Source organism: Phacochoerus africanus, chromosome X (genome assembly GCF_016906955.1).
Source record: "Phacochoerus africanus isolate WHEZ1 chromosome X, ROS_Pafr_v1, whole genome shotgun sequence".
In the NCBI taxonomy this organism is placed as follows: domain Eukaryota; kingdom Metazoa; phylum Chordata; class Mammalia; order Artiodactyla; family Suidae; genus Phacochoerus; species Phacochoerus africanus.
Window position 1 is genome coordinate 112,446,830 of NC_062560.1, and position 72,089 is coordinate 112,518,918.

The 72,089-nt window shown below is 42.7% G+C and overlaps 1 protein-coding gene across 3 annotated transcripts; it reads right to left on the reverse strand.

Annotated features, from left to right (window-relative positions):
* Positions 1-34,914: 34,914 nt before the first annotated feature.
* Positions 34,915-50,970, reverse strand: RAP2C (RAP2C, member of RAS oncogene family). Of its 3 annotated transcripts, XM_047764750.1 has the most exons (5): positions 49,390-49,521; positions 48,702-49,264; positions 48,444-48,604; positions 45,671-45,983; positions 34,915-37,464 (listed from the first exon to the last, which is right to left on the reverse strand). In XM_047764750.1, the coding sequence occupies exons 3-4, from the start codon at positions 48,516-48,518 to the stop codon at positions 45,705-45,707; spliced, it is 354 nt and encodes a 117-aa protein (XP_047620706.1). In that variant the 5' UTR covers positions 48,519-48,604; positions 48,702-49,264; positions 49,390-49,521; the 3' UTR covers positions 34,915-37,464; positions 45,671-45,704. The 3 variants fall into 3 exon arrangements, with proteins under 3 accessions (XP_047620706.1, XP_047620705.1, XP_047620704.1); XM_047764749.1 differs by lacking the exon at positions 49,390-49,521 and adding an exon at positions 50,872-50,970 and having other exon boundaries at positions 48,444-49,264; XM_047764748.1 differs by having other exon boundaries at positions 48,444-49,264.
* Positions 50,971-72,089: the final 21,119 nt, after the last annotated feature.

The following is a 72,089-nucleotide window of genomic DNA, read 5'->3' on the forward strand; positions in this document are numbered from 1 at the left end:
GTTTCCAAATGGCTGCCCAATTATCCTGATGTCCTTCCTTAGAGTATTTCCACCCCCCACTGATCTGAGAAGATGCCTTTATCATATATTAAATTGCCATATCCATTTGAGTCTGCTTTTGGATTTTTATATGCGTCTATGTACTGGTTTCCCATTGTTATAATTTTTGAGGCTCGAAAGTACGTTTTAATATCCAGTAAGTCTGCTCCATATCACATCGCTCCTTATTTACAGTATTCCATGCTATTCTTATTTATTTTTCTAAATAAGATTGTTCAGTTTCAGGAAAGGAATCAGATATATTTATTGGGATGTGTTAAAAATTACAAATTTGTGGAGTTCCTGTTGCGCAGTGGAAATGAGTATCACTAGTATCCATAAGAACACAGGTTCCATCCCTGGCCTCGCTCAGTGGGGTAAGGATCCGGCGTTGCCGTGAGCTGTGGTGTAGGTCACAGGTGCGGCTCAGATCCTGTGTTGCTGTGGCTGTGGTGTTGTCTGGCAGCTGTAGCTCCTATTCGATCCCTAGCCTGGGAACTTCCAGATGCCATGGATGCGTCCCTAAAAAGACGACAAAAAAAATTATAAATTTGTTTAAGGGAAACTTAGAAAAACATCTTTCTGACAGCGAGTCTTCTTCTTCTCATGGAGCATGTATGTTAGTTTGTTCAGGTGTGCATTTATGTCCTTCTCTCTGGAATGTGATATTTAATATAAATTTTCTAAATACACAAACCGAAGCGTTTAGTACAATAAATTCCCATACATTCGTCATCCAGATTAAATACTGTTAGGAGATGAATTGTATTCTCCCCAAATTCATATATTGAAGTTCTAAACCCCAGTATTTCAGAATGTGACTGTATTTGGAGACAGGACCTTTAAAGGCCTGATTTCTTTTTTTTTTATAACGATTTTTGTTTTTTCCATTATAGTTGGTTCACAGTGTTCTGTCAATTTCTACCATACAGCAAAGTGTCCATTCACACATATATGTACATTCTTTTTCTCACACTATCCTCCATCATGATCCATCATAAGTGACTAGATATAGTTCCCTGTGCTCTACAGCAGGATCTCATTGCTTATCTACTCCCAAGGCAATAGTTTGCATCTATTAACCTCAGACTCCCAGGCCATCCCACTCCCTTTCGCCTCCCCCTCGGCAACCACAAGTCTGTTCTCCAGGTCCATGAGTTTCTTTTCTGTGGAAAGGTTCATTTGTGCCATATATTAGATTCCAGATATAAGTGATATCATATGGTATTTGTCTTTCTCTTTCTGACTTCTGTTAGTATGAGAGTCTCTAGTTCCATCCATGTTGCTGCCAATGGCATTATTTGGTTCTTTTTATGGCTGAGTACTATTCCCTTGTGTGTGTATATACCACATCTTCTTAATCCATCCATCTGTTGGTGGACATTTATGTTGTTTCCATGTCTTGGTTACTGTGAATAGTGCTGCAATGAACATACAGGTGCATGTGTCTTTTTCATTGAATGTTTTGTCTGGATATATGCCCAAGAGTGGGATTGCTGGGTCATAGGGTAGTTCTATATTTAGTTTTCTGAGGTGAACTGATTTCAAATGAAGCCTTTAGGGTGGGCTCTAATCCAGTCTGACTGATGTCTTTTTTTTTTGGCCATGTCTGCTCCATAAGGAAGTTCCCCGGCCAGGGATTGAACCCACGCCTCTGCAGCCACCCAAGCCACTGCAGTCATTTTATTTTATTTTATTTTATTGTCTTTTACAGCCATACCTGCAGCATATGGAAGTTCCTGAGCTAGGGGTCAAATCAGAGCTGCAGCTGCCAGCTTATACCACAGCCACAGCAACACTGGATCTGAGGTGTATCTTTGACCTACACTGCAGCTTGAGGCAATGCCGGATCCTTAACCCACTGATTGAGGTCAGTGATCAAACTTGCATCCTCATGGACACTATGTTGGGTTTTAACCCACTAAGCCACAACTGGAACTCCTACAGTCAGATTTTTTTTTTTTTTTTTTTTGTCTATGACCTACAGCACAGCTCACGGCAACGCTGGATCCTTAACCCACTGAGTGAGGCCAGGAACCCACAACCTCATGGTTCCTAGTCGGATTCGTTAACCACTGAGCCACGACAGGAACTCCCTACAGTCAGATTCTTAACCCACTGCACCACAGAGGGAACTCCTTACTGGCATCTTTATAAGAAAAAGACATTTGGGAGTTCCCATTATGGCTCAGTATCCATGAGGTTGGGGGTTCAATCCCTGGCTTTGCTCAGTGGGTTAAGGATCTGGCGTTGCTGTGAGCTGTGGTGTAGGTCGCAGATGTGGCTTGGATCCTGTGTTGCTGTGGCTGTGGTATAGGCCGGCAGCTATAGCTCCAACTGGACCCCTAGCCTGGGAACCTTCATATGCTGTGAGTGTGGCCCTAAAAAAAAAAAACAAAACCCAGAAATTTGTGCATATTGGAGAGAGACCTGGATGCACACACTCAGAAGAAAGGCCTTGCGAAGACACAGCGAAAGGGCAGCTGTCTGCAAGCCAAGGAAAGAAATGTTGGAATCAAACCTACCAACACCTTGATCCTGGATTTCTAGCCTCCAGAACAGTGAGAAACAAATTTCTATTGTTTATACCACCTGGTCTGTGGTATTTTGTTATAACAGCCCAGCAAATTAATACAAATAATATTAAGATTTTGCTATTTCTGGAGTTCCCGTCATGGCGCAGTGGTTAATGAATCCGACTAGGAACCATGAGGCTGCGGGTTCGGTCCCTGGCCTTGCTCAGTGGGTTAACGATCCGGCGTTGCCGTGAGCTGTGGTGTAGCTTGCAGACACGGCTCGGATCCCGAGTTGCTGTGGCTCTGGCGTAGGCCGGTGGCTACAGCTCCGATTCAACCCCTAGCCTGGGAATCTCCATATGCCGCGGGAGCGGCCCAAGAAATAGCAACAACAACAACAGACAAAAAGACAAAAGACAAAAAAAAAAAAAAGATTTTGCTATTTCTCTCTCTCTTTCATGAATTATTTTAAAGCAAGTCCCAGGGAGTTCCCTGGTGGCTCAGCAGGTTAAGGACCTGACCTTTTCACTGCTGTGGCATGGTTTGATCCCTGGCCCAGGAACTTCTGCCTGCTGTGGGTGCAGCCCAAACAAAAACAACAAAAAAGCAAATCCTAGGCACTGTCATTCCACTCCCTTAATATGTTTAGTATTCATCACTTTAAAATATTGAAATGTTCTTATATCACCACAAGACCATATCACAACTAACGAAATTATCAAACACAGTCTTGTTATCACATAAACTCAGTCCATGCTCAAATTTCCCCAATTCTTTCAGAAATATTTTTTTTCAGTTGGTTGGTTTGAATCAGGAACTAAACAAGTTCCATATATTGCATTTGGTGGTTATATTAATTTTCTTTTAATCTATAGCAGTGTCCTTCCACTCTTTTATGCCTTAGATTGTTGAAGAGACTTTGTCAATTGTCCTGCGGAATGTTCAACGTTCGGTATTTGTCTGCTTGCCTCATTGTGTTGTCACTGAATTTGTTATCTCACCCGTCATATTTCTCATAAATGGAAGATAGCTATAAATGCTTGATTCACACTCAACGTATTTGGGAGGGATTTTTCACCATTGATGCTGCATACTTATATTATATCATATCAGGAGACATATGCTTGGTTGTTTCTAGTGATACCAGGATTGACTAATAGGTTTAAATAATGAACATCAGCATGTCTGAAAGGATTCCTCATATGGGCTTTGTACATTTCGTATATATTCACGCTTAGGTATTTAAACTTTTTTGCTGCTTTTTAAAATGGGGATCTTCTCTTCCATTATACCTTCTAACTGGAAGCGGTTTGTACCTATGAATGGTATTTTTATGTACTAATTTTTTATCTCACTAACATACTAAACTTCCTTAAATGTTTGCAGTACATTTGATTCTTGGGTTTTCAGGTGTATGACAATTATATTATTTATGAATAGAGGTGGTTTTCTCTTCTCCCTTTCCAATTCTTTTTTTTTTTTTTTTTTGTCTTTCTTTAGGACCTCACCTGCAGCACATGGAGGTTCCCAGGCCAGGGGTTGAATCCGAGCTGTAGCCACTGGCCTATGCCACAGCCACAGCAACTCGGGATCCGAGCCGCGTCTGCAACCTACACCACAGCTCATGGCAACGCTGGATCTTTGACCCACTGAGCAAGGCCAGGGATCGAACCCCCAACCACATGGTCCGTAGTCAGATTTGTTTCCGCTGCCCCACAATGGGAACTCCTCTGCCTTTCCAATTCTTATAGCACTGTTTTTTTTTTTTTCTTTTGTCTACTGGGGCGGCTAATACATCCAATGAAACATTAAGTAACAGTGCTCATAGTGGGCATCATTTTCTTTCTGCTGACACTAGCAAGAATGCTTGCAGGATTTCCCCATTAAATAAAACTCTGGGTTCTGAAAGAGACATTTTTAAAAGTCCTTTTTTTTTATTTTTAATTTCTATTTTTTTGTCTTTTTTTGCCTTTTCTAGGGCCGCTCCCGTGGCACATGGAGGTCCCCAGGCTAGGGGTCGAATCCGAGCTGTAGCCACCGGCCTACACCATAGCCAAGCAATGCTGGATCTGAGCCACATCTGCGACCTACACCACAGCTCAGGGCAACGATGTATCCTTAATCCACTGAGCGAGGCTGGGGATTGAACCCGCAACCTCATGGTTCCCAGTCGAATTCGTTAACCACCACGCCATGATGGGAACTCCAGCACATTTAAATCTGACTGGGCAAGAATCCCAAAACACCACCCTTTGTCTATATTGACCCAACTTATTCTATGTCACTAAATAAAATTAGACCAGTGAAATGCTGTCATTTGATGGACGAGAGTGCATACCTTTGCTAGTATTTTGACAGCTCACAGCACAGTCTCCACAACAACTCCAAGTGGAGAGTCAGCTATGAGGCCCACGGAAAAAGCAATAGCTCTGGTGACCAAAGAATCTATTTTAAATCTTACCAGCCATGTGACCCGAGACAGGTCCTTTCAGCTCCCTGTGCCTCAGTTTCCTAAATTATAAAGTAAGGTGACAATTCTAATGCATAGTGTTGTTAGAAATAAAAGATCCGGAGATGTGAAATCTCGTAATTCCATGCCGGTACACAGTAGGCGCACAATAAATATTTGCTGAATGGGTGAATAGTAAGGAACTAAATACAAATAACTCAATGTTTTGCCAACGCTTAAGATGGTAAATGAAGAATGAGGTCTCTCTTCTCCTCGCTCTTTTTCCATCTAGACTTTATTCCTTCAGTTATTATTGGCAAAAGGTTACAAATTGACTGTGATCCAAAACAGGAAACTGTCCTACAGGAAATTTTCATATTCTACTTTAAAGTAAAAATGCAAAGTTGAGCTCACCCTTGGAAAAATTAGTCTGGCCAGTCTGTCTTTACTTAGTCTCTCCCCACACAGGGAGGTGGCCAGGGAGAGCTGGGCAGGAGGCCAGAATAGGAGCAAAAGGCGATTGGGAAATGGATTCCAGGCTTTTGTGAGCGAGGATGGAAATAGAAGAGTACATTAGATAGCTTTTACCATTATCATTTCAAAATAAATAAACCTACACCAAAAATAAAAAGCATCACAACACTGTTTTTTCCTAAGATCCCCAGGGTGAGCTGTGACATGACTTGAGGGATAAGAGTTAAGAATTCTAGAGTTTCCATTGGGGCTCAGTGGGTTAAGCACCCGATGGCGTCTCTGTGAAGGATGTGGCTTTGATCCCTGGCCTGGCTTAGTGGGTTAAGGATCTGGCATTACCACAAGCTGCGGCATAGGTCGCAGATGCGGCTCGGATCCGGCATTGCTATGGCTGTGGTGTAGGCTGGCAGCGACACCTGCAACTCCGCCCCTAGCCTGGGAACTTCATATGCTGCACCTGTGGCTGTAGAAAGAGAGAAAAAGAATTCTAACCAAAATGTGTCCGGCTTACTTGCACTTCATCATTCGTACCTTATTTCTTTGGCGTTAGAGCCTGTTCTTATTCAAAGGTCCCTTATTTTTTTCCAAAATGGACTTACCATTTCTTTTTTGTGATGAGAATATTTAAGCTCTACTCTTAGCAACTTTCAAGTATATAATACAGTACTGTTAACTATAATCACCATTCCCTATATTCTATCCCTGGGATTGATGCATCTTGTAAGTGGAAGTTTGTACCCTTTGACCAACATCTCCCCATTTCCCACCCCCCGCCACTTACAGCCACCATTCTCCTTTGTTTCTCTGAGTTTGTCTTTTATAGATGCTACATGTAAGTGATATCATACTGTATTTGTCTTTGTCTGGCTTATTTCACTTAGCATATAGCCCTCAAGATCCATCCATATTGTTGCAAATGGCAGGACTTCCTTATTTCTCATGGCTCAATAATATTCCCGCATGTGTATATGCCCCATTTCTTTATCCATTCATCTGTGGACTGACACTAAGGCTGTTTCTGTATCTTGGTTATTGTGAATAATGCTGCAGGGAGCATGGGAGTGCAGTAATGCTTTGAAAGCTTAATTCCATTTCCTTTGGAATCCAGAAGTGAGATTGCTGGATCCCATGGTAGTTCTATTTTTAATTTTTCAAGGAATCTTCGCGCTGTTTTCCACAGTGGCTGCACCAATTCACATTTCCACCAATAGTGCACCAGGGTTCCCCTTTGTCCACATTGTTGCCAAAATTTATCTGTCTTTTTTTTTTAAACCATAGCTATTCTGACAGGTGTGAGGTGCTATCTCATTGTGGTTTTGATTTGCATTTCTCTGATGGTTAGTGGCATTGATTATCTTCTCATGTATTTGTGGGTCATTTGTATATCTTCTTTGGAAATATGTCTACTCAATTCCTCTGCCCATTTTTAATCAGATTTTTTTGTGTGTTTGTCTTTACTATATGAGTTCTTTATATATTTTGGATATTAACCCTTTATCACATATATGATTTACAAATATTTTCTTCCATTCCATAGGTTGCCTTTTCATTTTTTCAACATTATTATTATTATTTTTTTTTTGCTGTGCAGAAGGTTTTTAGTTTGATGGACTATCACTTATTCATTTTTGCTTTAGTTGTTTATGCTTTGGGTATCATCTCCCCCAAATCTTTACCAAGATCACTGTCAAGGAGTTTTCCCCTATGTTTTCTTCTAGAAATTGTATACTTTTAGGTCTTATGTTTATAATTCTTTAAATCCGTTTTGAATTAATTTTTGTGAGTGGTGTAAGATAGGGATCCACTTTATTCTTCTACATATGATTGTCCAGTGTTCCCAACACTGCTTTCTTCTCCTCTTTCAGCCGCACCCATGACACATGGTCCCAGGCCAGGGATCAAATCCGAGCCACATCTGCGACCTTCGCCACAGCTGCAGCAACACCAGATCCTTAATCCAATGTGCCAGGCGGGGGATCCAACCAGCAACGCCACAGAGACAAGCCTGATCATTAACCCACTGCACCACAGCAGGAGCTCTCGCAACACAATTTATTGAAGAGACATCCTCTCCTCATTGAGTTTTCTTGAGTCCCTTGTCAAATATTAGTTGGCTGTATAGGCAAGAGGTTCTATATGGGTTCTTGATTCTGTTCCATCTAGTCTATGTGTCTGTTTTTATGCCAGTACCACACTCTTTTGATTGCTTTATAGTTTAAAATCAAGAAGTGTGATGCCTCTTGCTTTGCTCTTTTCAGGATTACTTTAGTTATTCAGGATCTTTTGCAGTTCCATACAAATTTCAGTATTTTTTTCTCTATTTCCAGTGGAAGTAATATTTTCTGATCATATAAAAATGTTTATTTTTTTAAATTTAGCAACCTAACACATAAAGAAGGAATTAGAGTCATCTGAATGTAATTCAACAAACCTGAGATAGTCACCAATAATATCTTGGTAACCATCTTTTAAAAATTATAGTAGTAGGCCTGGTACTATAATTTGTCAACGGGGTGATTTTGATCGGTTGTTCTCCAAGCCTGTTTCCTCACCTTTTTCTATTTTTGTGTGTCCATCTTCCCAGCTTCTATATATTTTGCTTTCTAAGGCCAGAACATGCAGGGAGTTCCCTGGTGGCTTAGTAGGTAAGTATTCAGCCTTGTCACTGCTGTGACTCAAGTTTGATACGTGGCTTGGGAACTTGTTCATGCCATGAGGGCAGCCCAAAAAAAAAAAAAAAAAAGGCTACCATGTGCAAATGTTTTTAAGAAGACCGTCCTTGGGGGATTGACTGGAGCACTTTCCCTAAAAGCACAGAAAATCAAAAAATCCTGGGACATTTATATCTCTCCAGGATAGCCCTTAGCCAATGGCTGATGCAGAAGTATGCAAGTTCTGCTCTGATGTATAATTTATATGCCCGAACGCCCCTAAAGGATAAAACCAAGGTTGGAACTTAGCCCCAAAGTGCACCCTTTTTTGGTTTCCTCTTCTGTATCCCACTTGCCTCATTCTCCCCAGTTCTTTAAGGAACAACTACTTAATAAACCACGTGCACGTGCAACTTTATCTTAGCATCTGCTTGTGAGCAACCAGCCTAAGATACTCCGCTTACTCACCTTACAAGCTGTTCTCAAGGTAACTCAAGAGAGTGAAAGTGACTGCTTTAGCACGAGGTAAAGGGCCCTCCCATGATCATTGTTCTGCTTTCCATTTTAAGAATGAGTTTGACAGAGGACTGACTCTTCAGGATCCATGCATGAACCACTTGTCTAGAAATGAGTCTCTGCCCCTGTTAAAAGTTGAAGAAACTGGCGTTCCCGTCGTGGCGCAGCAGAAACAAATCCGACTAGTATCCATGAGGATGCGTGTTTGATCCCTGGCCTCGCTCAGGTAAGGATCCCCCAGTGCCATGAGCTGTGGTGTAGGTCGCAGATGTGGCTCAGATTTTGCGTTGCTGTGACTGGTGTAAGCCGGCAGCTGCAGCTCCGTTCGACCCCTGGGAATTTCCATATGTGGCAGGTGTGGCCCTAAAAAAGCAAAAAAATAAATAAAATAAAATAAAATTGAAGAAACTTCCACTCTTTCTAAACCAGTCTTTCTAGGTAAGTTAATCCCAAGAATACTAGCAATGAGAACAGTATAAATAGAGCTCTTAACCACATTCGGAAGGTGCAAATATTTTATCACATTTAAGCCTCAAAATAGCCTCTTGATGTAGGAACTCTCATTATCATCCTCATTTAAGAAGAGGAAATGAGGTTCAGAAAACTAAGTATTAGCAAATGCCATAGTGGGATTTTAACTCAGGTCACACATTCATGACATCCGTGTCCAATTCTTGACCACCACACCTATTGCCTCCTTTTTTTTTTGGTCTTTTTAGCGCTGCACCCGCAGCACATGGAGGTTCCCAGGCTAGGGGTCCAATCGGAGCTACAGCCACCAGCCTACGCCACAGCCACAGCGATGCAGGATCCGAGTCGTGTCTGCGACCTACACCACAGTTCATGGCAACGCCGGATCCTTAACCCACTGAGCAAGGCCAGGGATTGAACCTGTGTCCTCATGGATGCTAGTCGGGTTCATTACCTGCTGAGCCACCCTGGGAACTCCATTGCCTCTCACTTTTTACCTACCTCTCAGTAATCAGGAATCCTGGTTTTCCTCTCCATATGAGCCTCAGAATCTCATCACGTAAAACATGTTTCCATTATATCCTAATATTCACCCCTGATTAAGTCACTGAATTTCTATAGCCTTCATCCTGGATCTTTGTTTTGGGATTTCTATATAAAACAGTTTATCTACACAGTTGTTCTGAGATTTCTAGGAAAATGAGCTTTTGTGGAGGGTTCCTTATAGGTTAGGCAATTTGTTCATCAGTTAGCTAAGTTAGCTAATCAGCTCGTTAAATTCCCACATAAACCTCTGCTGTGGTACTATTTTTCATCAGACAAGGAATGAGGATCAAAGAAGTCTTACCCAAAGATTACCGAAGCAATAACTAGGCTAACCTGGAATTTGGAGCCTATTGACTCCAAAGTTTGAATTGGTTCTTTTTCCATCAGGCTGCCTGTTAACTTCATCAGTCCAAATCTCAAATAGGACTTGTTGGCTACAGACTCACATGTCTTGCCTGTGTTCTTACTGATGTTCTCTTATTGAAAGAGGGTCTTTAGTGTGAATCTGTGTTTAACCAGGTACTCAGTCTGATGTTTGCCAGCTCTGTCACATGTCCAAAAGTTTTTGAGAAGGTGAGAAAAAAGTGATGCCACCAAAGTCACTCCATCTGGTGTCTTCTTGCTCCCAGCATAGCCAGTCTCCCATTAGGTACCTAGCAGAACAGCAAGAGGGTTAACAAAATAGGTGGGTGGAAAAAGAGGGCATAATTCATCTTCTAGATGGAAGTTGTTACACGAATAATATTTTGCTCAGTTTCCTGCAGGGTTTTAGTTACCTAAGGGGCACCAAGATTTTTCTTGGGTGCCTATTACATGCCAGCCTTCTTCATATGCTATTCATCCATCCATCATTCAAAAATATCTGTTGACCCTGTAAGACATTGCTGTAGACACTGGAGATGCAGCAGTGACCATAACAGGCAAAAATATCCACTGTGCTAGAGCTTATATTCTAGGGGAAACCAAATAGAAGCCTGCTTTTCTTCGCCCAGCTCCAGCTCCATCCTCTGCATATTTGCTTTTATTTATTGAATATCTCAAGGTTCCAAGTGAGAATTCATTTGCAAAAAAAGGACCCTGCTGTCTAGAAGAAAATGAAGAAAGACCATGCTAAACACATCAGATAATTAAGATCTGAAGTATATTTAAACACAGTCCTTTGGATTTTGTTTGTTTTTTAGGGCCACACCAATGGCATATGGAAATTCCCAGGTTAGGGGTCAAATCAGAGCTATAGCTGCCAGCCTACACCACAGACACTGCAATGCAGATCCGAGCTGAGCCTTCGACCTACACCACAGCTCACGGCAACGCTGGATCCCCGACCCACTGAGTGAGACCAGGGATTGAGCCCCCATCCTCATGGATACTAGTCGGGTTTTTTTCCCGCTGCACCCAATGGGAACTCCCAGTCCTTTAGCTTTTTTTTTTTTTTTTAATGAACCTTTTGTTGGAAACTAAATAGACGCTTTTTTCAGAGAACATCATTCTTTTCTTTTTTTTTCTTTTTTTGGGGGGGACCATACCCGCAGCATATGGAAGTTCCCAGGCTAGGGATGGAGTCTGAGCTGCAGCTGTGACTGTGCCACTGCTGTGACTGGATCCTTAACCCACAACACTGGGCCAAGGGATTGAACCCGAAGTACCTCCGCAGTGACCAGAGCCACTTCAGAGATAATGCCCAATCCTTAACCCACTGTGCCACAGCAGGAGCTCAAGAGAACAACATTCCAAGTATGAATCATTTCTGAATCAAGGCTTCTGGCTTAAACAACAAGAAAGAGATTGAAACTCTTGTCAAAACTGTAACAGAGGCCCCAATAAGTTAAAATATTGTATTTCAAAATGATCAAGCGAGGGTTAATGACAGCAACATTGCTCTCTCATTGCATTTTCATTACAACTGCATCAAGCAGCTGCTATGATTATCCCATTTCGCAGATAAGGAAACGAAAGCTTGGAGGGATTGAGTTACTTGCTGCCAGAGAGAGGAAGTAGCAGGGCTTGCGGGGAGATGGATCTTTGTTTCAGCCACATAATCCGTAAGTGGAAGAGCTGGGATTTGAATCAAAGTGTGTTTAGCTCCAAAGCCCAGACACTTTTTCCTTGGGCAGATACTGTCTTTCAGAACCGAACATGCTTGTGTTTCTGCTCCTATGCGGATGCTAATGGCTAGATGGTGTTCGAGAGACTTCGCTAATGCTTTTTTAGCTAAGAAAGTAGAAGAGCGAGCAGTGTGGATCCCACAGCATGTGTCTCGGCCGAGCTTCCCAGGGGATCATTTGACCGAGGTCCCTGGGATGCAGCAGGCCAGGGAGGGCCTGCGTTGCAAGGAAGGCGGTCTTGTCTCCTGTCAGAGTCCAGGGATTGAATTTCAACTGGCCGTGAAGGAAAGAACAGCCATGTATTAGGTCCTTTCCACTCCTTGAAAGTGCCCCGTGATCCCTGCAAAGATGATCAAGCGTCAAGAAGGTGCGATGAAACGCTTTAAGAGCAGGGCCATGGCCGAGCTTATTGTGCTGCTGAAAAAAGCCAAGCAAGCCGTGGAGGGAGAGTGGACCGTGTGCCAAGATTTCAGCTTAGAAGCATGAAGCATAGACCGTTCTTCCTTATTTGCCCCTCAACTCTGGCTTCCTCAAATACCAGTCTCAGAGCCAATGAACGGCCGAACTATTCCGCATGTCGTGGATGCCCTCAATTGACAAAATACAGCCAGGTCGTTGAGAGCAGATACAGTGCAATCCACCAGATGGTGATATTTCCAAACAAGGTGAGGTGGAGCATGACTTGGAGCTGCCTGGGAGGTCCGAGGCGGTTACGGATGCCAAACGGAGAGAAAGATTCACGTGTTGCTCCAACGTCAGAGGGCATCTCTGACAGGCACGGAGATGGAAGGTCTAGGCCGGGGCGGGGCGGGGGGGGGGGGGCGTGCATATCCAAGGGCAGGCTGCTTGGGGCCAGGAATCAATCATTCATTCCCTAGACAAGGAGCTGCTTAGCCTAGTGGGGGCTAAGCCTCCCCTCCCCGAGGGCCCCCGGTACTTTCTGTCTTGAGGAAGGAGGTACATGGCTGAAAATTAGGGCTGATGTCAGACATTTCAGCAAGAAAGCAAGTTCCAACCTCGGTCCTAAGATCAGCCCCAATGAGGCCCCATGTCCCACATGATCTATATCAGTGGTTGGCAAACTTTCAGAAAGGGCAGACCACAGCTTTATTTAGTCCCTCTAATTTAAGGTTGTGCGTGCCAGGAATACATTTGAGCATCTGAGGTCTCTTGACTCAACTCTTCACATATGTACAGCAAATATGGTCTCTTAAGTGTGCAAGGGCCGCCTTTTAAAAGTCACCTTCAAAGGCAATTTAGCCACTTTCGTGTGATTCCCTGCCTTGACTTTTCCTTGTGGGATATCTTAGTGGATGTTTGTGGATGCTTTCATCTTCCTTGACAAAAATGTAGCCCCCAGCAGTCGCAGTCAGTGTCTCCCGCCCTGGCCGGTACCCCTCTGCCATCTCCCAGGGGATTAGAGGATTTGTTTCCATAGGACAAGCCACTGGAATTCTCTTTGCCCTGGTTCTTAAGGCCCTTCTCTCTTAATTGTGAAGCACTTGCTGTCCTTCCCTGCAGGAGGCCTCAGTTCCTGCTAGGAATGTGGACCAGCAGGCTCAGCACCTATCAGGGAGGAGCCAAGCATCCTGGGTCCTCTCACCCCCCCCCCCGCCCCCCGAATCCGCTTCCCCAGACTAATTAACTCATTCTCCGAGCTGCAGGAGAGACACATTGCCTGATTACCCGGCCTGAAACAGACTTCTCTCTCAGGCTTGTTCATAAGCCCCTTTGTAGCACTAATCAGAACCCTAAATTAAAAAATTATTCAGGGGGTTCCCGTCATGGCTTAGCGGTAATGAACCCAACTAGTGTCCATGAGGTTATGAGTTCGATCCCTGGCCTTGCTCAGTGGGTTAAGGATCTGGCGTTGCCGTGAGCTGCGGTGTCGGTCACAGATGTGGCTCGGAGCTGGCGTGGCTGTGGCTGTGGTGTAGGCCTGTAGCTACGGCTCTGATTCAAGCTCTAGCCTGAGAACTTCCATATGCTACGGGTGTGGCCCTAAACCAAAAAGAAAAAGATTATTTAAATCTTGGGTAATGTCTCCCCTCTACACTAGACTGTAAGATTCATGAGAGCAGGGGGACCAATTTTATTCACCATTATATCCCTAATGGATATCAAGTCAAGCATTACAATGTTCATTGAATAGTAAGCACTTAAACGTGCCGGACATTATGCTACGTGCTTATGTGTGTGCTCTGTGTGTATTAATTCATTTAATCCTCACACCAACCCTATAAGGTGTGCACTGTTATTGTCGCTGTTTGAGAGGTAAGGGAGTTAAAGTGTGGAGAGGTTAGGTAGCTTGTCTAAGGTCACATAGCCAGGAGTGATGGAGCCGGGCCGTCAACTCAAGTTTAGATGCTTCAGAGTCCATGTTCTTAGCCATCGCCCTCTAGTGCCCTTCCCTGAGACTGATCCATGAATGGAAGTGAGTGAAATGAAATGCCCCCCCACCCCCACATGTTCTCCAATGTGGCTCTTCTTGGACCCCAGAAATAAACTTCTGTGTTGGAAACTGGAAGCCAGATGGAAATAAGCACCCGAGAATTGGCGATCTTGGTTTAGAGGGGTCCATCCAAGGTGAATTGTCCTTTGCCTGGCTAGCTAGAGAATACCTCAACTCACTTCCTATCACACATTCAAAAACACATTCCTAAAAATCAAACAGGGATTTAGGAAATCTTATCTTTACGACGAGGCAGAGAAGGCTGAGTAATTCTGTATTACTGGGATTGGATTCAGTTAGGAGCAAAAGTAAATTCCTAAATAACAGAAGTTTATTTCTCTTGTGTTTAATGAGTCCCAAGATCATCTGTTCAGGATGGGGGCATGGTGTTTCATGGTGACAGGGACTAGGAAGGGAGATGTAAATCAGGGAGCAAGAAATGAAGGACTGAAGTTCAAGGCAGAGGTCTAGGCTGGTTATACCAAATGGAGAGTCTTCATCGTAGAGGTGGTAACCAATACCCTAGGAGGTGCAGCCCAACTTCTTTCTTCTTGCTCTGCCATTTGTAGCTTTCATTCTCAAAGTCACCTACCTTCTGGTTCAGGGTTACAATCAGAGGTCAAGCCATCACTTCCCATTCTGGCCAGTAAGAAAGAGAAGGGAAGAAGAATGGTATGCCTTTAACCTTTTTACATTGGGCACAAGCCAGTGGTCTTTGCCATAAATATAATAGATTCTATAGAAATTAAGTTCCAAGGAGACTAAAGGAGCAAAGAACATATATAGTTAAGGAATCAAGGAAAAACTCAGTGGAGGAGTGGGTGGTTTAAATGGTTTTGACATATGGGAAGAATTGGGATAGATGAGTTCAAAAAAGGGCATTTTAATTTCTTTTTTTTTTTAAGGGCTGCACGTGTCGCATATGGAAGTTCCTAGGCTAGGGGTCAAATTGGAGCTACAGCGGCTGGCCTACACCACAGCCACAGCAACGCAGGATCTGAGCTGTGTCTGCGACCTACACTGTAGCTCATGGCAAGGCTGGATCCCCAACCCACTGAGCGAGGTCAGGAATTAAACCCACATCTTCATGGATACTAGTCAGATTCTTTTCCGCTGTGCCACAACGGTAACTCCCTTTTTTGAGAATATACATAATCTTTTCCTCATATTATCTCCCATCATGGTCTACCCCAAGAGATTAGACATAGTTCCCTGTGCTATAAAATAGGATCTCAATGCTTATCCATTCTAAATGTACTAGTTTGCACCTACTAACCCCAAACACCCAGTCCATCCCACTCCCTTCCCCCTCCTCCTTGGCAACTACAAGTCTGTTCTCTATGTGAGTCTGTTTCTGTTTTGTAGATAGGTTCATTTGTGCCATATTTTAGATTCCACTGATTTCTTTCAGCTTCTGATCTCATGATTCCTCTTACTGATTATGGTTACTATACTTGTTCTTTGGAACTGATATTCAGTACCGTTTCTCTCACTTTGACCAATATCTTTCTTCTTGAACCCCAGTTCGAACTTACCAATTACAGGTTACCAAAGACCATACTGTAATCATGTACTGTGGGCAAATACTCTATGAGCCATCCAAACACTAGCACAGTCTCCATAGTTAGTGCTCCCATTGGACCATATGAATCAGAGCCAAATATCAAGCCATGATCTCTGAGTTCCTAAGCTATCCCTTGTGCTGCCATGAAAAGTTGACCTTCTTTGACCCAGACAGACCATCCTTTTTCCACTGGAAACATATTTCTGTATTTATTTTCAAAACTGAAAGTACATTTTTGAAATAAAGGTCTATTTGAGCATGGAATTCTGGAGGTTTTATACAGTTATGATGGAATAACCTAAGATATGGAAGTATCCTTTGGGTTCTTAATGGTATCAAGTCTTCTGCTCTCTCATCTTGCCTGGAATAACCCTAGCATAGGTCCCAAGTAATTACTGCATCCGATCACTTTTTTTCAGCCTTCAACCTTCTTGACTTCATAGTGCCATTCAACACTATTGACCCCTCTCCACATCTCAAAAATCAGCTCTCTCTTAAGATACATAACCTCTGCTGTTTTCTCTAACTCCACCGTCTGCTTTGCTCTCTCCTCTTGCTCCAACCATCCTTTAATCATTGGTCATTCCCAGGCTCTCTGTTTGACTTTTGGTTCTCACACTATACCTTCTGTAAATGATCCCATTTACTGTTGAGGCTTCTATTCTAGGTTAATGATTTCCAAATCTGTATCTCTAGCCTTGGCTTCTTTCCCGAGCTCCAGACCTGTGATCCAGTGACTGAAGTCGGATACACAACTCCAGGTGTATCCAACTTGAAGTGAGTTGGGCACTTCAAGTTCAACGTGTCCAAACAAATCTCATTGCTTATATTGTCCAGCTCAATGAAAGCACCATCAGCCTAGACTTGTTCCCCCTTTTCATCCCTCACATCTAATCCACACATTCTGTTTCTCTGAATTGACTCTTTGCTCTTTGTACGCACCAGCTGTACCCTTGTTTGAGCCTTTATCATACTTTGTAGGGATTATTTTAATAGCCTTTTGGGTGGTTTATCTCTCATTTCATGCCAGTTCTCCATCTGGCATTCCGAGTGAAAATGTCACAGCAAGAAACTCTTCAGTCGTTCTCTGTTGCCTACAGTATAAAGTTCAGTTTCCTTAGTGAGGCATTCAAGAGGTGGCCTTTTGTACTTTGAACCTCATCTTTGGTTTGCTACAGCTCTGCCCCAAAGCTTCAGTCATTTCAAACTGCTTATAGATCCCAAGGTGTATTATTGTTTTATGCCTTTACTTCTTTTTCTCTCTGCCTGGAAGCCTTCCTCTTCTCCACCCCCAACCTCAGAAAAGGCTCAGGGCCAGACCTCCTGTGTGAATATGAGATAAGAAAGGGGACCTCTGTGAGAGCTCACCCCTGCGGGCAGTCCCAGCAGACACTCTCCTGGTCAATTGTCCCCTTTTGTATCTGGGCCCCAGAGCGCTATGGCACAGCAACCCTGGATCCTGGCCAGAAGCTGCAGGGCGAAGACAACTTCTGGAGTGGACTCTTCTGGATGTGTCAGTTCCGGGTGAGGCTTTGAGGCTGCCAAGTTCTCAGGCTGGATCTCCTGTTGGCAGGCTGACAGCTTCTCCATGCCATAGGTGCCAGCATTGTGAAGGTTTCTGCTGAGGGGTTCCAGTTTTCCACAATTCCACAGAGAGCTAGGCCTACCCTTGTCTGAGGGCCTGACTCAAAAACACATGAGTGAATGGGACTGTTCCCATCCCCACTGGCCCCTGGAATAGCTTACAGCTGGCCCACAGTATACAATCTGCAAGGGGCTTCTTCTCTAAATAACTTATAGGATGGCCTCTCTCTCTCCTTTCTCTCTCCTTTTCTCTTCCACCATTTATTCAATGAACCAATATTTATTGACCAAGAACTATATACCAGGCACTCTACTAAATACTGAAGACACGGTAATATACAATTAAAAAAAACAAAACAGGCACACACAAAAATCACAGCCTTTTTTTGAGCTTACATTCTAGTCTGGGAGACAGACATTAAATACAAAAACAGGCAAATATTTCCTTAGTAACACTTGTGAAGGAAACAGGGCAATGAAGGAAAGGTACAGGGTTCTATGAAAGAACTGGTCCTTTGTCAGCCTGATTTGTTGGAGAAATTAAATCACTAATGTAAGTATAAAGCAATTGCTTTTCTCTTGAAGTTTTAAGTTTTTCTTCTCTATTTGTGTGAGTTTTTTTTCTTTTTAGGGCCACACCAGCAACATATAGAGGTTCCCAGGCTAGGGGTCCTATTGGAGCTATAGCTGCAGGCCTACACCACAGCCTCAGCAATGCAGGATCCAAGCTGTGTCTTTGACCTATCCCACAGCTCACAGCAACGCTGAATCCTTAACTCACTGAGCGAGGAGGCCAGGGATCGAACTTGCAACCTCATGGTTCCTAGTTGGATTCATTTCTGCTGCGCCATGACAGGGATTCCTGTTGGTATGAGTTTTTAGTGCATTACAGCTCTTACCCCTTGTCTATTATATTTGTTACAATTATTTCCCAGCTTTAAAAAAAATCTAGTTAGGGAATTCCTGCTGTGGGGCAATGGGTTAAGAATCTGACTGTGGCGGCCTGACTCACTGTGGAGGCACGGGTTCAATCTCCAGCCCTGGTGCAGTGTGTTAAGGATCAGACATTGCTGCAGCTGTGGCTTGGAATCAATCCCTGGCCGGGAAACTTCCATATGCTGCCAGTGTGGACGTTAAAAAAAAAAAAAATCTAAAAATCTGATATATTTGAATATTACAGGCCAGTTGTGTATGTGTCCCCTGTTGAGTTTGTCTAATGTTTTCTCATGATTAGGTTTAGGTTATGTATTTTTGGCATAATTATCATAGAAGCTATGCTTTGGACTTTTCACTGCATCCTAACAGGGGCATGTGATTTCAATGTGTTCTATTGCTGATCATGATCACTTGGTTAAGGTGGTGTCTGCCAGTGTTTTCCACCTTGAAGTTACTCTTTTTCCCTTTGTATTATTATTTTGTGGACTCCTTTCTCACCCTGCATGGACTCCAACACTCCACACCAGGTTGCCTGTCCATGGATGGCTTCATCAGCCAGGAATGGGCAACCTCCTCACCCCATTCAGGCTCTGACGCCCCATGCCAAGCCTTCCCTCCATGCAGATGCCCTCTCTTAACCCTGCTCTGGCTCTGATGCTGAGTTTTCCCCCTTCACAGAGGCCTTTGTCACCCACTTGAGTTCCAACATCCCATGGCAGGTGCTCTCTTTGCAGATGGACACCCTCCATTTGGGCTCAGACAGCCATGCTGGGTCTTCCCCCTGCATGACACCTGCCCACACTGCTTAGATTTTGAAACTGCACCTGCTTGAAGTCTGACTTGGCACAAATGCTGGGGGCTCTGCAGGGACGCCCTTGTCACTGTGACCAGGCTCTGACTTCTCACTCCAAGCTTCCTTTCCACACACATTGCTCCATCTCTCTTAATGGCAGGGGGACTGAACTGGTAAAAAAATAAGAAAAAGGAACAGAAGAGGAAGAAGTAGCTCTCCTCACTCTTCTACCTCCAGAGTCTAAAGCCACGGTCAACACTTATCACTGGATTACTTCCAAAAGCTCCACCTTAGCTCCACCTTTTTAAAGGGCTCATTTAAATGCCATCTCTCTTTTTTTTTTTCTTTGTAGAGCCACACCCTCAGCATATGGAAGTTCCCAGGTTAGGGGTTGAATCAGAGCTGTAGCTGCCGGCCTACACCACAGCCACAGCAATGCCAGATCCTAGCTGCGTCTTCGACCTACACCACAGCGCATAACAATGCTGGATGCTTAACCTACTGAGTGGGGCCAGGGATCGACCCTGCGTCCTCATGGATACTAGTTGGGTTCATTACCCCTGAGCCCGAACGTGAACCCCTGAGTGCCATCTCTTGCTGCAGCATTTTCTTATCAATTCATCCAATTATTAGTGATCGCCCCTTTATTGAGAACCTTCTAGATGACGACAACACTTTCATTCAAGAAATATTTATTGCATGTCAACTCTGGTGCCAGGCACTGTGCACGATGCTGAAGATGGTGAGGCCACTGAGACCCCAGCTTGGGTGGAGCTTCCAATGTATTTAGGCACAGGCACATGATCAGGGAACAGCAAAATGTGCCAAATGCTCTGGCGAGAGAAATGCATAGTTTGTAGGTGGGGAAAGAGTGATGGAGAAATGAGAATGAAGTGGTAGGTGAGGCTAGATCAGATAGGGCCTTCTCAGCTATTCATTCAACACACCCTGCTGTAGAATTTACTCTGTGCCAGCCATGGTTCTGCACACAGGGAACCCAGGGAGGCAAAACAGGTAAAACTCTGCCCTCATGTAGTTTCTATGCCAGTGGGAGGAGACAGATGCTGGGCAAACCGAGTAAGTGAATCATCCAGGACCTCACATGGTTTGAAGTCCTATGGAGAAAAAAATGAAGCTGGGATGGAGATAAGAAGTGCCAGTGGGGGCAGGAAAATTTGCAGGACTGGACAGTTTGCAATTTTAAGTAGGAGGATCGAGGGAGGCTTCACTGATAAGGTGCTACTTTGCTTCCTCCATTTGGTGTAAGTGCAGGAATGAGCTATGCCCACATAGAAAGTGGGCATTTCAACCAGAGGGAAGGGCAGGCATTAAGGCCCTGAGGCAGATGTGGAAAACAATGAGGATGCCATACTGGGGCAGGGAAAGGAGGGGCAGTGGAATCTGGCCAGAGGCTAATAGGGAGCCAGCACCCTTAAAGCCTTGTAGGCCAACAGAAAGGCTTTGGATTTTATTCTCTTCTGAATAGGCTAGAACGTCAGGAGTTCCTGCTGTGGTGCAATGGGGTCGGTGGTATCTCTGGAGTGCTGGGATGCAGGTTTGATCCCAGGTAGGTTAAGGATCTGGCCTTGCTGCAGCTGCAGTATAGGTTGCAATTGTGACTTGGATCTCATCCCTAGCCTGGGAATTCCATATGCTGTGGGGCAGCCAAACAAAACAAAACAAATTTTTTAAAAAAAGGACAAATATGTAAAAAAAGAAAAGAAAAAAGAATAGAAAATCATTGCAGAGTTTTGAGAAGAGTGGCGAGGTTTAGCTTATGTCTTAGGAGAATTGGAACAGCAGCTGTGTTGAGAATGGACCATGGAGGTGGAGGACAAGGGAGGGAGTCTATTATTGCAGCAAGCCAGGTGAGAAGCAATGGTAGCTTTCTGCTCTCGAGGTAATAGGGTGGTTTGGAGGAAGAGGCAATGGAATAATTGATTAATTGTATGGGGGACCAGGTGCTGGATGGGGAAAGAGGTACAGGGATATTTCCATCCTAGGGAGCGAGGGCTTTATTGTGAAGGGAATGGGGACTTACCAAAGGGACTTGAACAGGAAAGTGATATGTGCTTTACATTTAAAAAATACCCCTCTAGCCATTGGGTGGAAGATGGAATGGAGGAGGTCCATTGCGAATGTAGAGAGGGCAGTTAGGGGGCTTATCCCAACCGTCAAGGTGAGAGATGAGCCTGTTCGGGACCAGACTGGTGGAAAGGGAGAGGAAGAGCAGCTGGTGGGTATAGAATACACAATGGGAGTAAAATTGACAGAACTGGCTGATGGGTTGGGTGTGAGAGGGAAAGAAGAATCCAGAATGACCCAGGTTTTTGGCTTCAACAACTGGGTAGGGCCAGTTGCCGAGATGGGAAATATTGGAAGAGAAATGGGTTGAGGGGGTGCGGAAGTCCTAGAAGTTCCTGTTGTGGCTCAGCGGTCACCAAACTAACTAGTATCCATGAGGACACGGGTTTGATCCCTGGCCTTGCTCAGTAGGTTAAAGGATCCAGTGTTGCCATGAGCTGCCATGTAGGTCACAGACGCAGCTTGGATCCCATGTTGCTGTGGCTGTGGTGTAGGCCGGCAGCTGCAGCTCAGATTGGACCCCTTGCCTGGGAACTTCCATATGCTACGAGTGTGGCCCTAAAAAGACCAAAAAGAAAATAGAATTCTGTCTTAGCAAGATTAATTTTGAAATCTGTTAGGGAGTCAAGTGGAGATGCTAGGTAGGCACCTGGATATACATTTTTGAAGCTCAGAGGATAGCGTGCCCTCTCAGAAATGTCTCAGTCTGAGGCTCCCCTTCACTCTTTTTTTTTGTTTTTTTTTTTTTTTTGTCTTTGTGCCTTTTCTAGGGCCACACCCGCGGCATATGGAGGTTCTCAGGCTAGGGGTCTAATTGGAGCTGTAGCCGCTGGCTTACACCACAGCCACAGCAACGTGGGATCCGAGCCACATCTGCAACCTACACCACAGCTCACGGCAACACCAGATCCTTAACCCACTGAGCAAGGGCAGGGACCGAACCCACAACCTCATGGTTCCTAGTTGGATTCGTTAACCACTGAGCCACAACGGGAACTCCTCCCCTCCATTCTTTTTTTTTTTTTTTTGTCTTTTGTCTTTTTTGTTGTTGTTGTTGCTATTTCTTGGGCCGCTCCCGCGGCATATGGAGGTTCCCAGGCTAGGGGTCGAATCGGAGCTGTAGCCACCGGCCTACGCCAGAGCCACAGCAACGCGGGATCCGAGCTGTGTCTACAAGCTACACCACAGCTCACGGCAACGCCGGATCGTTAACCCACTGAGCAAGGGCAGGGACCGAACCCGCAACCTCATGGTTCCTAGTCGGATTCGTTAACCACTGCACCACGACGGGAACTCCCCCTCCCCTCCATTCTTAATCACCATCTCCCATCCTTTTACCTGCCTCCTACTCAGCATGGTTTTTTTTTTTTTTTTTTTTTTTTTTGGTTTAATGAAGACCTCAGTTCCCATCCTTCATCTTGACTCTCCAAGTCTGGCAGCCAGTTTCTAGCTTCATTATTTTTCTCTCCAGCCCATACTCAATGGTCTGCTGTGTCAAATATTCCAGATGAAATGTGCTCTACCTTGTAACTTCTGTCATATGTCTTGCTAATCCTTAATCTTGGACAAACATAGTCCTATTTCTTTTTTTCCAAGTCCCTTGATGGGTTCACTACCTGGGGTCCAAAGATGGGCTTTATGAACCCTCTGACTTGTATTTGAATAGACTTGAACAGATAACCCATTGTATTTGCATTTGCAGAGGAGTCAGGATCTTTATTTATTTAGTTATTTATTTATTTTCTTTTTAGGGCCTCACCTGTGGCATATAGAAATTTCTGGGCTAGGGGTTGATTCATAGCTGCAGCTGTTGGCCTATGCCACAGCCACAGCAATGCCAGATCCAAGCCACCTCTGTGACCTACACCACAGCTTGCAGCAAAGCCAGATCCTTAGATTCTTATCCCACTAAGTGAGGGCAGGGATCGAACTTGCATCCTCATGAAGACTAGTCGGGTCCATAACCTGCTGAGCTACAATGGGAACTTCAAGTTCCTTTAAAAAGCTTGAGAACTATTACATTAGATGATACCGGTAAATTTTTTTTTCTTTCTTTTTTTAAAAATTACTCAGTGAATTTTATTACATTTATAGTTGTACAATGATCATCACAGCTCAGTTTTATAGCATTTCCCTCCCAAACCCCTGGCCCATCCCTCCACCCATCAACCTGTCTCCTTTGGAAATCATAAGTTTTTCAAAGTCTGTGTGATACCGGTAAATATTAAAAACAAGCAACAGTAGGATTTCCTGCTGTGGCACAGTAGGTTAAGGGTCCCACTGTTGTCTCTGAAATGGCTCAGGTTGCTGATGAGGTGCAGGTTCAAACCCCACTCCTGTGCAGTGGGTTAAGGATCTGACATTGCCACAGCTGTGGTGTAGGTCACAGATGTGGCTCGGATCCAATCCCTGGCCCAGGGGACTTCCACATGGCCATGGATGCAGCCAAAAAAAAAAAAAAAAAAAAAAAAGGCAATAATAATTAGTCCCATTGTAAATTCGGGTTAAGGGAGCTCAACTGGCAACTTAGTGATGCCTTCTAGTCTTTACTCCTGTTAAAAGTTCAGGGGTTGGAGAAATTTGAGGGAAAAAATACTCACAATATTATATTTGGGGTTGCTTCTTTCAATTGTGGATGCGGTTAAAAGCATAGTGGATATTCATCTAAGCAGAGTAGAAGAGAAAGAACATGGAATTAGAAGGTCCAAAGTCTAGTTCCACCTCTGCTTAAAACTAGCAGTGTCCTTTTGAGTAAGTCACCCATCCACCTCCAAGCCTCAGTTTCCTCATCTGTAAGTGGAGATGGTAGTATCTCCCAAAGTTTTTCAGGGGTCAACACGTACCAATATATGTGAGAATGTTTTGTGCCTACCTAAACTGCAAACCCCGAGTTGCAAAGGAGAAATGGCTGAATTTTCCAAAGTTTGGCATCTCTTTGTTTGTTTGTTTGAAATGAATTGAGAGAACGGGTCAAGGGGGCAAAGGCCTGGAAGCAATATGAAGCAGACAGAGAACTCATAATTAGCAATGGATTCAATATGTTTTGTTGTAAACATACTCCTGGAACTGTTTTGAAAATCTTCAGTTGCAAATCTCCGGGCACTAAGCTGAGCTGAGCTGAACAGGGAAGGGTTCTCCTTGGGTGGAATGATGAAACCCAGGATGGCTTTTTGGCCCCCCTGACCCATCCCCACCCCCACCCTCCACCCCTGTACCCAGTGTCCCCTGCTGACAGAGCCAGAAAGCATCTCACCCTGCAGAAATGTGGGAACATGGAACAGCCTGAGGGCAGAGAGGGGCCGAGAGAAGGCCAACCGTCATTCCTGCCAATTTCCCCTCCCTTGGCCTCTTGCCGAAAAGAAGTCAGGTCTCCACCTGGCTCTCTCCCTCCCTGTCAACTTCCTTTCTACCAGGGAGCTTTGCAGTTTCTTAAGTCTTGAAGTCCTGTAATTTGTCCAGACCCCAGGGGAGGAGTTTTTCATGGTGTCATTCTAGGCACTGCAATAAGCAGTGTGTAGAAGCAATACCTTGTCAGCACATTGAAAGTCAAGCTCAATATTTGCTTTCCAGTCCTCCTGCTCTGAAGATTAGCCTTGATGACAGAAGAGAGCCACAAGCCTTGAACATTCTAGTCAAACATTCTCTTCCCAGAATCATGAGTCACCAGGGTGGTTGGCTTAGCTAATAAATAAATATTGAAGCACTGGCTTCTTGTTGAATCTTTGTAGTTAATAATTCTTCAAAAATAGATAATCCTGGGAGTTCCCATTGTGGCACAACAGAAATGAATCCAACTAGTATCCATGAGGATGTAGGTTCAATCACTGGCCTCGCTCAGTGGGTTAAGGATCCGGCATTGCCGTGAGCTGTGGTGTACGTCACAGATGTGGTTCGGATCTGGTGTTGCTGTGGCTGTGATGTAGGCTGGCAGCTGTAGCTCTGATTAGACACCCTAGCCTGAGAAATTCCATATGCCATGGATGCGGCCCTAAAAAAAGCAAAAAAAAAAAAAGAGATCCTAAGTAGTGTCGTATCAAATGTCACTGAGGTCATGGTATAGTGTGGTGGTGCTCAGTGCAGGCTGCACATGGGAATCTCCTCCCAGAAAGTACGATTCGTGTGCTCACAGAATGAGGGATGGGTGAGGTGGGTAGGGCATTGGTGTGTTCTACAAACTCTCCAGGTAAGACAGTCTAGCAGTTCCTTAAATGATTAAATACAGAGTTACCATATGACCCAGGTGTATACCTGAGAGAAGTGAAAACATATATCCACATAAAGATTTGTACATGAATGGTTTATAGCAGCACTACTAATAATAGCCAGAGGTGGAAACAATACAAACGCCGATCAATGGAGGAAGAGATAAACACATGTGGTATATCCATACAATGGAATATTATTCAGCCATCAAAAGGGAATGGAGGACGGATCTCTACTACAATTTGGCGGAACCTTGAAAACATTATGCCAAGTCAGAAGGCATCACAGAGGTCCAAGTAGTATATAATTCCTTTCATATGAAAATCCCCCATAGGGACATCTGTAGAGACAGCAGGTCGGTTAGTGGCTGCTTAGGCCTGGAGGTGGAGAATGGAGGAATAGCAGGGTGATAGCTAATAAGTATGGGATTTCTTTTTGAGGTGATGGTGGCACATATCTGTGAATAGATTCAAGTCATAGAAATGAATGAATTGTGTGGTGTGAATTATATCTCAATAAAGCTGTTTGAAAGATAGGAAAGAAATACTCCCCAGGTGATTTTAATGTGCAGCTGAGGTTGAGAACCAGCAGTGTAGTTGAAGGAGCATGCAATTGAAGTGAGACAGACCGGAACAAAATGACTGTGTCATTAGGTGACCCAGCTGTGGCTCTCTGAGCCTCATTTTCCTCATCTGGAGAATGAGAATAATAATTTCTGTCTCATAGGCTTGGAAGGAGGATTTACTGTGGAAAACAAATGAAAGTATGTGTAGTGTCTGACACTTAGCAGGCCGGCACTCTATTAAAGGAAGCTATTGCCATTGTTTTTCTTTTCTGCCTGAAGGCTCGAGAGGACAGCATTAGAAATATCAGTTCCCCCTGCCCAAGCTGGGAAGAAGTCGAGCTGAAGAGTGGAGGGGACGAAGCCAAATGCATTATCTGAAAGCAGACGCAATAAATGTCCTCTGTGCTGGTAATACTTTTTTGGCCCCATCACAAAGCCCACATTCTTCCCTGAGTAAGACTGCAGTGTCATTGTTCACCAAGCAGACGGGTTGCTTCTTTTTTGCCTTTAAAGCTGATGGAAGACCAAACACAGGCCCCCAATGAGATCTACTGCCTTTCGTAACATATTTGCCCTCAAATTCTGCCAAATCTACCACTGGAATATACCTCTCAGATCCACTCACATTCATTTCCACTGACACTACCCTAGACCAGGCCTCCAACACCTCTCCTGTAATGATTTTGTCCTCCTTCTTAACCCTTTCCCCTCCAACTCCTTTTCCATGCTGCGGAGCAAACTTTGTGATGCACCATTGATAGACTCTCTTGTTTGAAGACCTTTCAATGGCTTTAAACCTGTCAATAGTTCCATCTGTAAGACAGTTCTACTACTAGTATCATCATCCACCCAGTTGAGTTCAGTTCAACAAATCTTTACCCATCACCTGCTTTGTGATAGGTGTGCAATAACGAGTAAACGAGACATAGTCCTGTCCCTTTCAGAGCTGACCTTCTGGAAAAGGGAAGCAAACAAGCAATTTCGATGCATGTGTTGGAGACAGAGAAGAGAAAAGGGGTTTCAGAGGGAAGAGAGAGAATGAGCAAAGGCATGAGGGTGTGTGCAAGAAACTACAAAGCCATCAGAATGGGGGGACCCAAGATGGACCAGTAGGCAGGGGTCAGGTTATGCTAAGAAGTTTGGACCCAATCTGATAGTGATAAGGAGCCATTGGGGAGCTTTTGACTGGGGGAGAAACTGGACTGTATTTGCATTTGTAAAAGATCACTCTGGCTGCTTTGAAAGATGATAGTGGGTCAGGAGTGGAGGCTGGGGAAGCTATATGGAGACTAGATTATTTATGACTGTCCAATTACCCAAGCTAGAAACTACTTAGTTTCTATTCCCCCTCTTCATCATAACCAGTAATCACATCAAGTCCTGTCAGTTCTACGGCCAAATTGACTTAATCACTCAGCATTTATTGAATCCTTCTAGACATCAAGTGCTGGGCTTGGTGAAAAAGAATCCATTTCTCTCCTAAGAGAAGCCGATTGTCTTTCGGGGGTGGGGGGAGACATATATGTAAATAGGTAAATTTGAAATAATGTGATAAGTACTCACTGGGTACTATCTATGCTGGAGGCAGGGAGAGGGAGAGAGAAAAAAAACCAAATGAATATTTCTGCCTGGGGGGAATGAGGGGTCCACAGAGATGGGGTATGAGCTATGCCTTGAAAGATGAGTAAGAACTCCCTAGAGGGAGGAGGCTGGGGAGAGCGTATTGCACATGATGGGAAACATGCCTGCAAAGACGTGGCAATGTGAAGGAATGGAGCTTGTCTGGGAACCAGTAAGAAGTCCGGGCTTGGGGGACTGGAGCTTAGGTTATGCAAGGAGGCATAGAGAAGAAGAGGTTGGAGAAGGAAGCCAAGTCAGAATGGGAATGCCCTTGTTTAAGGCAGTGGGATCCTGGAGGGTCACGAGGGAGTTTTAAGCTGAGGCATGTGATAGGACCAGATGTGTGACTTGAGTCCCTCTCTTAGGCCGTATTCATTTGTCACCGTCTCTTCCTTCTCCCTGACTTGGCCCAGCTGGGGCTCATGCTCTTTCTCATTGATGGGATGGCAGTGGTCTCTTCACAGGTCTCCCTGCCCTGGGCTCTGCCCCTCCAATTTATTCCCCGCTTTGGCATTTTTCTAAACACCCATCCCTTCCTGCCATTTTCCTGCCAGTGGCTCCCCATCGCTGCCAGGAAAAATCCTTAAGTGCCAGTGTGGCATGCAAGACGCTTGCATGCCAGCCGGTGCTGCTTTTCAGCATCACCTGCCGTCCCTCCTTCCCGCCAGCCCTGTGTGCTGTCCTGACGAACTCAAGGACTCCCAAGCCTGCCAGGCACATTCAGGGCTCCACCCTCGTCTCACTCTCTCCCCTCAAAGTCTATATGAAATGCCCTTACTGCCAACTTCTCCTTAGCTTTTAAGAATCAACTCACAAGGCAAACTCCTTCGACCTTCCCGTGACCCCCTACAGGAAGAACAAATCCCGCTTCTAGGTACTTTCATTCTAAGCATCTTTGCCCAAGACATCTTGGCCTTAGGCATTTCTGCCGTATAACTAATTGGCTATAAGCCAAATTTTGCTGGGTAAGAGTTAAAAATTGGTTGACAGTTTTTGGCTTGACAGTTTGGTTCCAGCTGGGTGAAATGCATTAGCATTTTCTCCAGTTAGCGATGATTTTTGATGGCTTTACGGAGCGGATAGATGATGGACAATGATTTGCACCAAGAGTTGGTTTCTTATTTTGAAATACACGCCATTGGAGGAGAAAGAGGCCAAGGTAGACTTGAAGCCACATTCCCACAGAACGTTGGAACATCTATCAAAAGATACGTGACAACATGACAAGAACACGCAACAGTACAGAGGCTTCACAACACAATACAGAGCTCAGTTACAACTATGACTCCTAGCATTTGAAAATCGATACCTGCCTCAATCAAGGAATACATTTTAGTAAAAAAAGAAAAAGGACGATGCTAAATGAGGAGTGGAATCAACAAATAAAAGAATAAAATGTAGGAGTTCTCGTCGTGGCTCAGGGGAAACGAATCTGACTAGCATCCATGAGGACACGGGTTTGATCCCTGGCCACGCTCAGTGGGTTAAGGATCTGGTGTTGCCGTGAGCTACAGTGTAGGTCGAAGACGTGGCTCAGATCCCACGTTGCTGTGGCTGTGGCATAGGTCGGCAGCTGCAGCTCGGATTTGACCCCTAGCCTGGGAACCTCCATATGCCGTAGGTGCGGCCCTAGGAAAGACAAAAGACAAAAAAAGAAAAAAAAAAAAAGAAAAAAAAAGAAAGAAAATGATATGAACAGAAGACTTGGAAGACAAGCACAACTTAGGTACAACTCACGAAATAAAATCAGTTATTTGCATGGTATGGCCATGAATCTACACACATTTTAAATGCAGTCGTATATTTTGTATTTTGCAGTAGTCCTTTTAATTTTGTTTTCCAGTTTTCCTGTTTTACGATGTCTTTAATGTCCCTCTTTTATTTTTCATTATTTTATCTTTTAGGGCAAAATGGCCCACAGCCAACTAGTTTTGTGGTGAAAATGTAAAGTCTTTTTAATTTTGTCATTCATTCATCATGTTTCATTATGTCCTTTTTAATGTCCCTCTTTTATTTTTTTAGTATTTATCTTTTATGGCAAAATTACTTAACGGTCAATTAGTGATGCAGCAAAAATGTCTGTGGCAAAAATGCTTATGGCAAAGATGCTAATGGTGAAAATTCCAGATACACAAATCCCTTCTCTTCTCTTGGCTCCCTGGCATCTGGTACATGCTGATATTACAGTATACATCCTATCGCCTCATAATTATTGTTTGCAGGGCTGTCTCCCAGGCTGGAATGTAAGCTCCACCATGTCACATTCTTCTTATAAACTCAGCTCATAACACAGGGCCTGGCATATACTTAGAAGCTTAGTTAAATGAGGGTAAATTAAGGTATTGACTTTCTTGTCCTTTTTTTTTTTTTTTTTTTTGTCTAGAATAGTTATCTTCCCCACGAAGTAACTATGTCTTGTCAACTGAATATCACTCTTTTCTGGGCTGGATTTCCATTCCTAGGTCACTGCAACTATTCTTTTTAGCCAGCTGGAGATTCAAAGGCCTGCAGCTCAGACTTCTCCTGGGTTAGAGAGCAAGGGCTTCAATTTCCATGCCACTGGGGTCAGAGAACTCAAGCATCCGCCAAATTCAGCTTGTAACCAAGCAGTGGGCTAAAGCCTTGGGTCTGCCATTTAAGTGTCCACCCTCCCATTTGCTTCTGTAGATCTGAGGGCTCGAGCAAATGACTAAAACACTTGTGGAGATATCTTGGGGCATGGCATAGTGTCTATGCTTTGGCTGGGATTTTTCCAAGGGTGCTCATGCTGGTGTTCAAAAGAGGGGCTCCAGGATCCATACAAAAACCATGCCCACTGTTATAAGGGCTTCCTGGGGCTCCCTCTTTTGTGTGTGTGTCTTTTTATGGCTGCACCTGTGGCATGTGAAGGTTCCCAGTCTAGGAGTCAAATCAACTCGGGATCTGGGCTGCATCTGTGACCTACAGCACAGCTCACAGCAATGCTGGATCCTTAACCCACCAAGCAAGGCCAGGGATTGAACCTGTGTCCTCCTGGATACTAGTCGGGTTCATTAACCACTGAGCCATGATGGGAAATCCCCAGGCTCCCTCTTAAACAGAGAAACGATGAACCCCAAACTGGCATTTACAGAAGGGTTAGAACCCCCAGAAACCCTTACATTTCTTAACTGTAGACTTAACACCTGCTCACTTCGAAGCTCCAAGAAAAAGTTCAGATGGGCTTAAGTCCCTCCCTCCTGCCCACCCCCTCCCAAACATTAAAGCTTATAGCAGCTGGTATGAACTTCAGCCTACTCAGTCAAGGGCACCCCCTAGGGCTTACAGCATGAGTAAAAGTACCAAGAGCCAGTTTGGCTTTCTGGGGCACCTGGGAGTCTCCGGATACAGGGCAGACTGCACAGGTCACTGATACTAAAGCACATGCATGGGGCTGATGTTGGGGAGAAAATCTTACATTGATTTAAGGCCAACCTGAAAATGTCTCCGACTGTTGACGTCAAAGGATTTGGAGACTGAATCTTTTTTTTTTCTCTCCCGGTCTGTTGTCTTTTTAGGGCTGCACCCACGGTATATGGAGGTTCCCAGGCTAGGGGGTCAAGTCGGAGCTGCAGCTGCTGGCCACACGACGGCCACAGCAACTCGGGGTCCGAGGCACGTCTGTGACCTACACCACAGCTCATGGCAAAGCCGGATCCTTAACCCACTGAGCAAGGTCAGGGTTCGAACTAGTCGGGTTCGTTAACCACTGAGCCACGATGGGAACTCCTGGAGACTAAATCTTGATGTTGGGGGAACCAGAGTAAAACCTCTTAATTCCACTAGTTTGAGTACTCATAAAACTATCTTAAGACTCATGTGGAAAAAAGGGAGGGGGCAGGGTAGGGGTGTGGTTACATGGGGTACAAGTTAACTGGTAGGCAGTGAAGGAATGCGGGTCAAGGATTGAAGGAAAGGCCGAGGCGATGACTGCAGGATGTAGGTGGGGAATGACCTGAGGTTTCGCAGGGAGAATAGGCAGTATTGCCCCTTAAAGGGGACGTATTTGAGAGGTTTAGGGGAACCAATATGAACATTTCTCTGACTTGCTTAAGAATGAGACTGAGACAGGTCTAGGTGAGCTTCAAAATCTACCGGAGGGGCAATCCAGGCATGGCAGCAAATACTCTTTCTTGATTGTATTCTTCTCCCTAGAGTCTTGGGGAATTTCATCTTAGACTCAAGGCCATTCAGCCCACATTTACAGTATGCCTGAATGGACCATCTCTTTATGGTATATATTTCTCTTGGAAGTAACTTGAGAAACAGCTACTCTTAAAAACAGGAAGCAAAACAAATGAGCAAAAAAAAAAAATCAACTTAGTGGCTGCAGAGGATGAAGGAAGATGGGGGGAAGAAAAATGCCTTTCTCATACTATCTGCTATAAATGAAAAGGACCAGAAGGAAATGGCAGGGTTAGAATTTTCTGAAGAGTGCCCACCCATCTGCCATACTGATTCTGTCACTCTAATTTCGAACATATTTTATTGAGTACCTATAATACACTAGAGAGAAGTGACTTAGGCAAGGCCCTACCTGCAAGGAGGTCACAGTCCATGGGAGAAAACTCATGAATTATAGGACGATGGCAGGACCATTGAATTTGTGAATGCGTCGGCCTGGGCCCTAGAGAGTAATGTCTACAAGCACAGAAGTGGGTCTGTTTGCTGACAAAGGATGTGTCTGGGATCAGCGGCACTTCTGGTCCTCCATTCAAACTCTAAGTTTAGGTAGAAAAAAACAGTGCAGCTGAGCTCTGCAATGGATTCAGGATACAGCTGCTAAATCTAAGTACAGTTCTTTTGGCACTGCTAACAGGCCTGGATGCTGCTTGGCGGCCAAAGACTGCCAAACCCTGATTTAAGACATTGACTTTCCAAAGAAAAATAGTTATAATGAAAATAGCTTATGTCTTACATAAACTCTTAGCAATATAACAAACACATTACCTTTAAATAGGACCCATAGTATCTTGCTACATACGAACCGTCATGCTGACTGAAAACATGTCTTGCTGTCTTTTTTTTTTTTTGTCTTTTTGTCTTTTATGCTCCCACGGCATATGGAGTTCCCAGGCTAGGGGTCTAATCGGAGCTGTAGCCACCGGCCTACGCCAGAGCCACAGCAACGCGGGATCCGAGCCGCGTCTGCAACCTACACCACAGCTCAAGGCAACGCTGGATCGTTAACCCACTGAGCAAGGGCAGGGACCGAACCCACAACCTCATGGTTCCTAGTTGGATTTGTTAACCACTGCGCCACGACGGGAACTCCCTTGCTGTCTTTTGTCTTATTTCCATGAGCTTTAGAATTTTAATAGCACCCATTTGACTCTACCCAATGATGAATTAAAAACTTGTCCAAAAGTACCTTCCTCAACGTTTTAATCATCTGACTTTGCTGTGATGATCTGAAGTCACAACTTTCCTGAGCTTCGGTTTCATCAACAACAAAGTGGGGACAATGAGGCTCAAAACACCGGAGAGCTGGAAGGTTCACATGAAGTACGTATGTGTGAAAGCAGGAGCCTATCTGACAAACTGGCCCTGTTCTCAATCTGAATGAGAAGTCTTACAGCCTTGGATCTTGACCCCAAGCTACCACGCCCTGGGGGATGAATCTTCTCCCCGGATAAGAACAGGAAGAGGGCATAAAAAGCAAAGAGATAAAGGTGACCTGGCTGGGACAGAGTCCTCTACTGATAGGGCTCATCAGGCAGCCACCCTCTCTCTCTGTTACTCATGCGGTTGAGACATCGCCCTTGCTGGATGAAGGGATGCTACTCGTTGGGTGGAAAAAAAGGGGGAGGGCCCTGAAATCACAAGTGCCTTCCTTGCAGGAAAGGGCTTTGGAACTTGAAGAGCAGCACCTAGTACAGCTTAGAGCCCAACTAAAGACATAATCAGTGGTAATAAAGGATCAGATATTTTCTGCCTGTTATGACACAAGTATATAAATCTGCCCATTTATACAATGACACAAAAATCCAGTTCATAATATATTTGGACAAACAGAACTGTTCAACGTCAACAAAAATATTAGAGCTTTAAAAAAACACTGAGGGGGAGTTCCCATCGTGGCGCAGTGGTTAACGAATCTGGCTAGGAACCATGAGGTTGCAGGTTCGATCCCTGGCCTTGCTCAGTGGCTTAACGATCCGGGGTTGCCGTGAGCTGTGGTGTAGGTTGCAGATGCGGCTCGGATCCCGCATTGCTGTGGCTCTGGCGTAGGCCGTAGGCCGGAGGCTGCAGCTCCAATTCGACCCCTAGCCTGGGCATCTCCATATGCTGTGGGAGTGGCCCTGGAAAAGGCAAAACAAACAAACAAACAAACAAAGACATTGAGGGAGTTCCCGTCTGTGGCTCAGCAGAAACGAATCTGACTAGCATCCATTAGGACACAACTTTGATCCCTGGCCTCACTCAGTGGGTTAAGGATCCGGTGTTGCCGTGAGCTGAGGTGTACGTCACAGACATGGCTTGGATCTGGCGTTGCTGTGGTGTAGGCCAGCGGCTACAGGTCCAGTTCGACCCCGAGAGCCTGGGAACCTCCATATGCCATGGGTGTGGTCCTAAAAACACAAAATAAAATAAATTAAAAAATAAAAAAACATTGAAATTGGCGTTCTCTTGTGGCGCCAGTGGGTTAAGGATCTGGTGTCACTGCAGCAGCCCAGGTCACTGCCGCGGTACAGTTTCTATCCCTGGCCTGGGAACTTCCACATGCCGTGGGTGTGGCGCCCTCCCCCCCCCCAAAAAAAAAATTGAGATTACAACACCTATCCAGGCACAACATTGTAAATAAACTATACTTTTAAAAAGTAGCAACTAAAAAAAAAATCATCTATTCCGTTCATCAATTTAGAAATATTGAGTTAAGCAGTGAATTAAAGCGATGGGCAAAACTTTTCACGGGCTAAAACAAAGTGATAATTTATTGAATTTTCTTCATTCAATATTTCAGAATTTATTGGTATGGTTTAACACTGAAATCTAAACATGGACAATTTCCAGACAATAGATTTGTAGTTGGGCCCCTTTCTCCATATGGGACAAGTCATATCCCTTATTCTTTTTTACCCATTATTTCTCATTTATTTATAAGCTATTCAATTGATTAAATATTACATTTTAGGATATACCTCAGTTTTCCCCCACAGATGCCAGAATGGTGACTAAGAACACGGGTGAATATTTAACTTGTTGAAACACGTACTGTAATACACATGATCATTTTGATAAAAAGTAATGACTTTGAGTTATGAGGAAGATCTACAAGTTAGCAAATTACAGGGAGTAATACATCAAATAATTCAAGAAGCCAACCTCAGTAATACAGATGTCTATTTTATTAAAAAAGTTACAAACAGGTGGACTGCAGGGTCGTCTTACAAAATGACAAGAATGAAATCTATTGGAAAAATTTTACTTTTACAAATCTTTATAGGTAATTGTTCAACGTTTGTACTTGTTATTCGAGATTTTTACCTTTCATTGATAAAGTTACAGTACATTAGATCCATGATAATAGGTTACATGATTTTATTTGCAGAGCCCTACTGCAGTGATTTGAACAACTCCTAAACGGATGCCATAGCAAAGACAAGACATATATTGCATTTAATATTAATTTATTACCCTAATAAGCAACTGGACATGCAATCTATTGAGGAAGCTAAAATAACTTTTGGTCCCTTTTCTTAAAATGTGCTGGAGAAACCACCTTTAAATCACTTTCCCCTGATTCCTGTCATCCTACGAGAATTCAAGTTAAATTGGCTGCTGAGGTCAGTGAGAGAGAGAAAGCAAGAGAGAGAGAGAGAAAGCGAAGGTGAGAGGGAGCAAGAGTGAAAGGAGGAGAACTATCCATAGGAAAGAAACACTGTATAAAACCTCCATTTGCAGAAAATTTAAATCATCATGAATTATTTGATTCCTTTAGAATTTCACACAGCTAATAAAGACGAACCACAATCACGTAACCTGCTTTGAACTGAGTGTTCGGTTTTAAGTTTGGTATTAAAGTGCAAACTTAAACAGATATTCATTTCAAGCAGTGGACAGAGAAGAAACAAGGTTTCAATTGCCTCCACCCTTACAATCTCACTTTCATAAAATTCAAAATCTACGATTAAGATTTCATTTCGCGGGAATTTGATCAGGAATCAAATGCAACACGATTTAAAAAAAGGAAATCAAAGTTTAATTAATCTCTACACAATAATTAATGGTCATGCTGACCAATAAATCACATGAATGTAGGTATCACTTTATTTGAACATCACACACAATATAAATTTAAAATTGCCACACCCTTCCAAAAACCATCACTGCATATATTAGAGCTTTCCTTGACAAAGTTATTGAGCTATTATTATAGATCAAAAGTATAGTTTTGGTTTTTTGTTTTGTTTTATTTAGAAGCATGTTCAAATGACTAAAGCTGGGCTCCTAAAATCGAGAACTTTGGTGCAGTAGGTGAGCTGTAGTTACTAACTTCTGCAAATTAAAAGCACACAACTAAAACCAAATAAAAACCCAACAACAAAATACTGGCAAACTTACAAAGTTTTAAAATCATTACTAGAAAAAGCGCTTGTTGTCATGATGTTAAAATTGAACCAAAAGACTACTCTTGACAAGTTTTCTGTTTCTACACCTATGTTACTGTTAAAATGTTCAAGTATTCAGACAAAATGTGCTGATTAGGTAAACATGGAAGGCAATGGCTATTAGAAGTACATTTTCAAAAAACGAAAACAAAAAAACGAAAACCAAAAAACCCCCAAAACGCCCAGAGACTCGGCGCTCTCCTCCCTCCTGTTACACAGATTTTTGTCTCTACTACGAACATGCCTCTTGAGAAATAACTAAAAAGCAATTGTGATAGTGCAAGAAAACTTTAACAAATATTGCTTTAAACTATTATTCAGAAAGACAAATATTAAGAATTAGAAAGTGTATATGATTTTATTTGAATTTAATTTTACATGTGCAGAAGTCTACTAGATGTCAATTACAAGCCTGACAGGCAAAAGCTGAGCTATCTCTGTTTAGGTATACAATTAATTTACCATGGATACAATATCCCTTTTCAAAAGCACTGCTTAGTAGGTCATAACTAAATTTAGAACTTCACAGAAAGGAAAATGTTACTGCTGCAATTTGATGCTGTAAATGAGATTAACACATGTGAAAACCTAATGGAATCAGATGCTTCACTATTCAGCTAAATGCTCTACAGTCAATTTCGAATATCAATTGTCACTTTCAGAACATGTTAATTACAAAAACACATCACAAACTGCACTTTAAGAAAAGGGATATCCCATCCATACAGGTAAAATGTGATCTTTAGTTTCTTTTTACAACACTGCCACACGTAAACAAAGTCTCAAAAGTATTAACCAACCATTTAAAGGAGAAAGAGTTTACAAATAGAATGAAGCAGTGGTGCGAGGTAATATACAGAAGTAACCATTTGTTTAAGGCTCAATTTTTTTCTCCATTATAACTTTCTTTTAAAAGGCATTGAGTAGGTAATACTGAGTTTGAGTATTTAATAAATACAAGTTGAGAAACTGATTAAAGAAATCAATTAAAATATTAAAAATTAATTCTTGCATATTAGCCATCAATAGGAACTTAAAAAGCTACAAAAGGACTGATTGATAAAGAACAGGTTTTAAACATATGGTAAATGTGCTAAGCATTCCTGTTTAAGGTCAATGGTTCTTGAAGGCCAAAGACCTTATGCACTTAATTAGATGTATGGCAACATGCTGTAATAGAGACAGGTTTACCAAGGCTCAGTTCTGCAACCCAGGTTGTAAAGTTCTCCAAAGCAGCATCTGTGCAAATTTCCTCTGAGTTTTATCTGCAATTAAGAAAAAAAATGTCATCAAAATGTAGAAATACAGATCGCAGTTTAAAATGAGAACACCGACAACAGATCTCTATAAACATGGAAGCAGTACCAGAATTGTCAAGTGGGAGTTCACAGTGTTCTCCATAAGTTTCTATGGTCCCAAAGAGTCTTTGCGAGTTTAGCGACACTATAATGACGCATTGGATATGAGCTACTGTACGTAACTTTTATTTTTTTAAAACATTATATGTTATAAAGTATACAACATTAAAAATATGTATTTAAAAGGTCTTCCAGTATGAATGGCCAATGTTACTGTTACTTTGAACTTGATCTCTTCATATTTTTAATGGGAAATAGCATTAGAATTCAATGAATAGTGATTATGAACTCACTTGACAGTATGCGAAATTTCAAAATATAGGGTTTTTTTTTTTTGAGATTTTAAAATAAGAAAATGTGATTCGATCAAGGTTTAGCTATTAAGCACCTACCAGGTGTCCCGACTTGGGTCAGATGCTACATGACAGCAGTAGTTCACATGTCCCACTCTGGTCTGCTCTTTTCAATACATCCTCCCAACCATAAAAACTTCTCCTATGATTGGGATTTCTCAGTCTCTGCTCTTACAACCGGTAGACTTCCGCCCTCCTAATTAACACCAGGGGGTGGGGGGACTCTATCATTCAGGCACAATGTCCTTTAACTGTGCTGGATCAGCCAATAGCTTCTAAGGGGTGTGGAAACACATTTGCTTTTTAGTGTAAAAGATAAAAATTGTTAAATCAAGGCAGAGACAAAGAACAGAACAGCAACTATGAAAGAATGCCAAGTGAAACCAACTTAAGATCGTCTACGGGCCTCTACCAATGTTTATACACGCATAATTTTAATTTCATTTGACAGCTATACTTCTATTAGCGTTCAAAGAGCCTGAGAGAACTTTTTATGAGCAGCTATATCATAAAAATGATTCGTTTCAAAAAAGTCTCTCTGCTCATCATTACTGAAATTCTGCCACCTAAACACATTAGGCAAAAATAGAACAAAAGTTTGCCTCTTTAGAAATTATTAAAGAAAAGTTCTTCTTCCAAGTAAAAGTTTTTCTTTTGCATTAAAGGAAATTATTAGGACACTGCTTATTTAAGCTTGGGCAAGTACAGTTTCTTCAACATTAAAATAAAGACAAAAATTCTTTCCTAACAGGGTTGTGGTAAATATTACATAAGGTACTATGTGAAAGTACCAAATGTCATGTCCAATGTCAGGTAATTTTTTCATTTCTCAACTATGTTATAAATTTCTAGAAGACCAGGATTATGTCTTCGATATCCAAATTAAAGAGCTTTATATTTTTTTAGCCTCATTTAAATCTTCATGCCTATTTGAGAGCAACAGTATTTCACTATACATGCAATTCGTTGTGAGGGCTTTTCGGTTATTCAGATTCGACTTTCCTCAATTAATCTGAATTAATAAATTGACTATACATTTTAATCAACATTTTTCAAAATAAGTATAAAGAGTTGGGATTTTCAAATATGGTTATGTCTCTTAAATAGGGAAGACTTGTAATCTGTGATGATTTAATAGTTCAGGCATTCTCTGAAATCAAATTGGGGAAGTAGTAATTATTTCTAGCCAGAATAAACACTATGAATACAAACCAGCTTATTAACCATAATCTCCATTAAATAAAAGGTGATACGTGAGTTATTTCTCACCCTCTAAAAACCTGGCTAACATTTGGTCCATCCACATTCCACAGGATGACAATACTCCAGTGAAATCAGGAGACACAGATAAATCCCGGGTCAGATTCAACAATATGAATATGAGGCATACCATTAAACAAACCAAGTAGTTATTAATACCAGCTACTTTTCAAGAGAGCAATAAATTTTAATTCTCTACAGTAATAAATCCTGAAGCAAAAGCTTGCATTAAGCAAAAAGGACAGTCTCTCTCAGATTAGAAGTTCACAGAATGTGAAATGTAAATGTTATTGCTCCACACAGACAGCAAAATTCTCAGTGTACTAACAACTCTCATTCATTTACAAAACATTCCAGAAGCTGTAAAGGCAGCTGGTCAAACTCATACTTTTTAACTCCCAGGGTATCACATCCAGACACACTGCAAAAGCATAACTTGCTGCTTGTGAGACAGAACACAAGTGATCCTTGTCCTCACTCTCAAGTTTCCAGCAAGACACCCAACAAATCTTAATTCTGGAAGCTTCTGCTCAAATCCTTGCTTGACTGGTTTCACTTTTTTTTTTCTAATTATATTTTGTTATGAAAGAGCAAAAATGTTAAAAAAAATCTCAAGCAACAGTCCAAACCTTTTGCTCAGGAAGTTATGCAGTAGGGTCTCTCAAGGGGGGTAAATTGGTGCACAAGAGTACCAAACACAGCACTGAAAGAACAAAGATCATTACTTATGTCAGCGTGAAGAGAAAGGGAGACTCTTGATTCAAGACCAGCACATCATTTCACGGGGCAGCAGAATGCCTGGGATATTAACAAAGGCTCCTGAAAGGCTTAGCAGTTTATGAATGTCTTTTTAGCTTAGCTAGATTTAGCATTTCTAAATACAATGGTATTTACTAGCATTCTTTTTAGCAAATATCATTTTTTTCCAGTTTTAGACGTATGATATTCTGGGGACTTAACCAAAGGAGCTTTTGAAAAAATAAATTTACCTTTACATTTTTCACTCGGCATTTTCATATCCAAGTTAAATATTAGTGATATTAGCAAAACACTAGGTTGGAATTCTGCTGATAGAGTTTATGTTTTTGTTAAAATATTCCTGTTTCTCCATCATAATTTACATAACACTCATGAAGCTTATTGGGGGGTGGAGTGGGTGGACTAGGGGTCATGAAAAGTGCTCATCTGTCACCCATTAAACACAGAGAGCAGAAGCTGAACCTATGGCATCGAATCCACAAATGGAAGGGGAACCGTGCTTTAAGGAGAACATGCACTCTAAAAGTTACAGTTAACCCAGGGCAGGAAGGAAAAGCTATTTTTTTTAAAACATCCCAGACCTAAAATCTCTTAAGTTTAAATTAGTATGATGAGTTCAAATTCTGCGATCTCAAATAGTCTGTCCATGCCCACTGATAATAAGCAGCGGCATGAGCCCAGTGGTCTGATCCCAGCTGCTAGCATGAATTAACAAACCAGGCAGGGGACTGCTCCCCTCAACTCTAAATTGCTTTTTCTGACTCCCATATTCCTAAGACTGTTGCTAATCAAAGGAATTTGGGAGTATGTTTCTAGTGGGATAAGTTTTTCCAACAGCTGACAGGATTTAGGTCTTTCTTGGTGGTATTCGCTTCTGGATTTTAGAATTCCACTGAGAAGCAATCCCACGAGGAGAATCTCTCCTGCAGTAGGGCTAGAATACTTCCTCAGTGGCAATTCTCCGACTCCATGAGGCGGTTTTTGTTAATTCTACTGATGGTTCATTCTAAGCTAGAGAGGTAATAGAGTAAAACTGAGTGGCTCCAATGCATTTCATTCTGCAATAAAAGCCTCATCTTGAGGTCGAAAGGAAGCAATTAAAGACAGAACAGATATACGAAGAGTCATTCTAATCACCAGACACCCCCACACCCACAGCAGGTCTAACCAGGCACCTAGCCACTCGGAAGAGGCCCAAACCATGGGCCTTGTGGGGGTCCGTGAAGGTCTGAGAGAATGAGGGGGCAGGATGGACGAGGCAACTCCGTTCTCCCCTTCTCCCCCAGGTCCACTGCAGGTCTGTCCGGTACACACCGCCCCACAGCACGCTGCTTCCTCCACTCCGGGCCGCTGTGTCACGGGCTCCATTTTGGCTCACTCTGTGCACGTGGACTGGATGACAAATGAGCATTTAAAATAAGCCATGTTCTCCAAGATGATGTGCACGATAGGCGGGGGCAAAAAGGAAGTATCTCTCTCAACCGTGACTTCAGCAACAGAATTCCACCCTGGTGTTTTACTGATATGATTAATACTTAACTTGGATATGAAAATGCCAGCATTTTAAAGTACACACTGCGATTTAATTTTCATGATTTCCCTTCACATCTGCTAAATCCCCAGCACATCGTATCTAATTAAAAGCTGGAACAAAGATTAGAAACCATTCTGATTCCACATATTTACTTTTAAAAACCTGAAAATGCTAATCAATCCCGCTGTGTTTAGCAACAGTAAGGCCAGCTAGACTAAAATGACATTCACAGATGGGTCAGCCTTTCAGGAGCCTTTGTGAACACCCCGGCCATTCTGTCGCCACGTGAACTGATGGGCTGGTCTCGAATCAAGAATCGCCTTTTCTCTTTGGGCTGACACACAGAATGAACTGAGGCTGACGTAAATAATGATCTTTGTTCTTTCAGTTTGATTCCTGGTGTTTGGTACTCTTATGCACCACTCACTCTCACTGCGAGAAGCCGCTCATCATACAGGGAGGAAAACAGGATAAGATCTTGCGGGAGACCATCCAACTGCAGTGAAGAACACCTTCTTTTTCATTTCTGGTTCTTTTTTTTTTAAAAGAATAACTTCTGTCAATACTGGATTGAGATATAGGAAGCCTTGAAAAATAATCTTTAAATAAGTTCCATTGGCCAAAAGAGTATTTACCAAACGATCACATTTAAGAGCTAACTTTACTGTACTTCCGACCTTTCGGGGAAATAACAGAATATTTTAGGATATTCTCGTCCTTCTGTCTGGTATTCCCTCTGTTTGGGAATCACCCCTACCCCCTCCTCCATCCACTCGAATCCTACCCGTTCTTCAAGGCCTGACTGAAATGTGACTGCTCCCCAGTTCCTCTAGATCAGAGGTTCTTCACCAGGGGCAATTCTGCCCCCCAGAAGACACTTGGCCATGTCTGGAAATACTCTTGTTTATCACAACTGAGGGATGGGGGGGGGGATGCTCCCGGCATCTCAGGAGGTAGAGGCTAGGGATGCTGCCAGACATTCTGCAACACACAGGACCTGCCCCGCAACAGAGAGCCCAGAACATTGAGAAAGCTGCTCTAAACTGAATGTGCTCTCTCCTCTGCCCAAACTCTCGCGGCACTGATTTACTTCTTTTATAGTCTTAACAAATTATTGACAAAACACCCACCATTCTTAGCAACAGTATATTACAACAGCCAAGTATCAACTCTTTACACCACCATATAGGTGCTATGACACAGTTATTAAAACCAAGACAGGGCTGCGCCCTGCCTGGGCTTCTAGTGCACTTGCGCTGCAGAGTAAACGAAGTCCTTCGAAGCATCTGATGGCAGGCTCCTCAGGTCAGTAAGGAAACTAGCCATGAAACCAGCGCATAAGGAATCCGGCGTTGCTTCCAAACGTACAGGAAGATTACTGCCAGTGGGAGGGTGAAAGGTGAGGAAACAATCCTGGGAGCCATGCAGATAAACAGGTGTTGGGCAAGAGACGGGTGACTCAAATTGAAGGGTGGTAAGAAAGAAAGGTGAGGAATTAGCAAAAGTAATTCTTTTTTTTTTTGTCTTTTGTCTTTTTTTGTTGTTGTTGTTTGTTGTTGTTGCTATTTCTTGGGCCCCTCCCGCGGCATATGGAGGTTCCCAGGCTAGGGGTTGAATCGGAGCTGTAGCCACCGGCCTACGCCAGAGCCACAGCAACACGGGATCCGAGCCGCGTCTGCAACCTACACCACAGCTCACGGCAACACCGGATCGTTAACCCACTGAGCAAGGGCAGGGACCGAACCCGCAACCTCATGGTTCCTAGTCGGATTCGTTAACCACTGCGCCACGACGGGAACTCCCAGAAGTAATTCTTAGAGCATTAATACGTTTCCCTTTCAATTAAGAGAAACCAATTTACAATAATCACAGTCCTTCTGACTTATCTGAGTCTTACTATCTCTAACTTGGACAATGTACTCTTCTGAATATTAAGGACAAACATTTCTCAAATCACCTTTACTTGTCAAAAGTTTAATCTTCAATCTAGATCTGAACTGACAGGCTTCAGAGCTCTATGACCCAAGCTATAGGACTCAGAATCCATCACCTGTTTTGTTTGAGATAAATAGTAAGCAAGCACAGCTACAAACTTTATATAAGCCTCCAATTACAGATCAGTTCAATCATATCTGATAATCAAAAAAAAAAAAAAAAGACCACTGAATATATTGTGCTTTGTTCTAAAAGATCTTGGTCAGGGGACTCCCTTTAAGACTTTTGGAAATCCAGCTGATTAGATATTTTATTTCAAGGCTCACACCCTCAACTGTTCATTGTGCTTATAAAAACCAAACAAAAACCACACGGGAAACTTAATCCATTATTATAAAAACGAGCGCTTACTGGCATTAATATTTTCTGATTTCAGTGCATTAACAAAAAACATAAACATAGTTTGCTTGAGATATTAAAAAGTCTAATCATTCCCGAAATAAAATATCTATTTAAAAGTAATTTAGATCGCAAAAGTTGCAAAATGAAATAAACAACTCAGAATAAGAAAGCTTTAAAAATAGCTTTAGACATTATCCATTTGCCAATTTGACTAAGACAGTGGCCCTCTACATGTATTATACCAATTTTATTCAGTTTACCTCCTAAAACTGTCTACGTTAATGATGGAAAGAAAACTGGGAACATTTTGTGGGAGCTGGTTAATTTTTTATAAAGATGATAAAACTGACATGCATAAACACTTATGTCATTTGTCTGGTTAAAAGTGTCAGATAGAGAAATAGAGCTTAATGGTAAAGACACAACATCACACAGAACTTGTTCAAACTTGAAGTTGGCTTGCAATTTAAGAAGAGACATGGTGGAAACAAGAACACTGGACTCAGTCACCTACATACGCCTGTTCCTGCCTCAAAAAGCTAAACTCCAAGTGCAATGCTATGAACAAAACATATGCTGGGCTATAGTCTGAATAGTGATGCTACATGTTAACAGATGGAGCTAGGTATACGATAATAAATGTTTTCATCATATTCTGGTGTGTGCAAAAGCTGATGAGTGAAAGCATTTTGAATAAAGCACTGTTGTCATCCTTCATTTTCCAAGATGACACTACCCGACATTAGATCTTGTCTGCAAAGATAAATTAGGGACCGTTAGTCTTTTCTCCAGGGAGCACATATAAAGCCAGACCTTTGATTAGGAATCATCTCTGTGATCCGAAATGACTGTTGCCATTTGCAATACTGCCTCCAAGACTTTTGGTCAGTCTTGGCTCAAAACAATCAATTCCATTCCCGATATTGTCATGCTGGTCTGGCATTTTCTGTGGTTTCTCAGTCTTTCAGGATATTGGTTGTCTAATTATCTACGTATTATTCTCTAAGTGAGACTATCTGCCCAATTACAATCTAGATTAAAAGATTATGATATGAATACAATAATCTGATTTTAAATGCTCAACAAATTTTATATAACCTTACTTTTCCAAGAATGTATTCATTTAAAAAACTTAGTTACTAAGTTATTAGTTCACTGAAAGGTTTGAAAGTTTTACTCTTGTTCTTATTAACACTATTGTTCATTAAACTGAATAAAATGTTTCCTAGGCTTGAGATTATCTGTTCTAAACACGCCACAGATAATTTCACCCGATTCTCATTTGGACCCCATATTCATACCCAAGTCAGGTACAGTGTGGCACTAATAATTTGTTATCATCAGAGGTCACTTGAGTCTCTCCAATGCGAGGTACAGAGGAACCTGATTCAATAATCATCCTGTTCAATCAAGCACTGGGGTGATTAGTAAACTGATTTCAATTAAAGAAGCTCTCTAGCCCAGGATAGAAAAATACAGAAAACATAAAACTCATCATCTTCTCAAAATTATTATCAGATGCTCTCTCATGCGTTTTGGATGCTAGATCACCAAAACAGGGAAAAGGTTTATTATCCTTCAGCTCACCCCACCCCGAAAGGAAAGTTATGCATCAGGCAGGTAGAGAACAACAGTAACTCACTTCAAAAACACAAATCTTGGTAATGGGAATAAAGGCACTTTCTTACCTTCATTTTACTTATCTGTAATTTTTTTTCTATTCTCTCACACTGGATGTTGACTATTTTGTATTAAGGGAAGTGTTATTTTAAAAATACAGACAGACGTTTAAGGTTGTACAATGTGTATTAATATTAACCAGCTTTTTTTCAGACTTGATCAAACACATAAGGTTCCATCAGCAACTGACCTGCTCGGTATGGCCATGATTGAGGTTATCTTTTTTACTGGACAATGCAAGTTGTACAACACTGATCTTGCTTCTCGGGCAGGGATGAATAGTTCATTTGCCTGACGATCTCAGCAAAAAGTTCATCCACCATTGATTTACTTTTTGCCGATGTCTCCATGAAAGGACAGCCCCATTCTTGAGCCAGAGCTCTGCCTTCTGAAGACATAACCTCTCTTTCTGGTTCCAGATCCACTTTATTTCCTACTAGGATCAGTGGGACTTTTTCATATCTCTTCACTCTGACAATCTGATCTCTCATTGGCTTGATATCCTATGTAAACAATCACAAAGAGAAAAAAAAATGCTGTTTGCATAGCCGTGACAGGAATATTGCAATATCACAAGAAGTCATCCCTCAGTGAGCATAGCGAGCTGAATCCAAAATAAAACCACACACCCAAATGGAGAAAAATGTCATTTTCTCCATTGAAGTAGGCGCTAGATAATTTCCATAGACCCTCCCTGCTCAATTTCTGTCAAGAATATAAAATGTAGATTGCACACTAACTTTGGGACTCATTTAAATCACTTCTTTCCCTCAGTCCATACTGCTTTCAAAAGCACATTCCCAAATATGATGAGTCCATTTGTACGAAAGGGTGTTTGGCCATCTCCTTAAACCTGCCGGCTGGTCATCACTCCTGGTGACACCTGTTATCCTAGCTCAAGTGCAGCATCTAGGCATTCCCAACCATTTAGCAAGAGCGCTTGAGAGAAAGTGTTTTAGGTGGAAACAAAAACCCAGTGCCTAAAAGATCAGAGGTAAAAACAGATTCACACATTTAAAAGTTTTGCTTTCAATGTAATGGTACGTCTTTATCCTTAAAGTCCACTGCAGTCCTAGAAATCACTGTACACTAGTGAGCGGCTCCTGGGACAGGAGGGAATGCAGGGGGAAGTCTGGGCAGGAAGAAGTCAAACTTGCCTTTGCATACGGTCGATTTTACAACGTGAATTTTCTTCCACGTGCATTATTTTTTTCTAAGTAATTACAATTAATTACAAAAGACAAGAGCCTTAGCAATTCTCTAGGAGTGTCAACTCTGGAGGGCAGGTAGTCCTGACTTAAGACAAGGTTATAGATTTAATACTAACATTACTTGTTCGTTTCCTGGATTTTTGCAGCTTAACATATTTGACTTACAACATGTTTAATTTGAATAGTTACAGTAAAAATTATTCACATGCAGGATGAAGGAAGAACAAGGTGCTGAAACTTCACAAAAATACACAGTTATTTGCTATTTGCAACAATTTTGCTGAGCACACATCAATCAGTCGTCTAGGTTAAGCTTCTTTTCCCTGTGTCCTTATGGAAACACAAGTTCAGGTGAGAATCCAAATTTATGGCATTTGGGCTTAAAAAAGTTTAAGTCGCCATCCAAATAATAGCAGTTTTTCACTCCCTATTGATGTGTATAAACGAAGTAGATATAATGGAAATCTTATGAAAAACCCTTCAAAAGACTGCCAGCCTCAAGAGAGGCAGCTAATAGAATAACGGATGTCCAGAGGATCCTTTAGAAGGAAAACGGCTGTCAAATAGCACCTTTAGCACATGGGTACTTCTGGAGAAAAATGCTTTTGCAACAGTAGTGCTTTGGAATTTAAGCCTCCACGAGTGAACTTTAGTTTGGTCACAATAACTGATTAATTTACCCAGAACTTATTATCCTTAAAAGAAAAACAAAATCCTCAAGTTGCTATTTCTGGTTAGTGGAAAAGTTCACCATAGTACTTTAAGTTAAAACACTAAGAAAAGTGGAATTAGCACATTGGATTGGACAAAGCACTAAATGTCTCTTAAGTAAGCAACATTAAGTGTGTACCTTTAAACGCAGAAAAAAACCATCCATTTCCTACATCAATGGAGGTCAATATAATGGGTCAATATGAGGTTATTTATTTTCAAGAATAAATAGCAACATTTATCGCATCTCCTAAAATAATGTTAAACCTCCAGTCTGCCTCCCAGCGAAGGACAGGACAGATTTGCCAAAGAAAGAGGATCACCTCCAGGTTGGCCACCCAGCCAGGGGCTAGAAATCTGCCCTTGCTCAGTGTCCCCAGATCCACATATTCTCTACAAATAGAGTCACTGTTATCAGAAACAGTTTGGATGAACTGCAAAAAAGGAGAGCTGTTCTAGATTTGTGTTTGTTATTAATTCTAGGTACCAGTCTTTTCAATGAGTAATTTCCCTTCACATGCCCCAAGTAAGTAAAATGCCTAGAAGGCAGGTCTTGAGTTCTTCATCTTGCAGCACTAAGAGAAATCTGGTTGAGAGACTTGGGTGAGAACAGAGAGGAGGAAGGGACGTAGACGCAGAGGAGTTATCTGTGCAACAGATACTCGGCTCCAAATAATTTTCTTTCCAAAGTGCTCTATCTGCCCGAGATTATCTTTGAAATGTTGTTCTGCTGAGTACATTAACCAAGACCTGGTGAGGTGAACGAGCAACTTCAGATGGTTATATGCCAGGCTAAATATACACTGGCTGACATGTCTTTTTCACTTCTCTTTCACTCGAAAATAACTTTAAAATATTTGTGGACGGTAGTGCCTTTAGTCCTCGCTATAGAAACAACTCGATGCTTTTCCGTGCCAGGAGAAACCTCAGAAATGCGCCATGTCTAACTTTCAAAAGCAAAACACAGTCATTTACGCAAGCAAACCAGAAGTAAATGTAGTTTACCACACCCCCTTCTAACAAATTACAAGACTTGGTTACCTGAAAAGACTGCTGATTAACCAGACTATAAACCAGGATGAAACCTTGGCCGTTTTTGATGTAGAGATCTCTCATGGAGGCAAACTGCTCAGTTCCTGCGGTGTCCAGAATTTCCAGCACGGAGGGGGAAGAGTCCACTTCGATCTCTTTGCGGTAGAAATCTTCAATGGTGGGGTCATATTTCTCAATGAAAGTCCCGGTGACAAACTGCACAGTAAGGGCAGATTTGCCAACCCCTCCGCTCCCTAACACCACTACCTTGTACTCCCGCATGAGTCTCTCCTTCACCAACTCCTACCAGAGGGAGGGAAAAATAACACCCCGCTCGCGGCGGCGCGGCTCGGGGAGGCGGAAGGTGGGCGGAAATCTGCGAACCCGGGAGGAGAGCGCAGAGCAGCCGAGGGCCCGACGGGGGAAGAAGAGGAAGTTAAAGGAGGGGGAGGGGAAAGAGCGAAGTGTCGGGGTGGGTGGGGATGGGATGGTAATGCCCTTCCTATAGGAACCGGAGCCCAGGCAGGGGGCGTGGGGAGAAAGCGAGCCCCGAAAAGCTGGGAGGCTGGGGAGGCGACACGCGCCCCCCGCCCCGGGAGGGAAGGGGTGGGCGCCGCAGGACAGACGGGGGGCCCCCCGCGGAAGGCGGGCGTCCGAGGAGCCCGCGGCCCGGGGCTGCCCCGCGCCCCTCCCCCGCCCTTCACACAAAGGGGCCCAGGGACCCCGCTTCCTGCTCGCGCCGCCGAGCCAGCCCAGGCCTGTGGGCTCCGCTCCAGTCGCTGCCGCCCGGGCGGGTCTCTGGGCCGCGGCTCCCGCGGGCGTCGTCCGGCCTGTGATGGGGGGGTGGGGGGCGGAGAGGGCGCGCGTTACCCGCCGGACCCCCGCCCGCCCCCGCCGGGCAGCCCGGGCGGCCGCCTCCCCCGGCTCCCACCCGGGCCCGGCCGCCCCCGCTTACCCTGCCGTCCGCACCCGCCCGGCCGCCCGGGAGGCTGTGTCACGCCAAGGCCATGGTCACTGGCCGGCTCCTCGGTCTCACCGCCGCCCCTGCGCTGCGGCTCGCGGAGGGGAAAGGGGCGGGGGCCGTCCGGCGGCGGCGGCGGCGGCGGCGGCGGCCGCTGGGACTCCAGGCGAACCCACCTCTTTTTTTTTTTTTCTCACCCTCCCCCCACCCCCCCACCCCCAGCACACACCCGGAAGGGTTTCCCTGACACACTGGTGGAGGTGCCCCAGTTCCCTGAGACGGGACGGGATCACTTCCGGTGGGGAAAGTCCCACCTCTCCCGGGGCGAGCCGGGTGGCGCTGGGGCCGCGCCCTGCTGAGCGAGTCGGCCCAGGACGGTTTCGGGTCGGAGCTACGGCCTTGGCAAAGGGCCTGTCCGAGAACCTCCGGCGCCCTTCCTTTCTCTGCCTGCCCGCAACTGCTGTTCCTGCTGCTGCCGCCGCTGCTGCTGCCGCTGCTGCTGCTGCTGCGGACAGTCCCACCCCCGAGCCCGCGGAAGCCCCTAGGAGTCTCAGCAGCCCCCGGCCCGGCCTGAGGACTCGATCCGCTGGTTGGCGGAGCTAAAGATCCGCACAACGCCTATCATCCCTGGACCAGAAGTCGCAGGGAAAATAAAACGGCCGAGAAAGTTGATGCTCTTTGCTGGTATTTTCTTCCACTTGCTATTTTTCTAAGAAACGCGTGCACATTAGCCTTCGACTAAACGAATAGCTCGGATTTCATATGTGGTGTGTTTTATTTAGCTGTGCCTGACAGTTAACACACACACACTCGGTACTTTTATCATCCGGTAAATCTGCCTTGACTCCACCAGCTAATGCCGAAGCTACTCCTTTCTTTCTTATCGCCAGGCTCGAAAAACAAAGGGATTAGGAGTAGCCTTTATGGGACTCTAACTCAGCTTTGTTCCTTTTGGAGTCCCCAGGCTTCGCAGCGGGGAAGAGTTGATTGGAAACTGTTTAGGCCTGCACGCTAACTTTGAATCTTTTCATTATCTGCAGGCACAGCAATTTGCATGGCTGGCTCTTCCAAGTTAAAGTTTGTCTTAAGTCTTTGAAATTCAAAAGCAGAGGACTTAGTGCTAACCACTAGGTTTCTATTTTTAGATAAAATTGTTACTTTTTACATATCTTACCCTCTGCTAACTTTCTATTTGTAAACGTTGTGTCCGATCCACAGAGCCCCAGGGTCAGAAGCCTAGGTTATATTTTAGGAATGTCACTCCTTTTCTGATCCTAGCATGCACCCCGACGCCTGAAAGTCAGTGACCAGTCGAGTTAAAGCGACCCCAAATCCCTTACGTGGAAGCCTTAATGGCCTGACTGTATCAAAAGGGATTTGTTACCAAACCCAAATTGTGTAACATTAGAAAACAGGCAAATTACAGTCGTGTGAAATCCCACTGTCTCTCCCTGGGTGCTCCCCAATGTCACTTACAGTATCCAAGGGACAGTTACGTTCACTTTCTCCTCAGCCTAGGGCTGGTGCAATCTGTCCAGCGAAGTTCCCAGCTCTGGCTCCAGCTGGCCCGCGTCCCGCCTGATATCTGAGGCACTGCCCTCTGCTGGAAGAGGTTTGGTCTATGAATTATGAGTCTTCCCCATAGGTCACTGCTCCTTCCACACGTGCTGTTGCCGGATTTGGAGCTCTGCTGCCCATCTCCCTGTCTAGCTGTCTCCAGACTGTCTGGGGGGGGGGTGTGTGTGTGTGGGGGGGGAATCCATAGCCCTGTACCAGCCCTGCTTGGAACTGAGTCTGGAAATTCCTCCTCCGATCCAGCAATTAGTGTTGGGCAATTGTGGCAAGTCTGTGCTCTGTCACTAAACTGTCAAAACAGGCTGCTCTTTTTTTTGAGGTGGTCCCACTTGTTGGCAACTCTAATATCTCTGAATGTGTTGGCCAAACTATTTTGGAGAGAATTCTTTGTTTCTCCACACAGTGAAACATACTCCTTACCGAAGTACAGAGTCCTACTGGGACACTCTTATTGGCTACAGAATTGGCAAATGTCACACTCATTCTGATGACCCTTCTAAACTTTCTTAGAAAGTGTATTCATTACAGCAGCATTTAGGAAAGCACACACTTGGAAGTAACTTGTCTCCTGCAACAGATGATTTAAAAAAGTAATGTGTGTACACACACACACGGAAACACTTGCAAGTAACCTAAATGTCCTTCAATAGACGATGTAAAAAATAATGTACACACACACACTTGGAAACACTCGAAAGTCACCTAAACATCCTTCACTAGATGATTTAAAAAATCACGCACGCGCACACACGCACACTCACAAAATAGGAGACCATGCAGCTATTTAAAAGAGAAAAAGTAGATTTGTAAGTGCTGTTATGAAAAGACGGTCAAGGTATATTGTGAGGATGAAAAAAGTTAGATGCTGAGCAAAGAGATAGTTGCTCCCATTTATGTAAAATATGTGAGTGTGTGCAATATGTAATTACATAGCCATTAAAATCTGAAACAAAGGCATTAATTATTGGTGAGGGGTATTCTGAAAGGACTTTGATTTCTCCATATTGTTTTAATTTCTAAGCCATGATCAGGTATTACTGGGGAAAAGAGGAATAAATATAATTTTATAATATTTTTACAGGAGAAATAAAAAATGTTGCTCACCGTTTCCTCCAAACCCCCCCCCCCAATATCCTGACTGCCTGGGGTCAGTGGGCAGGTCTGCCCAATTTAAACTCCCTCCTCCTGCCCATCCTGTCCTCCCAAACATCTCTATACTTAGAAAAGTATTTTCACATACATTATCTCATTAGACTCCAGTTGTTCACCCGTTTACTTTTATTAGGCAATGAGAGTATAAACACCAATTAGAAGAGGACAGCCCAGCAGTTGAGAGCCGTGGGCCCCGAAGCAAGGCAGACAGGCCTTTCAAGGGCAACTCCTCCACCTCCTAGCTGTGGGACCTCGAGCAAGTGATTTCACTCCTCTGAACCTCAAACTCCTCACCTGGAAAATGGAGCTAATCATTTACCGTGGGAATGTAATGAATTATTACATGTAAAATGCTTAGCACAGTCCCTTGCTCATTATGAACCATCGAGAAATGCTAGCTATTTGGTTTTTATTTTAAAGAATTAACAAAGGTTTTTTTTTTGTTTTTTTTTTAAGAACAGCAAACACGGAGGAAAAAAAAACAAAGCTTTAAAAGCCCAAGTATCTCCAAACAGCACAAAAATAACTCAGTTATTCTTTCCAAAGGTGTTTATTGTTAAAGTCTTTTTGTGTTTCCTTTCCCAGAAAAAAATACTTATATGCTGGCATATGAAGCCATCCTCTATATATGCATTTTAAAAATTAATACAAAATTGATCTTACTATACACAGCATTCTGCACCTTGCTTTTTTCCGCTTACGAAATTTTTTTACATTTATGTTAAAATCCTTCTCATAAATATTGCCCAATTGTCCTTTGAAAAGATCACACCAATTCACATTTCCTACCAAGGCAGTATGGCCAACACGGACAAGTGTTGTTTCCTTACAACCTCACCCCAGGCATTACTAATTGTTGCCTCATTTTACTGCTATCGTTACTTGCTTTAGGGTATTTTCAGGACTGACAAATGCAGGCTGGTATTGTACAAGGAATCTGCACGTCAGTCAGACAGTCCCAGCGTTGCCCCTTGCCAGCTAGATCTCCAAAGTTGGGCATAATAGCAGTATCCAACTCATAGGGCTCCTTTGAAGTACCAATGTGCCAATCCATTCAAAGCACTTAGCCTTCCAAGCACTAACTGCTAAATACATGTAAACTGTGCAAATAATAACTTTCCACTCCCAAGGCTCCAGGGTGGGGGAGGGGTCACTTCTCCGGAGAGTGTGCCCTTGAGATTCAGAACGTTTGCTTTAATGCCATTCTCAACCTCCACTCCCAAAGTAATTATTGCTCGGATGATCATTTTCAAGAATGCAGCTGAGTTTTAAACCATAGCGTGAAGAAATCTTAGGGTAGAAACTATGCAGAATATGTAAGTTACAGGTACATCGTCTCATTTTATGCAATTAGTTGGGCACAAGTTTCAAGTGCACAACAGTTTGCTTCAGGCGCTAGTTGTTTGCTTCTCTTATTCCTCCCCTCCAGTCGATACCTCCTTCTACTGTGATCCCTGGAGCCACTAAACTGTTCTGGATAATTTCCCCTCACTTCCACCTTCGAAATGAGCCCTCTCACCTTCCAGGTCCTGGGCAAAAATACCAAAGCAAAACAAGCCAGGTTTGATCTAGGTCCCAGACGCTTGCTTTCTTTTTTGCTTGAAGTTGCCTTGGAGTTAGCGGAAAGCTGAGTCTGCAGTGTCCACGGTCTTTGACGATAGATAGCAGTCTTCAGAAGAGCGTCACCTCATCTCATTTCAGTGCTTTAAGGAGGCCCCTTGATATCAGATTGTCCTGGGGTCTTTCCAGCCTCTGCGATTCCAATCCTCTTTTTCAAATCCTGCCTCCAGCTACATCAGCAGTCAGTGCTGTGTGTTCAGTTCCCTCTGGGTACACAGAACCAATTTTCTACCTTTGTTATCTTTTTTTTATTATAAAAATTTTTTTGGAAAAAAAAAATGGTAAGGGGTAATCCCACGACCCAGAGAAATCACCATTACATCTTAATGCCTTTCACAAATTTTTTTTTTCTGAGAGTGACCAAATATTTTTTAAACTAAGAATAGAGTCATATAATTTTGCAAGCTGCCTCTCTCACTTGCTGAAACCTCATGTCTGTGTAAAGTGTTAAAAATACTCCTGTACCCCGGGTAGCCTGCGTACATCTTTCCCCCCCCCCATAGCTTTAGCTTTCCTGTAACCCCAGTAGTATTTCATCACATTCAACCTTGCCCACCTGGAATCCGAGACCAACCAATGGGATTTCACCAGAAGGGCTAATGACCACCGAGGCCGCTACCTCGGCCCAGCCCGGCCAGGCAGACGCACCTCTGGAGACACAAAACTCTTGTTTTCCAGATATGACAGCTGAGCGAGTGAGTTCCTCAGAACTCAGGGGCCTACCAAATAGGTATGTATCTAAAACAGATCTGAGCTCCTTACTCACTTTCCCTCTCCATTCCAAGAGGGTAGGTAGGAAAACCTTTTTTAATGTATTGGGTACCAAATAAACTGAAGGAATTAGTTTTAATAATAACCATACTCTTTTTGCTGTTTCCATCTGTGTGTTTCTTGGCAATTTGACTGTGTTGTATACCCATACTTTTCATTTCCATGCATCTGAATCACCTGGAGGGGTTGTTAAACTACAGATGGCTCGAGCCCAGCCCCAGGGTTTCTGCTTCTGGGGCAGGGCCAATAATGTGCGCTTCAAAATGCCCAGAGGCTGCTGCTGGTCCAGGGACCACACCTTAAGCCCCACTGTTCTAAAAAGGGGTAGGACTTTATGCTTGGACCTTCCCTGCTCAATAGCCATTAATCCATCTACTCACTCATTCACTCCCTCAACACACAATGGCTGAATTCCTACTCATGCTAAACACTTTGCTTGATAGTGCGAACAGAAAGATGGATGAGACAGAGTGCCCTGAAGAGTTTATGGCCCTTTGCGGAACACAGACAATGAAATCAATATTTATGTTACAGCGGGCAAGTCCCATGATAGAGATATGGTCGATATGGCCGGGGAGCTCTGGAAAACTCAGGAAGGGCATCCCAAAGAGGGATTTTGGGAGGTGGTGATTGGGCTTGAGGCATGGAGGCCAGAGGGGTTAGTAGGGGCTAGACCCAGATAAGGAAAAGCCTTATGTAGTAATCTGAGGGGCTTGACTTTTGCCCTAAAGGCTGTAGGAAGTTATGGTAGGTGATTTTACAAAGGTCGGGACGGGTCCCGCATTGAGCAAAAGCAGGGATTCTGAATTCAAGCCTAGGTTCAAATATTGGCTGTTCTGCTGGTAGGACCTGGGGCAAGTTTTTACTTCACCTTCTTTGAGTCTCCCTTTCCTTGCGTGTTAAGGGAAAAATAGCATCTCCCTTATTTAGGTACCGTGACGATTAAGTAAGAAATAGTACCTAAATGCCTGGCATATGGTAGGTGTTTAATACACGGTGATTATGATGAGGTTTGAACTTTAGAAAGCCAAAGCCATGGAAGACATTCTTCTCAGATTATTACCATTCATTTGAAACTACCAGGCTCGTTCACACACATCAAGGCTGTATTTGTTGTAACAGCAAGTTGAATGATTTAATGATGTAAGGGTAATGATTTATTGAGCACGGACGGTATGCCAGGGATTGTGCAAAGCGGTTTACACACATCATTTCATTTAATTCTTGCAATATAGCCTTAAGAGTTAAGTGCTATTATTATTATTCCCAAATTTACAATGAATAATTAAGGCTCAGGGAAGTTAAGTAGCTTGTACAAAGTCACATAGTTTTTCAGTGGCGGAGCTTGAGTTCAAACTCAGGTCAGTCTGACCCCGGAGCCTGCATTAGGTTAACCACTTTGTTTCAGAGCGAGCAGTTCTGCTTCTTTGGTGTATACAGCAGCGCATGTGTGGTAAGACAATGTTACAGATTTGGGGCTTATCCTTCTGTTTCTCTAAACTAGAACAAGGCTGACTGTTCCTACTGATTTCCTATCCCCTTTGAGAACATGCCTCTATGACCAGCCAGGGGCCACTTAACCTTGGGTCGGTGGCACTTCCTGTAGATGCTGAGGCCATCACGATTACCTTCCACAGTGGCCTAGAGCATTTGCAACAGGGAATTGCCTTCTCTTGGGGCCATAGTCTCAACTCCATGGGAGGATGCAGGCAGGAAGCTTAACTAATTTTTTTTTTGCCTTTTGTCTTTTTAGGGCCACACCTGCGGCATATGGAGGTTCCCAGGCTAGGGGTCGAATCGGAGCTACAGCTGCCGGCCTACACCACAGCCACAGCAACACCAGATCTGAGCCTCATCTCACGGCAACGCCGGATCCTTAACCCACTGAGCGAGGCCAGGGAGTGAACCCGCAACCTCATGGTTCCTAGTCGGATTTGTTTCCGCTGTGCCTTGATGGGAACTCCCCGATTATTTTTAATACTGTTATTACAAATAGCAGTGCTTGTTTATTGGGCACTTTCTGTGTGTCGGGAACTTTGTGCAATACTTCAGCCCTCACAGTAACCCACATAGCAAGTGCTATTATCCATAGTTTAAAGAGGAGGCAGCTGAGGCTCAGGAAGGTTGGGTAACTTATCTAAGATCACACAGCTAGCAGATGCAGATTCAAGCAGAGAACCAGTATATTCATTTTTAGAAACCCTACACTTTAATTTATTTTTAAATGAACACCAATGATTTCATGTATTCATTTATTTATTTAGTCTTTTAGGACTGCATCCGTGGCATAAGGAAATTCCCAGACTAGGGGTCAAATGGGAGCTATAGCTCCTGGTCTATGCCATAGCCACAGCCACAGCCACGCCATATCCGAGCCACATCTGCGACCAATGGCAGATGCAGGATCCTTTCCCACTGAGCGAGTCCAGGGTTCGAACCCACATCCTCATGGACACTAGTTGGATTCTTAGCCCACCGAGCCACAATGGGAAGTCCAAACCCTACATTTTTAATTTCCTGTCTGCCTCTGTAGCTCAAACACTTCCAAACACAAATGTAATCCTCTTGAATGCCCACATGACTTAGTTCCGAGAAAATAGTTCAAACCCTGTTTTTAATGATGTCTATGCAAATAACGCCCATTTCCTCAAAATTGTTGCATAAGAAGTCATTTTTTGATTATTATAAAAAAAACTCACAAGAAATAAGTGTTGGTGAGGGTGTGGAGAAAAGGGAACCCTGGTACACTGTTGGTGGAAATGTAAATTTGGTCAGCCACAATGGAAACTAATAGGAAAGTTCCTCAAGAAATTAAAAATAGAACTACCATTTGATCCAGTAATCCCACTTCTGGGTATATATCCAAAGGAAATAAATCACTATTTCAAAGAGGTATCTGAACCTCATGTTCACTGCAGCGTTATTTATAAACGCCAAGACGTGGAAGCAACCGAAGTATCTGTCTACAGGTGACTGGAAAAACAAAATATGATTTTATATATATATATATTCCATAAAAAGTAAGGAAATCCTGACATTTGTGGCAACATGGATAAACCTAGAGGGCATTATGCTCGGGGAAAGAGGTCAAACAAAGACAGACAAATATGATATGTTCTCACTTATATGGAAGACTCTGAAAAAAGAACAAACCCTGACTAGAAACAGAGAATAAATTGGTGCTTGTCAGGGGCAGAGGTGTGGGGGAAACGGGTGAAGTTGGTCAAAGGGTTCAAACGTCTAGTTATAAGATCACAAGTTCTGGGGATGGAACGCACAACCCGGAGACCATAGTTAATGATACTGTGTTGGGTACTTGAAAGCAGCTCCGTGAGGACGTCTTAAAAGTTCTCCCCACACATGCACCCAAATAAGGTAACTATGTGAGGTGAAGGCTGTGTTAACCAACCTTACCCCCTTACTGCGGCAATCATTGCACAATATGTACACAGATGGAATCTCACACTGCACACCTTAAACTTACACAATGCTGCATGTTAACTATAGCCCACTAAAGCTAGGAAAAACGAAGTTCTTTTTCCTCTCCCTCATGTACTAATTCATTCTTCTTTATAAATTGTAGTTTGTAATAGTTCCATGCAAGGCTAACTTTTGGCTGCTCAGTGTGAACGCTTAGGGTGAATTTGCGGATTTGTCAATAGTTGAAGAAAAGTATGGTTGTGAAAACATGGTGGATTCCAGTCCCGTCTGATTCAACTTCCAAGGGAAATTCTTCCTAAGTGTTTACAACTTACAGAAAGCAAAATTCTGACCTACTTGGGCCTTCATGTGCTCTCAGGAATTCCCCTAGCAGGTAACCAAAATTGAGACCAGAAAAAAAATTGCCTTAACATTGAATTCTTAGTCATTTAAAAGGACTGGTATCTGAATGCTTTCAAAGGCTGGTATATAAATATGAGAAATGATGTTCAGGTGAAAATTATTCACCGAAAGAGGTAGTGGTTATTGCTCAACCCATGACACTGTAAATTTGTTTTTTTTTTGTTGTTGTTGTTGTTGTTTTTCTTATTTGGAGCAGCTGGTTGAATATGCAGAGTTCTAGCACTAGGTGTCAGCAAAAGATTAAATTAGAAACTCCTACTTTCTTCCTTTTTTATCTTTGTGAAGTTTTTATAACAATAAAAATAATATGCATTTCTGGATTTTAGAAAAGAAGACATAACACACTTCCCTGTTGCTTCGACATCAGTGAGGAACCTCGCCATGGCTCGAGAGATCGTAAGTCTTGGTCTTTGACCTTCATCTTTGAATGGCTTGGAACTCAATTTTGTGTCACCTGGAAAGCTGAGGGATTCAAGTTTGGAGATGAGGGTTGGAGGGGTGAGTCCACTCCTATGACTCAGTTCCTAAAAGCCTAAATAATGAATTGTTTTACACTGAAAAATCTAATTTTCAAGCTGACCACAGCACTGGTGCCAATCGACTCATTGAATGTTCTTCCCATGTGGACTAGATGAACAAAAGAAACTAAAAGGTTCACGTTGATGAGCCTAGGGAGTTGTGCCATCCCATGTCTGGTGTGCAGAGACATTTGAGAAGCATTGGTGTGACAAGTCTTCCCTAAACTTTGTAATAACCTCCCAAATAATTTGTAGGTCTCTGATCCTTCCTTCGCACTTCCACCAGCATCATGAAACAAGTGTGTTTGAAGTAAGTCTGACTACATCTTTCTGCTGATCTCAGCAATTCCCTCTCAAGATAATGTGCAAATTCGGATGCATAGGATATAAGGTCTTCTATAGTCTTGTTGCTGCGTACGTTCCAAGTACATCCCCCACCTTCACATCCTTTATGTTCTAGTCCAACTAAACTCATCATGATTTTAGTAAACTTGTACCCAGTTTCAGGGCTTTAAATACCAACTTTTATACTGCAGACTCCCAAATTTCCATATGTAGTCTAGACCTTAGCTCTGGATTCATTATCTCTCTATAGTTCTATTTGTATGTATCCAGACATCTCAGACTTAACGTGTCTAACACTGAACCGTGACAGCCACCTCTCCTCCAAAACAAAAAACACCCCCTCCCAAAAAAACCTGTGCTCCTCAGTGATCTTCAAAATCTTGGTAAATGATAATTCTAGCTTCTAGCTATCGAGGCCGAACCCATACAGTGGTTTTTCTCATGCCATATCCAATCCATGTGAAGATACTGAAGGTCTTACCTAAATAATATACCCTAAATTTCACCACTTCTGTTACTGAACCAAACTTGAGGCCACTCACCCACGAAGTCAAGCCAATCTACTGACACCAGGTTGTGGTGAAGGTAAGTGCAAGTGTTTATTGGAGGGCACCAAGCAAGGAGTCTGGGACAGTTAGGGCTCAAAAAGTTTGAACTCCCTCATGGGTTTCAGCAAAACTTTTTTGAAGATGAAGTGAGGGAGGTGTGTCCTGGGGTATGGGATTAGAATTATGCACAGTTCTCTGATTGGTTGATGATGATGTAATGGGGTGGTGTCATAGGAGTTACATTTATCAGAGTCCTTAGGCGTCAGTAGGTCTGGATACTCATGGTCATCAAGTAGTTATTTTCTTCTGTCTCTTTAGGTAGGTTTATTTCTAGGTATCCTTTTCAATACAATGCTAAATGGAATAGTTTCCCGAAATTCTCTTTCTGATCTTTCATTATTAGTATATCGGAATGCAATCGATTTCTGTGTATTAATTTTGTATCCTGCAACTTTACCAAATTCATTGATGAGCTCTAACGGTTTTCTGGTAGTGTCTTTAGGATATTCTGGGTATAGTATCCTGTCATCTGCAAATAGTGATAGTTTTACTTCTTTTCCAATTCGGATTCCTTTTATTTCTTTTTCTGCTCTGATTGCCATGGTTAGGACTTCCCAAACTATGTTGAATGACAGTGGTGAAAGTGGACATCCTTGTCTTATTCCTGATCTTAGCAGAAATGCTTTCAGTTTTTCACCATTGAGGATGATGTGAGCTGTGGGTTTGTCGTTTATGTCCTTTGTTATGTGGAGGTAGGTTCCCTCTATGCCCACTTTCTGGGCATAGAGAAATGGGTGCTGAATTTTGTCAAAAGCTTTTTATGCATCTATTGAGAAGATCGTATGGTTTTTATTTTTCAGTTCATTGATACGGTATATCACACTGATTGATTTGCAGTTTAGTATCTGTAAAACACAATTCTGGAAATGTGCATTGGATACTATTATCTTTTGTATGTAGCTAACTAGATGTTCCAGCACCGTTTGCTAAAAATACTAAGACATGATCCTCATGGCCCATTTGCTACAAAGGATGTGATGTGTTCTATAATCCAATGGTTATCAAAGTGTGGTCCCTGAAGCAGTAGTGTTGGTAGCACCTGGGAACTTGTTAGACATGCAAAGTCTCATAGAGAACAGACTTGCGGTTGCCAAGGGGAAGGGGGGAGGGAGTGGGATGGACTGGGAGTTTGGGGTTAGTAGATGCAAACTATTACATTTAGAATGGATAAGCAGGAGCTCCAGTGGCACAATCAGTTAGCATGCGGTACTTATATGGAATGGATAAGCAATGAGGTCCTACTGTATAGCACAGGGAATGATATCCAATCTCTTGGGATAGACCACGATGGAAAATAATATAAGAAAAAGTGACTGGGTCACTTTGCTGTACAACAGAAATTGACTGAATATTGTAAGTCAACTATAATTTCAAAATTAAAACAATAAAAACTTCTTTAGTTTCAAAAAAAAGAAAAAGAAAAAAAAAAGAAAAAGAAATACAAAGGCTCAGGTTCCATTGCAAAGCTACCGAATGAGAAACTCAGGGGTTAGGCCCAGCAATCTATGTTTTAACAAGTCCCCCAGGGGATTCAAATGTAAAATCAAGTTTGAGAACCACAGCAAGTCAAACCAACTGATGAAAGACATGTACTTAATGAGCTTCCCGTTTCCCGCGTTATAATTGGTCAGGCCACCAAATCCTATTGACCCTTCTTCATTAATATTTCCTACATTTGTTTACCACCACCATGTCCCCTGCTCAGCCTCACTCTCAGTCCAGTTCCCATCACTTCGCACTACAAGAGCCTCCTAATTCCCCGCTCCACCTCTTACATTGTCCCTTCCAGGTTAACCCAGGATTTCTAGAATATTGTCCACGTCAGTCGGTGTTCTCCTTAAAAATAAGTGATAATGCCTTATTGACTCCAATACGAAGCACACATTCTTCACTTGGACATTCAAGGATCTCCTTAATTTGGTTCTCAACTGACTTTACATTTTTTTTCACTTACGAATCCTCAAGAGAAACAAACCCCTATATATCTCAATGATTCCTTACAGATACCGTGGGAATTTTTGCCTCTCTGCCTTTCCCTTTTCCAACTCCTCCCACCCCATACTCACCACCTCTCCCATTTAACTCCTACTTCTCCCCCAGATTTTAGCTTTTATGTCTTCCCTCTTAGATGCCATCCTTGGGTGTTTTAGAAAAGGTAAGGCACCCCTCCTCTATGCTCCCATGAACGCTGTACTTACACACTGTGTTTTAATTCTCTGTCTCTGCCACAAATGTGTAAATTTCATGATGTCAGGAATCTTGTTCATTATTAACAAATATTTTCTGAACAGTACTGTATGCCAGGCCCTGTATCCCTCACACCTAGGAGATATTCAACAATTTTTTTAATTAAAGTATAGTTGGTTTACAATGTTGTGCCAATTTCAGCTGTACAGCAAAGTGAGACAGTCATTTATATATATATATATATATATATATATATATATATTTGAATATATGTATATTCTTTTTTATATTATCTTCCATAATGGTCTATTCCAAGAGACTGGATATAGTTCCTTGTGCTATACAATAGGACCTCATTGCTTATCCATTCTAAATGTAATAGTTTGCAAACTCCCAGTCCATCCCACTCCCAAACTCCCAGTCCATCCTACTCCCTACCCCTTGGTAACCAGAAGTTTGTTCTCTATGTCTGTGAGTCTGTTTCTGTTTTTTAGATAGGATTATTTGTGCCATATTTTAGATTCCACATATAAGTGATATCATATGGTATTTGTCTTTCTCTTTCTGACTTACCTCCCTTAGTATGAGAATCTCTAGTTGCATCTATGTTGAAGCGAAAGGCATTATTTTGTTCTTTTTTATGGCTGAGTAGTATTCCATTGTATATATGTACCACATCTATGCATCTGTTAGGTTGTTTCCATATCTTGGCTATTGTGAACAGTACTGCTATGACAATAGGGACAATAGGGGTCCATGTATCTTTTTGGATTGTGGTTTTCTTCAAACTCATCAACTACAGTGTGCTAGATACCTTATAGGAAGTAAAGCCCTTTATTTTCTTCCTTTCTTTTATGTGAATTTGCAAACTAAAATTAAATATGTGCAAATAAAGAGGTCTTAGCTTGAAAAAGTAGTTTTGGGGGCACATATATGTGTCTCAGGAAAGATGAGCATTTCTTTTTTTTTTTTGCCATTTCTAGGGTCACTCCCATGGCATATGGAGGTTCCCAGGCTAGGGTCCAATCGGAGCTGTAGCCGCCGGCCTACACCACAGCCACAGCAACTCGGGATCCAAGCCTCTTCTGCAACCTACACCACAGCTCACGGTAACGCCGGATCCCCAACCCACTGAGCAAGGCCAGGGATTGAACCTGCCACCTCATGGTTCCTAGTTGGATTCGTCAACCACTGAGCCGCTATGGGAACTCCAAGATGAGCATTTCATATTAAGATTAGGAAAGGGTCTTTTGGATGCGAATTGGGTTCCACCATTCATAATATTTTTTCCTGCTTCTTACCCTACTCTCCTCTATAAGCCTCATTGATTAATGACATTGATTGGGAATGTATCCAACTTGTGAAAATATAGCAGAGAATAAAAACGAGGATTACAAAAGGTTTTCAGACAGCCTGGAAAGTTCCACTTCCTCTCAGTGTTCAGGAAACACCGGACTATGAACAGGATGCCAGACTTATCTAAGGTTAAGGCCAAAGTTTCCCAACTAGGGGCTGTGGATCCCTTAAGGGCTATATAAACACCAAACATTGTCTGTACACAATAAATAGATTTGGTATATCTATAGCAAACTATGGACTATAACAGGGACGAACATGAACTTCATCTAAAGTACTACCACCCAGAGGTAGCCACAGTTAATTCTTTTTAAACAAACTTTTATTTTTGAAGATACTTGGATTTACAGAAAAATTGTGAAGACAGCGCGGAGAGTTCCCATACAACTCCACACTGTTTCCCCTATTATTAACTTCTTTTTTTTTTTTTTTTTGCTATTTCTTGGTCTTGGGCCGCTCCCGCGGCATATGGAGATTCCCAGGCTAGGGGTCCAATCGGAGCTGTAGCCACTGGCCTACACCAGAGCCACAGCAACGCGGGATCCGAGCCGCGTCTGCAACCTACACCACAGCTCACGGCAACGCCGGATCGTTAACCCACTGAGCAAGGGCAGGGACCGAACCCACAACCTCATGGTTCCCAGTCGGATTCGTTAACCACTGCGCCACGACGGGAACTCCACCTATTATTAACGTCTTACATTCGTATGCTACATTTGTTATAATTAGTGAATCAATATTGATGTATCACTTTTCTATGGCTGTATCCATGGCATATGGAAGTTCCAGGGCCAGAGACTGAATCTGAGCCACAGCTGTGACCTACACTGCAGCTGCAGCAAAGCCAGATCCTTTAACCCCCTGGGCCGGGTCAGGGACCAAACCCAGACCTCTGCAGCAACCTGAGCTACTGCAGTCAGGTGCCCCAGCAGGAATTTCTGAACTCATTATTATTAATGGCAATCCATACTTTTGTCAAGTTTCCTTAGTTTTTAACTATTGTCCCTTTTCTGTTCCAAAATCTCATCTATTGCATTTAGTTACCACATTATAAATTAGTTGACATATTTCCTTAGGCTCCTCTTAGTTGTGACAGTTTCTCAGACTTCCTTTACTTTTGATGACATCAACAGTTTTGAGGAGTACTGGTCAGGCTTTTGTCACGTGCCTCTCAATGGGGTTTGCCTGATTTTTCTCATGATTAGAGTGAGGTTATCTGAACTGGGGAGGAAGACCTCAGAGGTAGAGGGGGCATTCTTATCAACCCCTATCAAGGGTACTATATATATTTATATATCTATTTTTTTATTTTCTATTTTTTATTTCTTGTCTTTTGAGGGCCACATCTGTGGCATATGGAAGTTCCCAGGACAGGGGTCAAATCCAAGCTGCAGCTGCTGGCCTGTGCCGCAGCCACAGCAATACCTGATCTGAGCCGCATTTGTGACCTACACCACAGCTTATGGCAACACCGGATACTTAACTCACTGAACAGGGCCAGGGATTGAACCTGTGTCCTCATGGATACTAGTCGGGTTTGTTACCACTGAGCCGCAATGGGAACTCCCGCATACATCTTAATGATAGATATCTTATTACATTGTACGTACGGTTTTGTACCTTGCTGTTTTCATTTAAACACTGGTCATGAAATCCCTCCATGTCATTAATAACAGCATGTGAATATCTAAAAGTTCATTTTTCAATTTTAATGACTTCAGAGGTACATTTTGTCTCCATGTGTTTCTTCAAAAGATGGATTCCCCAGATCCAATTCCTATCATGTGCAAGACAGGGCAATTTGTTCACATTATGAAAGGGATTCGAGCTGAGGCATTTGGCTCCTATATGCTGGCCTTGCGGACTGAGGGCTCTTGATTGAGTTGGACTTTGTGGGTTATTTTCATGTGCTCGTTGAAGTTTCCTTGGGGTCAGTGAGATGTGAGTAGATGAGCGAAAAAATGGAGAGGATGGGTTGGGTAGAGAATTAAGAAAAGCAAGAGACTTTTAGACTTTGACCTGAAGGGGGAGAATCTAGTTCAGTCACTACCTGGGACAGTCTCAGAATTGACAGTCTCCAAAGGCTCTGCTTTTACTAAACCTACAGCATATTTCCATGAATTCAAAGACAGGAGATATGGACTAATTGTGGTAGTAGATGGTTGTGTTATTTGGAAAGGATATTTTTATAAAGGTTTGAAAAGTGATCCCAAACAGCTACCTAATTTGTGCCTTGGTGTCCTATTTTATTAACTATTCAAATTTGGTACTTCTGGTTGGACTTTTGCCTCATATGATCGCATCACATAATCACATTGTTTCAACCAACACTGAGGTTGAACACAAGCTCAGATTTTGGGTGTTACTGGCAATTGGACAGTAGTTACTTTCTACTCCATCTGGGCTGAAGGTGAACTCACTGCATGATTGGTTTATTTCTAGATCTGCTTATATGGATCCAAACAGATATGGCATTCATATCTGCTAATGTTATTATTTGAAGTAAAATCAGCTATGCATTGTTATGAATAATAGGTTTTTTTGTGAAGTATTTGAGACCGATGGAACTATAAATGCGACTCTGCAGATTTTGGCCTATACGTCAAGAAAAGTGCATATGTAATATCACGTTAGGCAATGAATTTGGCAGAGGCTTGAACTGGGACCGTTGTACCAAAGTGTAATGTATTTGCAGTTGTAAATCAGAGGTGCCAACCCATGTTGGATGTACAAAGTTCATGCAAATAATAAGCAACCAGGAGATCTTATTGACCATTTAAATGTGGTGTGCCGGCTGCAGCAGTGGACCGAGAAGTATGAAAGCCTGGGTTAGAAAGTCTGCTCCTAAACCAGTACACCAACTTACTGCATAACCCAGACTCATCACTTCTTCTCTCTGAGTGTCAGTCTCCTAAGACTCTTTCTAGCTCTTGTCATCTGTGATCCTGTGATTCTACTCCATGTGAGGCACTATGCTAGTGCTTTGTGGGAGCCAAAACTGCACTGTTCTTTAAAATCAAAAATAAGGAGTTCCCGTCATGGCTCAGCGGAAATGAATCTGACTAATATCCATGAGGACGCGGGTTTGATCCCTGGCCTTGCCCAGTGCGTTAAGGATCCGGTGTTGCCCTGAGCTGTGGCATAGGTCGCAGACGCGGCTTGGATCTGGTGTGGCTGTGGCTGTGGTGTGGTGGAGGCCAGCAACCCCTAGCCTGGGGACTTCCATATGCTGTGGGTGCGGCCCTAAAAAGACAAAAAAAAAAATTCAAAAATAAGGAGTTGAATGGTTCCATGAATATTTAGCAAAATATTTGCCGCTGGGACTCAAGAAGACTTCAGGTACTGCCATCGAGAGAGAGCACATAAGCCACACTGACACACAATTCCAACAACAAATCAAGTCTATGACATTTGTCTTAGCTTCAATTTCATCTATTCTGCTCCAGATATCTACCCATACCCTGCTAATATGAAGTGATGACATCTATTTCAAAGCAAATATACCAGAACTGAAGCATGTATGCGGTCTCTTTGAAATAATATCCTTGAAAGATTATTCAGATACTTGATAATTCCCTTCATAGCCTGTAGCATATGTTCAAATTTACTCGGCTGGAATAGTTCTTGGTCATTGGAGAATAGACAAGGTGTTTGGGAATAGCCATGTGTCACTTAGAGTGAAGTCAAATGAATAAGACGAGTGATAGCGCTCGGTCATAAATTTTGAGTTGAAAATGAAGTGTGACAATTAACAAATGAGATTGGTTTTCTTGAGGGCCTTGTAATTGGCTCCGAAGGCAATTCTTATTCCTAGAGATGTTTCGAACAGCACAAGAATGAGCAAATGTTCTCCCAAGGGAAACTGTTTGAAAGGCAGCAGTACTTAGCTGGTGTATTTGTGATTTCAGGGTTTGTTTAGTTACAAATACTGGCTATATTATTAACAGTTATATATTGTGCCCGACTGATCCTTGCTGTTACAGTTTGGGGACAAGTAACATCTTTCATCTGAAGGCAAACATCTTATAGCAACTCTTACCTAGTGTCCCCTCCTCTTAGCCGTCCATGATGTGTTAGAAGCTGAGCTAGATAATTCCTGCAGCAACCTTCGATGAAGTATCATTTCCTCCATTTTATTTTTATCATTATTTTTTATTTTCTGGCTGTACCTGAGGTATGTGGAAGGTCCCTGGCCAGGGACTGAATCCGAGCCACAGGTGTGACCCATGCCACAGCTGTGACCCATGCCACAGCTGCAGCAATGCCGGATCCTTTAACCCACTGTGCAGGGCTGGGTATTGAACCCAAACCTCTGCAGTGACCCAAGGTGCTGCAGTCACATTCTTAACCCACTGTGCCACAGTGGGAACTCCACGCCCATCTTATAGATGAAAAAGGTGAAGTTCCAAAAAGTAGGTGGCAAATCAATAGAAATCAGATCTTCCTTCCAGTTTGCCAAGGATCATAAAAGAACCTTCCTCCATAGTGTATTTCAGGAATCCTTGCATAGTTAGCAATGTTTGTAGCATTAGTACAATTCACAATTCACTTTCTCTTTTTCTTTATTTTATTTTATTTTATTTTTGCTTTTCAGAGCCACACCCATGGCATATGGAAGTTTCCAGGGTTGAATTGGAGCTGCAGCTGCCAGCCTACACCACAGCCACAGCAATGCAGGATCCAAGCCGTGTTTGCAACCTACAGCACAGCTCACAGCAACACTGGATCCTTAACCCACTGAGCGAGGCCAGGGATCAAACCAGCAACTTCATGGTTCCTAGTTAGATTCATTTCCTCTGCGCCACGACAGGAACCCCTAAGTTTTTTTTTTTTTTTTTGCAGCCAAAAAAATAGTAACTATCCAACCCCAGGTAATTTACTGATTACATAGGTAATCATTATGAACTGTTTTCTTATCTTTTGCCTGGGGATAAAAATGTTTATTTTACCTCCCCTCTCAGGATATACTGTATTTGAATGGATGTTGAAGAAGTATAAAGCATGCTATAAAATACACAGCGTTGTTTTTTCACATTGGTCATGTGATTGACTAACCACTCAACCAATGTAGATTTTGATGTAAGTTCATCTAGTTTCTGGGCTGGCTCCAGAGAAAGATTACTTTCTTTGTCTTAGTTCCAGCAAACAGAAGGGAGTCATTCATGACTAAAGACCAAGCTCTGACAGATCTCCTTTCTTTTTTCTTTTCTTTTCCTTTCTTTTTTTCTTTCTTTTCTTTTTTTTTTTTTTTTTTTTTGTATCTTGTCTTTTTAGAGCCACATCCACAGCCTATGGAAGTTCCCAAGCTAGGGGTCCAATCAGAGCTGTAGCTGCCGGCCTACACCACAACCACAGCAATGTGTGATCCAAGCCGCGTCTGTGACCTACGAGGCCAGGGATCGAACCTGTGTCCTCATGGATACTAGTCAGTTAGCCACTGAGCCACGACGGAACTCCACAGATCTCCTTTGGACAATGAAGCATGGCAGCTATTAGTACTCAGTGTCAAAAACATTTTATTATATTTTGCAATATATACAAATATTGAATCATTATATTGTACACCTGAAACTAATATAATGTTATATGTCAATTATACCTCAATTTTTTAAAAAGTTAGAAAAATGCAAAGTACAGTTTTGACTTTAGCTTTTTTAAAATCTAGATTGTTGCTGCTCTGCCCCAAAAAAAAAAAATACAGAATGCTATATGAGACTTGCTTTATGTTATATTACAGGCTAATAAAAGTTGAAATTAGTAACACACATGAACCCCCAAATCCCATTCACTTTGATGTTTTACATCAGTGAACCAAAGGAAGACAATTATCTGAAAAGACATCCCTTGCAAAGGGAAGCTGGTTGGTCTAAGCAGGGAGTACAAGGGAAAGGAGCAAAATGTATCACTGCAGGCACCCTCCCAGGGCTTTTAGCTCTGATTCTTGCCCACTCTTCAAAGGCAGGCAAGGCTCCAGTACATTACTTTGGTTTTTTTTTTTATGATTTTTATTTTTTCCATTATAGCTGGTTTACAGTGCTCTGTCCATTTTCTCCTGTACAGCAAAGTGACCCAGTCACATATACATATATATGTCCTTTTCACCACATTATCATGCTCCATCGTAAGTGACTAGATATAGTTCCCAGTGCCATACAGCAGGATCTCATTGCTTATCCATTTCAAAGGCAATAGTTTGAATCTATTAACCTTGGATTCCCAGTCCATCCCACTCCCTCTTGGCAACCATAAGTCTGTTCTCCAAGTCCATGAGTTTCTTTTCTGTGGAAAGGTTCATGTGTGCCACGTTTTAGATTCCAGATATGTGATAACATATGGTATTTGTCTTTCTCTTTCTGACTTACTTCACTCAGTATGAGAGTCTCTAGTTCCATCCATGTTGCTGCAAAGGACATTATTTTGTTCCTTTTAATGACTGAGTAGTATTCCATTGTGTATATGTACCACATCTTCTTAGTCCATTCATCTGTTGGTGGACGTTTAGGTTGTTTCCATGTCTTGGCTATTGTGAATAGTGCTGCCATGAACATAGGGGTGCATGTGTCTATCTGAATGAGCGTTTTGTCCAGATATATGCCCAAGCATGGGATTTCTGGGTCATATGGTAGTTCTATGTATAGTTTTCTTTTTTTTTCCCCTTTCTTTTCATTCTATGTATAGTTTTCTAAGGTACTTTCATACTGTTCTCCATAATGGTTGTACCAGCTTACATTCCCACCAACAGTGCAGGAGGGTTCCCTTTTCTCTACACCCTCTCCAGCATTTGTTCTTTGTGGACTTATTAATGATGGCCATTCTGACTGGTGTGAGGTGGTACCTCATAGTAGTTTTGATTTGCATTTTTCTAATAATTAGTGATGTTGAGCATTTTTTCATGTGTTGTTGGCCGTCTGTATATCTTTGGAGAAATGTCTCTTCAGGTCTTTTGCCCATTTTTTCAATGGAGTTGTCTCTAGTGCATTCTGATCGTCAGTTTCTTTAGTTAAAACAAGAGGAGGGACAGAGAATAATGCTTGGCTTATCCCATTGGGTACTGTAAAGAGCTTTGTCAACTGTGAAGAGCTATGCACAAGTATGGAATTAACTCACCAAATGTTTATTGAGTGCCTATTGTATACAGTGCACACAAGTGAAATGTTCATTTGTCCTTAAGAAACTGGGAGTCTACTAAAGAAAGAATAAAATGTATAAAAATAAGAAATATGAGGTAGACAATTGCTGTTCCTTAGTGCCAAAATAGAGGTAAACGTTATTCTTATGTTCCTACAAATAAATCAGCTACCTGGTTATTGGGATTGATCAATAAGATGACTAAAATGATGAATGATCATTTTAAGGCACACTGTTTTAGCATCACATTTGCCTTTATTCCTTGTACTTAGGACATTTTTCTTTATATATATATATATATATATATATATATATATATATATATATATAATGATTTTTATTTTTTCCATTATAGCTGGTTTACAGTGTTTTGTCAATTTTATACTGTACAGTAGGGTGACCTAGTCACACATACATGTATACATTCTTTTTTCTTACATTATTATGCTCCATCATAAGTGACCAGACATAGTTCCCAGTGCTACACATCAGGATCTCATTGCTAATCTATTCCAAAGGCAATAGTCTGCATCTATTAACCCCAAGCACCGTATCCATCCCACTCCCTCCCCCTCCCCCTTGGCAACCACAAGTCTATTCTCCAAGTCCAAGATTTTCTTTTCTGTGGAAAGGTTCATTTGTGCCACATTTTAGATTCCCGATATGTGATATCATATGGTATTTGTTTTTTTCTTTCTGACTTATTTCACTCAGTATGAGAGTCTCTAGTTCCATCCATGTTGCTGCAAATGACATTATGTCATTCTTTTTTATGGCTGAGTAGTATTCCATTGTGTATATATACCACATCTTCCTAATCCAATCGTCTGTTGATGGACATTTAGGTTGTTTCCATGTCTTGGCTATTGTGAATAGTGCTGCAGTGAACATGCAGGTGCATGTATCTTTTTCAAGGAAAGTTTTGTCTGGATTTATGCCCAAGAGTAGGATTGCTGGGTCATATGGTAGTTCTATGTAGTTAAGGCATTTTTCATTTGACAAACATTTACTGCACAACTACTTTGTGCCAATTCCTGTATTAAAGGCTGGGGGCTAAAAAATGCATGTTCCTGCTTTCAATGAACTTACATTTTAGAGAGGAGAAACAAACATGCAAGGACATGATACAAAGTTTCAGATGTAAGGATGGACACTTGGACAGGTTCCAATGGGGGAAGCACAAAGGATGCAGTGATTAGCTCTTGGGGGTGGGGTGGGATGTGAGGGGGACAGATCTGGGAAACTTCAGAGAGGATGTACCCCTTGAGTCTTAAAGGAGAAGGAGGCAAGGAAGCAAGGACATGTCTGGCAAAGGGCACGGTGTGAACATAGAGGCAGAAGAACCAACAGACTGGAATGAGGGCAACTGTAAATGGTTCTGAGTGGCACTACTGAAATGGGCTGTGGGAAGGGAAATGGCACAGAAAAAAAAAGATAACTTTTTTTTGGTCATAACTTTGTCTAGATTCAGGCCTGTAACCACCCTTGAATCTATAGTCCCTTTGTTTCATAAAATAGCTTCAGATTCTACCCACACAAAGTTGGAAGCATCTGCATTTGCAAAAAAGTTTTGCTTCTGAATTTTTGTACT

Bases quoted from the DNA above. Each gene is read 5' to 3' on its own strand.
- RAP2C (XM_047764749.1), bottom strand. From the start codon at position 48,716: ATGCGGGAGTACAAGGTAGTGGTGTTAGGGAGCGGAGGGGTTGGCAAA. The intron at 45,984-48,443 runs GTAACCAAGTCT...TTGTTTACATAG, and splicing joins TTAATCAGCAGTCTTTTCAG to GATATCAAGCCAATGAGAGA.